The sequence below is a fragment of the Eurosta solidaginis genome, chromosome 1, assembly GCF_040869045.1.
Source record: "Eurosta solidaginis isolate ZX-2024a chromosome 1, ASM4086904v1, whole genome shotgun sequence".
Lineage (NCBI taxonomy): Eukaryota > Metazoa > Arthropoda > Insecta > Diptera > Tephritidae > Eurosta > Eurosta solidaginis.
The window spans coordinates 292,627,819-292,699,907 of record NC_090319.1 but is presented as its reverse complement, the minus strand read 5'-3'; the positions used below and the strand labels follow the sequence as shown (position 1 = coordinate 292,699,907).

The following is a 72,089-nucleotide window of genomic DNA, read 5'->3' as shown; positions in this document are numbered from 1 at the left end:
GTCATTATACTATGCGTTATACCAATTTGCTATTTTGTTAAACTCAAAATAAGTCTACTACAACAACATATTCATTTTGTAAGGGGGCCCCAATTATCGGAAGTTGTATCCAAACTGTACAGCCCTAAGATAGGTTTGTGAATGAAAAAAGAAAGGGCATTTAACCAAATTTCTACTTTGTATGTAATCTATCTACTATTCATAAGCACATTTATTTACAATTTTTTTTTGCACCAAGCGCTTATAACCCTTGTCAAAAAAAAGGTATAGCTTTAAATATTTCTTTCATAGCATACATACTTTAGTAGCAATGATATCTGAATAAACTTGTAATTAGAATGGGAATGCTGGCGTCTACGTTCTTTTAGAAGGCACTTAGGTAAAACAGGTAAGGGGCCACCGAAATTTTAGGTGCGTCGGTGGCCATGCATTTTGAGGGTGGGGTATGCACCGGGCGTCGCAACAACACCCGCGGCGCCCCCAAGTTATATTCGGCCCTTTTTGTTTATACCCTTTTGTATTTATTTTCAGTATTTTTTTTTGATTTTCAGAGTTAGTAACCGGCCATGTCCGGTTCGGTAAATTTTTTTTGCGTTAGATTTTTTTGAGTTTTTTTTGAATTTGAATTTTTTTGAATGTTAACGGTCTGTCCGTGACATCCGGTTCGGCCGGATGTTGTTTTATTTTGAATTATAAGCGTTTTGAGTCGTCTCTGCGCTTTTTGACAGTTGAGTTTTGATAGGCATGATAGGAATTTTTTTCTGTTTATGGCGCAGGAACAGTAAGGTTGGCAAGGACCCGCCCCAGCCGACAATGACTAGCCACTGTGCACCAACACATCATTCCGACCGCCTTCCTTACTGCTTCCACTGTAAATGCGATTCCATAACAGATGGCGCCCAACGTGGCGCCTGAGGGGCTGGCCGCGAGGGTCAGTCGGGTCAACCTGTGAAGTTGACCATCCCACCAGTCTGAGTGAGCAGCCACAGAAGCTGCCACCTACGTTGCGGTGGGATGGTTGGACGAATCAGGTTGTCCGGGCTGGTCATCGGGGGCAGTAGATGACGGAGCCATGTGACTTAACGTCAGTTATCCGGACTTTGTATTCACCCGGTGAGGCAGTGCTGCACGCACTTTATTTTTTTTTTGTAGTTGGGGTTTTTATGTTGCCGGAATGTTGTCCGTTAGTCGGCGTGGAATAATGAATGTCCGCTAATTGGGTTTATTTTTTTAATTTAAATTTTCTATTTCAGTCCCCATGCCGAATTAGTGTTGTCTAGGATGAATGTGGGTGAGTGAGTTGTAAGACCCCAGCTCATCCCACGTCGCAGGTGGCAACCCAGAGCGCCAGCTGGATTGTGATGGGTTGGGCTGGGATTCCTAGTGGCACCCCTTCCTGTCCCACCAGACTGGTGGTGCGGTTTCGAAACCGCTCCACCCATTGCGGCGGAGGCAGGAGGGGTGTCCAGAGAGAATGGACGGGAGGCCCCCAACCAGTCCCAGGGGCAAGCCCCTGGAGACTGCCCCTGCGTTGCGGCTGGGCGTGTTGAGACCTACCCGTGTGTGTCTGGAACCGACCCTGGTGGCCCCAACCAGTCTCGGAGGGGGGCCTTAAGACCCCCTCGCACTGCGGTTGGGAGCACTAAGGCCAAGTAAGAATGTATTTGTGTTTATTTTTTTCTGTAGCCTACTGCCTTTTGGGAATGGTATGTCAGCATTCCCATGGGTTACTTAAGATATATTTAACTGATCTTTTTTTTTTGCAGCTTTTGACCTCTTTTATCCGATACGACTATCGATCAGAGGTTTCAGCAATTATTCTCGCACAATTTTTTTTATATATAATTTTTTTTATCCCTAATCGCCTTACGTGGCAAAAGTTTTTTTTGGCTTGACCAATTTTTTTCCCCTTGAACATGTCGCGCGACCAGTCATTCGGGCAACCGGACCGGAACACTCCGTTTGGGAGTGCGGGGAATTCCCAGAGAAACCAGCAACGGGGTAATAAAAATAGAGGGGCCTTCTCTCAGGCCAGGCGTCCCTTGGTGGTGCACACCCCAGTAGGGGGACAATACGGAGATCCTGCGTTAATAAACATGGGCTCGGACCTGAATGACCCTCGCGAGAAACTGGACCGACCGGGAAGCACCAGTCACGTGAACGCGCACGATATCTCGGGGCTAATGACCAATATGTCGACCTATGCACCCGAAGGAGCTGGTGCTTTACCACCAAATCAGGAGATGGGAAATTTTGGAGACGCTACAAGTGATCGGGCGAATACCCTAGGAATGCAAGACGAAGCCACTCGTGGAGGCTCGTGGGTGGAAGTGCTACACCAGCTGTTCCAGGCTTCGCAGGAGGAAATGCGGAGAGAGATGGGGTCAATTAGAACCAATATGGACCAGCTCAACGCCGCTCTCGAATCCGCGCAGCAATCAAACCAGCAAAACAGGAACGCAAGTAGGATGGACCGTAACCCATTGCCAACGGTAGTACCACCAATGTACCCGACTCCAAGCAGCATAGCAGTGAAACCGCAGGAGTGGAAAATCTCGTTCGACGGCACTGGGAGCGTAGCCGATTTCCTTTTTAAACTAAACACCCTGTGTGAGCGCACACAATGCACGGACGAACAAATAATGGCTAGTTTCCACCTGTTTCTTTCCGGGCGGGCCGGAGAATGGTACTGGCTGTTCACAAAACAAAACCCTAATGCGACATATGCCTTTTTATGCTACTCATTGAAAAGAGAGTTTGGCACTTTGAAAACTGACCACGAGATCATGATGGAGATCTCCATGCGGAAGCAGAAAGCAAGTGAGTGTTATGACGTGTTCCACACGGACATAATCTCCTTGAACGCACGCTTAAGAGAACCCATGTCGGTGCTTCTACTGATTGACATAATAAAAAGAAACGTCAACAGTAGCCTTAAGCTGATGTTTTCAACGCAGATGTAAGGACCCTCCATGATATACGCGATGTAGAACGCAGAGGTGAACAAGTGCTGAAAGAAAGCAAGCTGTTGGGAGCCACTTCTACAGGACGGCATGTAAACGAAGCACGCGTGCCAACCCCAGACATGAGGATGGAATACGAGGACGGCGAAATGGATCCGCAGATAGAGGCGCTGGAATATGGACGTAACAGGAGACCAGACTATTCGGGAATCCAATGCTGGAATTGCCAGGCAATGGGCCACTCCTATATATATTGTGAGGAACCCATTAAAAATCCTTTTTGTTTTAAATGTGGGTATAAGGGTGTATTTACTCCTAAATGCCCTAGGGACCATCGCAGGCAGCGAAACCAGTACCCGAGCGAGAAGGCGGGGGAACCTCGTTCGGCTTCATAGCTCCCACACCAGCCAGTGCTCGAGGCGTCGTCCCGTGCACTGAACCAGAGGGTGAATCTCTGCATGGAGGTGGTGAGCTTCCGAGGTGCAGTAGTACCCTGGCAGAAGAACCCTCAACCGTGATAATAACTTACCCTGACAGTACAGACAATTCTAATAGTTCTGAATCCGAGAGTCAAACGTCCTCATCAGCGATGGGCGAACCGACCAGAATTCTGCAACGCCAGCATAGGGATGTCGCTTGCCAAACGCAATTTCCACCAAACCTAGAAGAAAGGGAACATAGGTATGAACAAATAAGACATACCATTTTCGAACAATACCCGGTATCGGACAATATTTTGAAGTGTAGGAAGAGATACCACAGGAGAGTACAGGAGCGTAGACTGCTGCAAGCCACCACGTTAATGCTTACAGAGGATGAAAGGCCTCTCGTAAAGGCTAAAATTAAAGATAGTTTTCTTGTAGGGCTGTTGGACTCGGGAGCCAACGTCTCCATCTTAGGAAAAAATGGATTAGAATTCCTAGAGGATAACGGCTTCGAATATCAGCCCTTACATGTGTTCGTATATACCGCGAGCGGCAACAAGCAAACAATTTTAGGCTCAGTATCCCTACCAGTCACCTTCAAAAATATCACAAAGGTTATTCGTTTTTACCTTGTTCCCTCATTGCTCCAAGAAGCGTATTTCGGGGTAGATTTTTGGAGAGCATTTGCGTTAGCTCCCGAAATATTCCCAAGCGTAGAGTGCATAGAGATTAGATTTGTAAAGGAAGAGGAACTTAACCTCCATGAATTGTCACCAGACCGGAAATTAGAATTGCAAAAGGTCATCGAGACGTTTCCTTCGTACGAGAAGTTAGGCCTAGGGCAAACTAAATTAGTGGAGCATCACATTGACACCGGTGATGCCGTTCCCATAAAAAGCAAACATTTCCCTCTTTCGCGACCGAGGCAAGCCGAAGCTTTTAGCGTACTAGACAGGTTACTGGAATTAGGAGTTATAGAAGAATCAAACTCCCCGTGGTGTAGTCTTGTAGTATTGGTCCGGAAGCCAGGTAAAGTTAGGCTGTGCATAGATTCCAGGAAGGTGAACGTGGTGACTAAGAAAGACTCGTACCCCCCGCCTCATATCAACGGCTTATTGAGTAGACTGAAAGATACGCATTTTATTAGTGGCATTGATCTGAAAGACGCGTTCTTCCAGATCAAATTGACAGAGTCCTCCAAGGAAAAAACAGCATTCGCAGTTCCGGGGAGGCCTCTGTACCACTTCAAAGTAATGCCATTTGGTCTGTGCAATGGACCGCAGACTATGAGTAGGCTGATGGACAAGGCAATCCCTTCGCGTTTGCGAGAGAACGTCTTTGTCTATTTGGACGACCTGATGGTATGCAGCACTAATTTTGAAGACCACCTGAAATTGCTAGCGGAAGTGGCCTAATGTTTGAGAGACGCAGGGCTGACAATAAACGTGAAGAAAGGTTCCTTGACCGACTGTCTCCGTAAGTCAGCAGGCCCGTTCAAGCTTACCTCTGAAGCTATAGACGCCTTCGAAAAGCTAAAAGTAACTTTGAGTTCCGCTCCTGTTTTGGCCCAACCAGACTTTTCAAGGGAATTCGTGATACAATGCGACGCTTACAAAATAGGTGTTGGCGGAGTGTTGTTCCAGGTCGATGACAAGGGCGCTGAGCATCCGATCGCGTTTGTGTCGAAAAAACTGAATAATGCTCAACGCAATTACACGGTAACCGAGCTGGAATGTCTCGCCGCCATAATCAGCGTGAAGCGTTTCCGACCCTATGTGGAGGGATTACCGTTTCGTATTATCACGGACCACTCCAGTCTCAAGTGGTTAATGACACAAAAGGACTTGAGCGGGAGGTTGGAGAGGTGGTCGCTCTTACTACAAAGATACGACTTCAAAATGGAACATCGTAAGGGCACCCTGAATGTAGTACCAGATGCGCTGTCGCGGTTTGATGCCGATGAGTTGCCTTTCACTGCCACACCCGGGGAAATAGACTTAGTCTCTCCCGAATTTAGCAGCAACGAATATTTAGACTTAATTCGGACCGTCACCGAAAATGAGGAATCGCTTCCGGATTTGCGAGTGGTGGACGGAGTAATTTTCAAACGAGTTAAATTTCGTAACGGAGTGGAAGGGGAAGAAGACTCGCTGTGGCGATTATGGTTGCCGAAAAGGCTGACTGAGGAAGCAGTGAGATTAGCACACGACGCTAACCGGAGTTACCATGGCGGGTGGCAGAAAACCTTAGAACGTGTTAGGCAGAAGTACTACTGGCCGCAACAGGCTAAGGACGTCAGGGACTACGTCCAGCGTTGTGACACCTGCAAAGCTGAAAAACCCACTAATCAGCAGTCGAGACCGCCTATAGAGAATACCTTTGCATCCGAGAGGCCATTTTAGCGATTATATTGCGATTTACTAGGGCCTTATCCGAAATCTAAGCGGCGAAATCAATTTCTTTTCATAGTACTAGACCATTTTTCAAAATACGTTTGGCTAAAGCTCATGCAGAGAGCCACCACTGTAAACGTTATAAATTACTTCGCTTCAGAAATTTTCCGGCTGTAGGGGTCCCTGAGTTTATTCACAGTGACAATGGTAAACAGTTTATCTCGAAGGAAATGAACCAATTTTTTGCAAATTACGGGGTGACGCACGTGAGGACGGGGTTATATTCTCCCCAAGCAAACGCATCCGAGCGCGTTAATAGAGAGATTGTTTCGAAGATTAGGATTTTCCTGAAAGATAAACCTGACCATACCGATTGGGATAAGCATATACCCGAGATTTTATCAGTTTTGAGAAGTGATTTTCATACGGCGATTCAGTGTTCTCCATACTTTGCAGTATATGGCCAAAATATGGTCCAACATGCCTCAACGTACAACATTTAAGAGAAACGCGGCAGCCTTCAGGAGGACCAGGTTACGGTAGTAAGCAGAGCTGACAAGTTGACTAATATCCGTGAGCAGATCCGTAGAAATTTAGATCAGGCCAAGGATAGGGGAGTAACCACCTATAACAAGCGCTCCAGGCAAGTCAACTATAAGGAAGGTCAGGAAGTTTTTCGGAAAAACTTTGCCTTAAGTAACTTCAAACAGGGCATTAACGCCAAATTCCTACCAAAATACCTAAAGTGTCGTGTGCTTCGAAAAATAGGCAATGCACTGTACGATCTCGAAGACCTAAACGGGAAATTGATAGGTCGTTTTCACGCTTCCGACATTCGTCCGCAATGAACCAGAAAACGTTTCCTTGCCAAATTACAATTTGACTTTTTTTATATACCTACCAATTGGACTTTTTTGTCTGGGCGTTTTGGCGATCGGGAACATCTCGCCCAATATTCTCCCCGAGCACTGACCTCATAGGATGTTCACACGCGTACTCACCGAGGACCGTGAACACCCTGGCAGTCCACGCTTAGGTCGGACTAGCCTTTCGGAGTTTGGACGACTTCTCCAGATCAAAATGTATACACCTTTTTTTTATTTTGCCTTCCTGTGGGAGCGATACCCACTAGTAATCATCTTTCGGAGTTTTGACGAGTTCTCCATAACAAATGTCTAATTGCCGCAAAGCCCTTTTAACTAGGAAACAGAAATTATTCCCAACTTGACTTAACTTTTTTTTGATAGACCTATGTTGCCCGGCTAGCTTCGTAGTAGGACTTTGAGACTCTTATCTCAGGGGTGAGTCGTGCCCCACGTTGCTTGTCGTCGAAGATCCCTGTCAGTGGCTTCCCACAGATGATCCGGTTTCCTGTTCGCTTCATCGTCAGGTCTTCAAAGCGAAGCAGGTTTGTTACGGTCTGCTGCTACGGTCTACGGCTACGATCCACTTGGGAGCGTGTTCACGCGAACACACCTAGTGATGTGGCGAAAGTTGCGATAAAAAGTATCGAAAAACAAGGAAAAAGACAGACGGGCGATCGCTAACGAAAAAAAAGAGACCACGAGTTCCGGAGGAAGAAAAAAGATCTTTTTCCTTTTTCGAGCTGGGTTGGTTAAACGTGGTGATTTTGTGCTCTTAAATTTTCCAATTAAGGGCTAAGCGTACTTTAAATTGAATTGTTTTTAAGCCGATAAGCATTGTACATATGAAAACAATCCTATACTACTTTTCGAACATAAAACTGAATTAATTTTCTGCAAGTAACATTTGATATTATTAAAATCGCAATCGTGACGCGTCTGGACGAAATGCAGCGACAGTCAGCTCCGCAACTACAAAGGAAACGAGTTAAAGGCACCATGGAATCAAAATACTTATCAAAGGCAGTGTAAATAATCCTCCACTAATAACCAACATTTGTTCATCGTACATCAAATCTTACCTGCATTTCAAAGTGGTTAATTTACCTACATTTGCCATTCCGACTGTTTTACTACTAGCCGCAGTTTCACCTTTTCGTTATGGCAACATACAACGGCCACCTATTATTGTGACGTGGTCTGCGCTGACTGCATGGTACCCCAAAACCACCACAAACTCCATACGCAGTAGCATATGATAAAGCGCCAACCACCACCAACGGCGCCCAATATTATCACGAGCATCACCATCGGTAGTACCTTCCCCAACCCTTTTATTAGCGCAAACCACGAGCGCAACAACCACCAGACGTACCGCCACCACCAGTTGCAACGCACACAACGGGGCCGCGAACATAGGTCCGAGGCCACTAATGTTAACACCTACAACAGGCGGTACCACCGACACCAATACTAGCCGCATCTTTATCAGCTGCGTCCATACCAGCGATAATAATACTAGCGCATCTTTATTAGCTGCGTCCATACCGGCGATAACAATACTACCACATCTTCATCAGCTACGACCATACGGGCTACAATAAACCAGCTACAATGACAACCACAGGGCAGCGAACATAGGCCTGCGGCCAGGCCAATTGCGACAACGAATATCAGCGGGTAAAGTGGTGAGTTCGTTCCATTACTGAACCAAATATACGTATTTGTAGTCTCAACCTTGTTCTTTAAATTTACTTGAACATGTAAAACGATTTCGTTAATTTTACTATAAATTTAAAAGTTCACGCTTTACTTGAACATGTAAAACGATTTCGTTAATTTTACTATAAATTTAAAAGTTCACGTTTTACCTGAGCATGTAAAACGATTCCGTTAATTTTACTATAAATTTAAAAGTTTACGTTTTACTCGAATATGTAAAACGATTTCGTTGACGAGTATGATTTACTATGAATTTAAAGGTTTACGTTTTACTTGAATATGTGAAACGATTTCTTCGAGGAGTATGATTTACCCCAAATTTAATCTTAATTGCTTTTATAACAAATTTTCTTAGTACATATTACATATTAGTGTCATTATACTATGCGTTATACCAATTTGCTATTTTGTTAAACTCAAAATAAGTCTACTACAACAACATATTAATTTTGTAAGGGGACCCCAATTATCGGAAGTTGTATCCAAACTGTACAGCCCTAAGATAGGTTTGTGAATGAAAAGAGAAAGGGCATTTAACCAAATTTCTACTTTGTATGTAATCTATCTACTATTCATAAGCACATTTATTTACAATTTTTTTTTGCACTAAGCGCTTATAACCCTTGTCAAAAAAAAAGGTATAGCTTTAAATATTTCTTTCATAGCATACATACTTTAGTAGCAATGATATCTGAATAAACTTGTAATTAGAATGGGAATGCTGGCGTCTACGTTCTTTTAGAAGGCACTTAGGTAAAAGAGGTAAGGGGCCACCGAAATTTTAGGTGCGTCGGTGGCCATGGATTTTGAGGGTGGGATATGCACCGGGCGTCGCAACAACACCCGCGGCGCCCCCAAGTTATATTCGGCCCTTTTTGTTTATACCCTTTTGTATTTATTTTCAGTATTTTTTTTTGATTTTCAGAGTTAGTAACCGGCCATGTCCGGTTCGGTAAATTTTTTTTGCGTTAGATTTTTTTGAGTTTTTTTTGAATTTGAATTTTTTTGAATGTTAACGGTCTGTCCGTGACATCCGGTTCGGCCGGATGTTGTCTTATTTTGAATTATAAGCGTTTTGAGTCGTCTCTGCGCTTTTTGACAGGCATGATAGGAATTTTTTTCTGTTTATGGCGCAGGAACAGTAAGGTTGGCAAGGACCCGCCCCAGCCGACAATGACTAGCCACTGTGCACCAACACATCATGCCGACCGCCTTCCTTACTGCTTCCACTGTAAATGCGTTTCCATAACAAATTCTTAAAAAACCGCCAACTATTGATTAATATTATTAAAAACTTAAAGGTAATTAGCACAAACATTTGTTAAATTTTAGTGTTTTCAATCAATGTTTTCAACTAACCGGCGTACGTGCGCTGTCAAAAATTTAAGCTCATGCAAGCTTATGGAAACGTACGTAACGTACGCCGTATATATGTTAACTGTTGTAATGTACCTTAACTTTGGTACAAATTACTTTTGTTAAATAAAATAGAACGATTGAGAAAGCACGTGTTTTATTGTAGTTCGTGTCTAGAACAATCTTCAATAATATGTATATCAAGAGTGTGTACAATAAAAGTGGTGTGCAGTAATATTTATATATAGGAATGTGTATTGTGAATCGATTGTATGTGTGTTCCTGAACCGATGATAGGTTCGTTCCTGACATCCCTCCTTTTCAGTGGTACCTTGCGGGTGTTTTAATTACCCGTCCAGAGCGAGTGCGTGGTTGATGATTGAGGCTAGCTGCATCCTGTGGTGTAGCAGGCGTGGAAGGTTCAGCTTCACGAGGCACGTCATCTGGCGGACACTGTTGTGTTGTGGTTTCTGTCGGTGGCTGTGTTGGACTCGAAGAACTTTGGTTTTTAGGTTCAACAGTAGGACGATCTGTGGACGAGTTAGGATCAACGTCGAGGGATGAAGTGGCTGGCTTAAGATGCCATGTGTTTCTTCTGTATATGGCGCCATCCTCGGTTTGTACTCTGTACGAGCGGTGTCCTTCTGGTCTCACTATGTAAGCTGGAACCAAGTTATTATGGCTTTGTCTAAGCTTAACTTTCTCTTGCGTAGTGTATTCTCTACTCTGTTTTTTATATCTATCTGCTGTTCCTTTCCCACCTTCCTTGAGTTTTGTTAGTTTTTTGCTTACGTTTTTTATTATTTTTGGATTGAGTAGCTTTTCATTGGTAGGTAATAGCGTTCTGGTTCTTCTGTTCATTAACCGTTGAACTGGAGACCCTAGGTCCATGCGTGGAGTATTCCGATGATGTAGCAGCGCTAGCTGTATGTCCGTGTTGTCTTCGAGGCACTTTTTCATCAGGTTTTTTGCCTCTTGTACATAGCGTTCGGCTAGACCATTTGAACGTGGAAAATGAGGGGTCGAAATTCTATGTTCAAAGTTCCATTCTTTCTGAAAATCCCTGAAATCGCTGCAATCAAATTGTTTACCACCATCTGATAATAGTACTTCCGGGATGCCGAAGGTAGCAAACCATGTATTAAGTTCTTTAATTACGTTGAAGCTGGTGATATTGTTTAGTTGTTTAAAGTCAAAGTATCCTGAGTAGCTGTGTGCAATGAGGATATAATCCTTTCTTCTTAAGTGGAATATGTCCGAAGCGACAATACTCCATGGCCGTTTCGGTGCTGCTTGTAAATTTACTTGTTCCATCTGATTATCTTTTTGTATTTTGCTGCATGCACTGCAAGTTTTTATGCACTCAGTTAAAATACATTGTCACGGGCTAGTTTTAGCGTCCCTTTTAGTCCCTTATGACTAAGGTGGCAATGTTTCATTACTAATGGCACCATTGCGTTTGGAACCAATACTCTGTGATCTTTAAAAATTATGTCCTCGTAAACGCTGAGAGCCACTCTGTAGTACCAATATTTTTTGAGATTTACCGGCACTTTATTGATGGTCTCTGGCCATTCTTTTAATATGGTTGACTTTAAGTCATTAAGTTCTTTACTTTTTGAGGTCTCTGCTTTAAGTTCGTCTTTTCGCGTTTTCGTGAATGGCACAATTGCACATATTTGTAAATTTTCTGTATTTAAATCTTCACTATCTAAGTTTTCGCAGTCCCTACTCTAACTGCTACATACAATTCCGTACCTTTTTTATAAGTGACTTTTGGATTATAAGGCAGGATTTGATACATGATTCTTTGCAATCTCAGTGGTGCATCTGTAATTTGCTTTTTAAATATTGTCTCAAGAGGCTTATGGTCAGATTCGATCGTTAAATCTTTGCAACCCCAAATGTACATGTGAAATTTTTAACATGCTACTAGAATGGCGTTTGCTTCTTTTTCTAATTGGCTATAGCCCTGTTCGGTTTTTGTGAACGATTTCGCACAGTAAGCGATCGGTTTCTGTTTTTGTATTAGTACTCCGCCGCATGCATAACTACTGGCATTTACTGACAGCAAATTTGGCGCTTTCGTGTCATAATACCCTAGTACTGGTGGATTCTTTAACAGATTTTTCAATTTATTGAATGCTTCATTGTGTTGCGTATTCCACACCCACTCAACATCTTTTCGCAATAATTGTCCTAGTGGTTGGGTGATATCTGCCAATTTTTTTTTGAATTTCGACACGTATGTTACCATACCCAAGAATCTTTGCAACTCTTTCACGTTTTCCGGTTGCTTAATTTTCGTTATAATTTCTATTTTTTCGGGATCAGGTTTTACCCCTTCAGCGGAGACTATATGTCCCTGAAACTTTACTTCTTGTGTATTAAAAACGCATTTTTCTTTATTAAGCTTAAGGCCTGCTTTTCTGAATTTGTCGAGTACCTCTTGAGTAATCCTCTCTAGTTCTAGTTTGCTGGTGGCATTCAAGAGAACATCATCCATAGACACCCTCCACGAACTCATTACTTGTTGGAAAACTTCGGGAACCGATGCTAAGCCAAATGGCATTCTTAAGCAAGAGTATCTTCCTAATGGGGTACTGAATGTCAGATATTCTGAAGTACGGGGTGTTACTTGCAGTTGCCAAAAGCCTTTTTTACAATCGAGTAACGTGAACCACTTAGAGCCGTGGATGCGGGCTGTAATTCCTTCTAACGTAGTAAGTGGATAATAACGTATTTTGAGATTTTCATTTATCTCCGATGGATCTAAACAGAGTCTAATTTTATAATTTTTTTTTTACTACGACCATGGGTGACACAGCCGGTGTCGGCTTTGTTATGGGTTTAATTATTTTTTGCGCTACCATACTATCAAGCTCATCTTTAACCTGCTGTCTATTAGTATGCGTGATTTTTCGCGCAGAGCATATGCTTAGTTTTCAGATTAAGTCTATGTCGTATTTGTATTGCTTAATGCAACCAATTCCTTCAAACAAGTTCTCATCAACAGTTAAAGTTTCAATACGCTTCACTAATTTCAATTTCTCACATATTGACTTACCAAGCACTGCTGTAACATCCGCTTTGACAACTAAGTATTTTATGGGTACCTCTTGTTTTTTAATAAGCGTGTCTATGACCACTTCACCCAGTACGGGGATTTTATGGTTTGAAAACGATGTTAATTGCTTTGTTGGCGATGGACTGATGTGAACGTCTATTTTCTTTATTATTTCGTAGTTTAAAACGTTGCACTGGCTACCTGTGTCAAGCTTAAACTTTACCATTACCTTTTTGGCCAGCGTAGCTTTTTCATACCAATCTTCGACGTCCACACTGTCTAAATCCGCACCTACCGTAGACACTAAAAAACTGTAATCGTTGCTTTCTCGGCCTTGGACCAGTTCCTTGACCGTATTGCTTTTGCAACATTTGGTAAGGTGGCCTTTTCTTTTGCATTTTTGGCAAACCTTTTTAAAGGCCGGACAGTTACGGCGACCGTGCGTGGTATCACACCTATTGCAGTGAAAGGGTTCATCTTTTTTGTTAGCTTCTTTGATGTCTCTTTTAGTTTGCTTTTTGTTCCACGTAACTGCGTCAACTGTGGCCGCTTGCTTCATTGTTGTTACCTGCATCTTAACTTGCTCTGCAGAGTGACATATATCTATTGCTTTTCCAGGGTTAATTTGCTTTCCGCTAGTAGTTTTTCTCTCGTTGTATAATTTTTTATACCCACTACTATTCTGTCGCGAATTAAAGTGTCTTCTAACGTCCCGTAGCCACAATTTTTAATTTTGCTTCTTAGATCTGTAACGAATTCATCAAATGTTTGACACTCCTTTTGTACGATGGTGTTGAATACATATGTTTCGTACGTTTCGTTGATTTGGGGTGTAAAATATTCCGTAAATCGGCTTTTGATTGTGCTGACGCTTTTTTTTTATCACTTACTGTTAAATTAAAAGTATTGTAAATTACTGCTGCGTCATTTCCTACCGACGCCATGAATACTGCGAATTGCACTTCTGGTTTCTGTCGCGATCGCGTACCATTCGAATTGTTGAAGCCACAATTTCCACTCTTTTGCCACATTTTGGTAATTATTGATGACAAAACTTTTTGGTGGTCTAATATTGTGGTCCGGTTTTTCGCTATTAGTTGCTGATTCTGGCATTTTTTCGCTTTAATTCGGGTTTCGGCACCATGTAATGTACCTTAACTTTGGTACAAATTACTTTTGTTAAATAAAATAGAACGATTGAGAAGGCACGTGTTTTATTATAGTTCGTGTCTAGAACAATCTTCAATAATATGTATATCAAGAGTGTGTACAATAAAAGTGGTGTGCAGTAATATGTATATATAGGAATGTGTATTGTGAATCGATTGCATGTGTGTTCCTGAACCGATGATAGGTTCGTTCCTGACAACTGTATTTTTAAATTAAAGGGCTATCATTTAAATGTTCGCCCTCCGGATTAAGATTTTTGAGAACCAAACGTGTATTCCTCTTGTTTACAAAGAGGTACAGGGTCCCAAATTGGACCAGGCCTAAGTTAGGAGGGGTTCCCTTACAAAATAAATCTTGCACAAAATATCTAGGAATCATCCTAGACAGTAAGCTGTCATGGAAGCTCAACGTGGAGGAGAGGGTGAAGAAGGCCTCAACGCAATTTATGCATGTAAAAGAATGCTGGCATGTACGTGGGGCTTATCGCCCTCTCTTTCTCATTGGGTTTTTACTGCGATTGTAAGCTTGAGTTGATATGGAGTTCTTGTTTGATGGAAAACCACACAAAAAACAAAATACCTCAAAAAATTAGAGGGGGTATGCAGACTATCGATGCATGTGTTTGTATGGGTTATTCTTATGTGTTCGGGCCTTTACATTGCAACATTTTCGACAACGTGCTATAACGCCACATAGGGGCACCGCTTTCGAGGAAACCAAGCTTAAACCATGTAACTGTCAAACTATTTCTACAAATTAGAATAAGTTATGGATGTAACGAGTACTATTTGTCGCCTGTTCACATATGTCATTTAATCAGATCGACCATTTCAAAGCTATTGTGATTTGAAAAAGGAGTTTCGATGACGGATTTAAGTTAGGTTTGGTCATCCTGTGTTGGTGAAAACGAGAATGTGAAATGAAGCTATCTAATGGTTTGCCGTCCTGCAATTATATCTTAACTTAACAAGTAAGTTTTCACCGTCTCCACTTAAGTTAAATTTTACCAGGAGGATGAAAATCTTTCAGATAGCCTTGTCAGTTTAGTTATTGTCCTCTAGGTAAAATTGAACTTCACTAACCGAGTGCTCCAAAATTAACAACAATTCATATAAAAAATATGGTCCAATTAACATTGCGATGTCCTAGGACTGGACCATATACTCCAGCTCCGCATTATATTAGAGTAATCCATGGAGTACCCACAGTCCAATAAACATCGTGTAGTGATTACAATCGTTAAAAACGAGCAATGATCGGCTTACAATATGTTCGTGTAGAAACATGAGTTGATAAATTGCTGCATTACAGTGGAGTATAATGGTAAGCACTCCAATGGACCACATGATCCATTGATTTTTGCAGGGTAGTAGTACTAATTTTATGCGTAGCAATTTCAGAGGTGTATTTAAAGTTTGTCGCTTAGCAGTCCATATAAGGTTAATACTGTTTTCACACAGATACTTAATGATCTCATTTCACCTTCTAATGAAATCGTAAATTTTTTGCTTTCACACAGAAGTAACTGCTCGATTAGTATGAAGGATGAAATGTCAAGCGAATAAAATGACAATGCTATATGACAGACAATCATGGCGGAACGATACAAAGTGGGAGCATGGTGACATACCTACAAACATAAAAAAATTCCATGTACTTGTAAATTCGATGGACAAATGTCAAAATCGTATTGCGCCGGTAGTTGATGTATCAAATCAAATAAAAAAGGTTATAATAAGCTGTTCGATGCGGCCACCTTGTATCGTTCCGCCATGTAGACAATGACATTTACTTTGACAAATAACATTTTTAAGCACTGAACACGCCAAAAACTAAGAAGCGGAAACGGAAACGGAACAGAGTTGCATTGTGCTTTTGACTTCATTAGGCATTCGATTAGCTACTAATGAAATAATTATAGATTCGAATTTTGTAGGGAAGATTGAGCTCAATAAGCGTCTTAATGTAGAAAACTGCCTTTATTATTCAATAAGACATCTGTGTGAAAACAGTATAAGCGTAAACGTATATAGATGATAAAAAAAATACAGCTATTATACGACATATGTTGATATTTAGTTTTAAGTTTGTGCTAAAAAAGATCAATTATATATCTTATTTCACGGTAATTGTTTACTTAGGTCACAACTGCTAAATCTCGCCCAAAAATATCGGGATAGGTGTCAAAAGACGCGTTTTGATCCCAGTATAACGAATCCGAAGGAAATTCAAAATTTTATATCGTTTCGGAGATATTGGCAAACAAAATTGAAAATTTTCATGTGGTTGTTGTTGTTCTGAGGTTTTTGTAGTATCCACAAGAAAAACTGTGGGTAAAGGTGTTTTGCGCGGATATAGTTTTGGTCTCAAAACCGGTTTTGGACCCACCCAGGGTAATTTTTTAGGTAATAGTCTAGTTGAGGGGTCGACTGCTAATACGCTACCAAAAATATCGAGAGAGGTGTCAAAATACGCGTATTAAAATCGAGAAAAATAATCCGAAGGCGGAAAAGAAAAATTGTATATCTGCCCGGAGATATTTTCAGTTGAAATTGGCGATTTTCATGTGGTTGTTGTTGTGTTGTACCCACACAAAAAATTGTGCATCACCGTGGCGGTAGCCACGGTTATACCACACACCCGGACTTGGCATGGCGTAGCCCAGGGTTATTTTTTATAAGCGCGGCCGAAGGCCTCCAACGCAGAAAGGTGTTCTGCGCAAAAATACTATGGATCCCACCCCCGGCTTCGGAGCGCTCCGGGGCCAATATGACAGATATAAAATTTTGAATTTCCGCTCTCGGATTCGTGGTCCTGGGATCAAAACGCGTCTTTTGACACCTCTCCCGATATTTTTGGTCGGGTTTTAGCAGTCGTGAACTAATGTAAACAATTACCTAATTCACTAATTCATTGATTCTAATAAATTGAAAATTTTGCAATGTAATATTACTCATTGCAATCGAGAATTTTTTCAGTGTAAGCGCAGTACACAAATATTTCTTGAGTTTGTGGAGCCAGGTATCCTGCTGAATGTAAAGTCTGGCCATGTTTTCTTGTTCTGGACGTTCTTCATCTTCTTAGGGAATTCGCTCTATTCACAATATATAGGTAAGCATGGAATATAGGAGAGCAACACTGAGTTTGCACGAAATAGCAACTCTGTGTGGAGTGTATATACAATTTTTGGAAAATTTCCATCGCCATTTTGAAATTTGTCATTCCACTTTTGAAAGAGGTTAGGTAAGAACGAAAATTTTTATTGTAGTTTTGCATTAATTTAGTTATTTTGTGTTTATTTAAAAGTTTATCGCTTTGCCGAATTGACATATTGCTCTTTGTGTAAATTTGGCTGCGTCCGCTTAAAGCATATCCACATAGCACATATTTCTATAACGATGCCATATTTTCTTTTTCTCTTAATAGGCAGTCAGTAAATTTTGCTTTTACCAATAATCAACTGGCAGCAGGCTGTGGAAAAGACGAAAAAGTGGAGTTTAAGAAATCATTGACAAGTTTTAGTGGAATCGTAAATAGCTCCAACATTTTTTAAACATCTTTGCCTGCAAAAAAGCAAAAAACTACAAGTAGTGGTATTTTAATAACATTTTCATCGTTGTTAAATTGACTGTAAGTGTTCTTTAGTCATATGCTTAATTCTATATATCTCATTTTAAAAAAATTGTGAAATTTTTCTATTAAATTGTCTTATAAGCAGCCATTTTGATTTTTCAGTGGCTCGTTTGTGTATCTATAATTGCATACACCACCAAAGAGTATATATTTGTTAAGAGGCGTCACTCGATACTTTGTTGTTGCCAAAGCAACCCTGTCATGTCGAATGTGATTCTCAAGGAAGTTTTGTTTAGTTTTTTTTAATTGAATCCTATATATTTATGCGGTAAAGTGACTTTGCATAATTACGATTTTTGGAAAGAGAATTAATTAATTAATTTAATACAATCAATAAAATAAACACAAATACCGCACGAAAATGTATAGAAGGCGTTTTTATAAATACATCTGACAAAAAAAACCAACGACTACCTTGAGAAAACATCGAGTAATTTGCTTTGGCAACAACAAAAGTATCGAGTGACGCCTCTTAACAAATATATACTCTTTGTATAGGATTCAATTAAAAAAAACTAAACAAAACTTCCTTGAGAATCACATTCGACATGACAGGGTTGCTTTGGCAACAACAAAGTATCGAGTGACGCCTCTTAACAAATATATACTCTTTGGTTATACTGCAAAACTCAATGTCACGTTTGTCTGGTGGATTTAATATATTCTTTCTTCACCTTCAGTTTCACGATTTAAAATTCGTTAGCTTAATTCACAAAGGCTCTAAACGACAATAAAAAATTTGGTAAATTTTTCCATGTGTCTTCTTGGATGACAAACATATGGTTTCTCTAGTATTTTCCGGGTAATTCTTTACTTTAGGGTACAACTGCTAAAACTCTTCCAAAAATATCGGGAGAGGTGTCAAAAGACGCGTTTTGATCCCACCACGAATCTGGAAGCGGAAATTGGAAATTTTATTTCTTTTCGGAGATATTTGCAAACAAAATTGAAAATTTTCATGTGGTTGTAAGTTTGATGATTTTGTTTTACCCACAAGAAAAACTGTGGGTAAAAGTGTTTTGCGCGGATATAGTTTTGATCTCCAAACCGGTGTTGAACCCACCCAGGAAAAATTTTGGTAATTCTATACGAGAGCATGCCACTGTTAATACGTCCAAATATAATCCGAAACTGGAAAGGAAAAATTTTAAGGCATTCTGCATTGGCGGCCTTCGGCCGCGCTTATAAAAAATACCCTGGGTGGGTCCAACACCGGTTTGGAGACCAAAACTATATCCGCGCAAAACACTTATGTTCACAATTTTTTGTGGGTACACCAACATTACAACAACCACATGAAAATCGCCAACTTCAACTGCAAATATCTCCGGACAGAAATAAAATTTTTCTTTTCCGCCTTCGGATTATTGTTCTCGAGATTAATACGCGTCTCTTGATACCTCACTCGAAAATCTTGCCCCACCTTTAGGGTGGGGCCCCTAAACTGCACTAGTACCCAATTCTTATTTTCCGGTTTCGGATTATTGTTTTCGAGATTAATACGCGTCTTTTGACACCTCTTTCGATATTTTTGGACGCGTATTAGCAGAGTTGTTGTAGCAATGCTCGCCCCACCTAATAGCCGCGACCGATCACAAATTGTCATCAATATCCTCTAACGGGAGTCCAAGGAAACTTGCCGTTTCAACAGGGGTGGACCATAAGGAAAGGGGTGTTAGAGGCGTTGATTCCACTTTACAATTAAAGAGATGGTTGGTGTCATGTGGGGACACATTGCAAGCGGGGCATACATTTTGTATGTCGGTGTTGGTTCTGGATAGGTAAGAGTTTAACCTGTTACAGTATCCAGAACGAAGTTGAGCAAGAGTGACACGCGTTTCCCTGGGGAGTATGCGTTCCTCTTACGCGAGTTCTGGATATTTTTCTTCAAGTACTGGATTCACCGGGCAATACCCGACATAAAGGTCCGACGCCTGTCTATGGAGTTCACCAAGGATCTGCTTGTGTTTTTTCGCTTCATACGGCTATGTTCTCAGAAGCCGTATTTCCTCAAAATGCTTACGGAGATGACTCCTTAGGCCCCTAGGCGGTGCTGGTTCATCAATCAGATGTCTGTTGGGATGCCCAGGTTTCTGGGTATTCAACAGAAACTGTTTGGTCAGCATCTCATTTCTCTCCCTGATGGGGAGTATTCTCGCCTCATTATGCAGATGGTGTTCTGGGGACATAAGAAGACAGCCCATGGCGATTCTGAGATCAGTATTTTGGCAGGCCTGTAGTTTCTTCCAGTGGGTAGTTTTTAGGCTTGGCGACCATATGGGTGACGCATAGCACGTAATCGGCTGGCTAATTGCTTTGTATGTGGTCATGAGCGTTTCTTTATCTTTTCCCCAGGTACTGCCAGCAAGGGATTTGAGGATTTTATTACGGCTCTGAATTCTCGGAACAATTGCGGTTGCGTGCGCACCAAAATGTAGATCCTGATCAAACGTCACACCCAAGATTTTGGGGTGTAGGACAGTCGGTAGCGTAGTGCCATCGATGTGGATGTTCAATATGGTCGACATTTGGGGCGTCCATGTTGTAAATAAGGTCGCGGAAGATTTAGTCGGTGACAATGCCAGGTTTCGCGAGGCGAAAAAACTGGAGAGATCAGGGAGATAGCTGTTTATTTTATTGAATAACTCATCGATCTCTGGGCCTGGGCCTGTGGCCATTATTGTGCAGTCATCGGCGTAGGAAACGATTGTGACTCCTTCCGGTGGTGAAGGTAGCTTAGATATGTAGTAATTAAACAAAAGTGGGGATAGGACACCACCCTGTGGCACCCCACCATCTGTTTAATTCTCCTTGGTTTTGATGTTTCGTTTCTGAATTGCACCGATGCCTGCCGACCACCCAGATAATTTGCGGTCCACCTTTTAAGACATGGGGGAAGGGTAGACCCTTCCAGGTCTTGCAGTAACGAGCCATGGTTGACCGTATCAAAAGCTTTTGATAGGTCTAGCGCTACGAGTACTGGTGGGGGTATTGATTCAAACCGCAATTTATTTGGGTGCCAATGACATTTAGCGCGGAGGTAGTGCTATGGAGTTTTCTGAAGCCATGCTGATGAGGGGCTAGTTGCAAATGTGCTTGAAAATAAGGGAGCAAAATGGCTTCAAACGTCTTTGCCACTGGCGATAGGAGAGATATCGGACGATATGACTCACCTACGTTAGCTGGTTTCCCAGGCTTTAGTAGCGGGACCACCTTGGCCATTTTCCATTTCTCGGGTATGACAAAGGTGGAAAGAGACAGGTTGAAGACATGCGCTAAATATTTGAAACCCTCTTTCCCTAGGTTTTTAAGCATCGGCATGGCTATGCCGTCTGGGCCCACTGCTTTGGATGGTTTAGCGCGACCAATGGCGTCCTCAACCTCTCTAGCGGTGATGGTGATTGGTGACGCGCTGAATTTGAGTTTATGTGCGTGTCTATTGGCTCTCCGTCTATCTTTGTCGACCGTAGGATGCATTATATATTGTCGGCAGAAAGCGCTCGCGCATTTTTTCGCATCCGACAGCACCTTATGTCCAAAGGCGATGGAAACTTTGTCTTTGTGCTTAGTCGGATTCGATAGGGACTTTACGGTGGACCAAAGTTTTCCTACACCGGTAGAGAGGTTACAACCTCTTAGGTGCTCTTCCCATTTCGCCCGCTTGTGTTCGTCCACAAGCAATCTGATGCGTTGGTTTATATCCCTTATTTGGGGCTCGCCTGGATCAAGCTGTCTTATAAGGTCGCGTTCCCTCGCTAAGCTCGCGGCCTCCGCCGGAAAGTGGGGCCGGATTTCGGGAATTCTCCCGGCGGGAATGAAATGTGCCGAGGCGGATTCAATGACCTTACGGAAGGCACACTCCCCTTGGCGGGCATCAGTCGGGATAGGGAGGGCAGCAAAGCTGCTGTCTGGTGCAGATTTATATTCTTCCCACTTTCCTTTTTTGAAGTTTATGAAAGTGCGTTTTTCGGTGACGATGAAGTCGGCGGTACGCTCGAACGAAATAAGTATGGGCAGGTGGTCGGATGCCAATGTTACTATCGGCTGCCAGTTGACGCAGTTTACGAGTTCTGCGCTCACGATTGAGATTTCTGGCGAGCTATGACAGCTTCCTACCATACGTGTGGGGGCGTCTCCGTTTATTGTGCAGAACGTCGTTTCTTCTATTTGATCCGCCAACATCTCACCCCTACTGTCCGCCCGCAAGTTTGAATGCCATAGGTCGTGATGGGCATTGAAATCGCCTAAGATAATGCCATTGTTGCCAGTGAGTAAGGCCTCGATATTAGGGCGGTATCCACTGGGGCAACAGGTGACAGGAGGGATGTAGATGTTGATGATTTCTAGATTTGCATCGCCTGACCGGACAGATAGGCCTTGACGTTCTAAGACATTGTCCCTGCGGTCGATGCCAGGATCAAATATATAATATTGCACAGAGTGGTGTATAATAAACGCGAGGCCGCCTCCATTTCCGCTCTCGCGGTCTTTCCTGTGGACATTATACCCAGAGCAGGTCTGCAATGCAGATCTTGCTGTGAGTTCAGTCTCTTGAATCGCAGCAATGCGGATGTTGTGCCGCTTCATGAAATCGACTATCTCCGTAATCTTCCCAGTTAGTCCATTACAGTTTAACTGCAGAATTCTGAAGTGCATAAGGGGAGACGCCGCCACTCTGGGGGTAAGTGACGGGTGACTACGCCTGGGTTGTGGAAGGCCAGGACGCAATTGCTGTTGTGGCCTTGGGACTGGGCGCCCTTGGGCAAGCATTGGGGTACCCGGATGATTTGGGTTTGCGACCTGGCAGCATGGCGCGATGAAACCCGTCGAGGGGTTGCCGTCGCGGAGACCAGAATATCTAGGAAAGTGGCACCACCCAAAGCAGGAACTGCATTGAGCGGATGTCGCAAACCTATATATTCTGTGCTGGCAGACGGTGCAAACGGAGGTAGGGACTAAGAGTCTGTTTCCCTGACCTGCACGATTGCTGCCTGAAAAGAGGGGGGGAGAAGAAGACGGGGGCAGGGGCTGATGCTCAGCATTGCTACCAGCTCTACTGCGAAGGTAGTAGTTATGAGTGGTATCAGCTGTTAGAGTTGTTGGCGCCGTGGGGCGCGAGCAGCAGCGGGTACTTGTTGTGGCTTGCTGAGCAGCGAGGCTGCTGGAAGGTAGTGGGGGCGCTTAGGCGTAGACTACGGGACGCCCTTGGGCGTGAGCAGCAAGGAGCCACAAAAGATTTATAAAAGTTACGTGGACGTCGGGTTTTGTTATCAAGGCCAGAACAACCTGTCCGATGCAACCATCCCTTGGCCGAGACACACTGAACAGAGTATGACCGTCCTAAAAAGATTCTTTTCTGGCAAATGCAGAAAAACCATTTCTCAGGACCGGGGTCAAGGGACGGACCCGGATTGGGTTCGATACCTTCCCGGAGTAAGAGAATATGTAGCAGTCCTGCTGCAAGGAGCTGCTGGGAGGATGACAATTTGTGGGAGGGACGAAACAAATTAAATGGGGTCACACTGAAATGACAGTCCTTGGTCGGGAAAAATCCCGAGTCGCTCCGGTACATAGAACCGACTGCCTTGGGAAGCGTATTAGCAGAGTCGTGCTGTCGTATAGATTTACCAAAATGTTTATAAGCGCGCCCGAAGACCGCCAATGCAGAAAGGTGTTCTGCGCAAAAATACTATGGACCCCACCCCTGGTTTCGGAAGAACCCGCGGGTCATTTTTCGGTTTTTAGTTAATATCTTTTGAACGAGTTAAAATTTTTATTTTCCGCCTTCAGATTATTAATACTGATGTCAAGACCCGTCGTTTAATACCTCTCCATATTTTCGGACGCGTATTAGCAGTCGACCCCTCAACTAGACTATTACCTAAAAAATTACCCTAGGTGGGTCCAACACCGGTTTGGAGACCAAAACTATATCCACGCAAAACACATATATGTTCACAATTTTTTTTTGCGGATACACCAATATTACAACAACCACATGAAAATCGCCAACTTCAACAGCAAATATCTCCGGCCAGGGATAAAAATTTTTCTTTTCCGCCTTCGGATTATTGTTGTCGAGGTCAATACGCGTTTTTTGACACCTCTCGGTGTTTTTGGACGCGTATTAGCAGCCATAATGTCGTATAGAATTACCATTTTTACCCACAGTTTTTCTTGTGGGTAGTTACAACAAAATCATCAAAATTACAACAACCACATGAAAATTTTAATTTTTGTTTGCAAATATCTCCGCAAAAAATAAAATTTCCAATTTCCGCTTTCGGATTCGTGATCCTGGGTCCAAAACGCGTCTTTCGACACCTCCCAATATTTTTGGACGATTTTTAGCAGTTGTACCCTAAAGTAAAGAATTACCTTTTTGCGCAGAAAACCTTTCTGCATTGGCGGCCTTTGGCCGCGTTTATAAAAAATTACCCTGGGTGGGTCCAACACCGGTTTGGAGACCAAAAGTATATCCGCGCAAAACACTTACCCACAGTTTTTCTTGTGGGTAAAGCAAAATCAAAATTACAACAACCACATGAAAATTTTCAATTTTGTTTGCAAATATCTCCTGGGTTCATAACGCGTCTTTTGACACCTTCCCGATATTTTTGGCCGCGTTTTAGCAGTTGTGTGCTAAAGTAAAGAATTAGGTAATAGTCTAGTGGAGGGGTCGACTTCTAATACGCGTCCAAAAATATCGAGAGAGGCTATCAGGCAACAATCTCCTGATAAAAGTACTATTATCCCTGTTCGACATCCCTTAATAGTCTCCAACCGGGACTAAAATTAATGTGTGATTTATTTGACCTAGGTTTTACCGTTTAAAGGGGTGAGACTGGAAAGAATCTAGAAATTGTTTTATAAAAATAGAATAAATGTAAGGAGCGATAACCTCCGATGGGATTTTAGGCGGAGCTTCTCTTACAATTTGCGTCGTGCTCCTTTTAATTTTTCCTACAAACTGGCTGGACAGGACCTACTTGCTTTAGGCCGACTCTAAATGCCAGCTCCCAGACACCGGTTGAGTACCAAAACTAAACTCCTTCAAACCTCATACAGTAGTCAGCTCACAAATTAGAACCTTTAGTAATTAGAATGTCCAGATCTGAAATTAGAATCGAAAATTCAAATTTCTGAGCGTATTTTGTTTTTTGTTGCAAAATAGATATAAAAAGGTGAATCCCCAATTTGTTCATGTTACGCTCGGTAGTCGGTGGATTTTCTTCAGGGTTATATACAGTTTTTGTGTGAAATTTGATGCGCGTGCACAGAGTTTTTGTTTGCTTAAAAGTAAGAGTAATTCGCTGAAATGCCAAATAAACGTAAGAAAAATACTTTGCCCTTGGAAACCAAAGTTCAAATCTTAGAAAAACTTGACAAAGGTGTTCAAGGGAAGCGGTTAGCCCTAGAACTTGACGTGGCGCCATCTGCAATCAGCTATATCAACTAGAATAAACCATTAATTTTTAAGTTGTTTCTAATACCTATCATGAGGCTAACAAAAAATCATTGCACATCGCTGAATATTAGTTATGAAGTTTTTGTTTCATTTTTGGCTTTTTTAATGTGTTTCTATCGATCTTTTATGTATTTTTAATGAAAAAATATATTTATTGTAATTGGAGTTTTTGTTTTTTGGATCTTTTTTGCTTTAGCGTATAAAAAACATGTGTATGTATTGCACTGGATTGAATAAGACAAAATTTCATTATAGTTTTTTAATGCAAATTGACTTAATTTTTAAGGTTTTATACAAATAAAAAAACCTCCAGGAATTAGAATTTTTCAGAAATTAGAATCACCCTAAAACCAAAGTGGTTCTAATTTGTGAGCGTCTACTGTATCTGCGAAAGTGTTTGTGCTTCTGTAAAATCAACAAACTTACAACCACCTTACTTAATTGGCGCTTAACCGTCTAAACGATTATGGCCGTCCAACAAGGCGCGCCCGTCGCTCCTTCGCTCCGCCAACCGGCGCCAATTGGTCACACAAAGGGAGTTTAAATCGTTTTCCACCTGGTTCTTCCAACGGAGCGGGGGCCGCCCTCTACCTCTGCTTCCATAGGCGGGTTCCGATAGAAAGACTTACAACAACCACATAATTAAAATTTTTGTTTTTCGCATCAGGGAGGTCTTTAGCAGCTCTTGGCAAATCGTTTTGTGTAAAATCAGCCTTAGTCGCCTTCACAAGCTAACCTGCGTATATTGGTTTCTTCCCTTTGGTTTTCTTCTTTTTGTAGCGATAAAGAGACTTCGAAGGTTTTCAGTGAGATTTGTCGATGTACGTTTGGGAAAATAGGCCGACGGTAGATAACATTGAATCTTTTTGAAGCCTCGGATACTTAATGAACAAGGTTCGCAACAGTTAGGTTGAGAACTTGTTTTAACGATCTTTCAACGTAAGAACTCGGTTTAAGAACGCTCTATCAGGTCCCGTAATACGTGCTACGATCCGTGATCGAAACTCATTTTTTAAACCACAATAGCTGTGTAACGGTGGATCGTGTTAATGGCATATGCGAACTAGCGTCAAATAGTACTCATTAGATCCATAACTTATTTAATTTTTAGAAATAGTTTGATAGTCGCATTGTTATCGCTTGAGTGAAAATGGTTTTCAGTTACTGATAGTAAAACGTAATACGGGCCCAATATTTTTCCGTTCATTTTCGATTTCATATCACAAAAAACAGTATCCATCTTTCCCTAACAATTGTTTTCCCAACCAACTGAATATGCCACAAGTTACAAAAATAGTGCACCCTATGAAATCTCGCAAAACTCGTAAACAGTGCAAGCCTTGTTGTTGTATTAACCATAAATACACTCCCGAAGGTTTTGGAGAGTGTTACCGACGTTGATGGTACAAAAATAGTGCACCCTATGAAATCTCGCAAAACTCGTAAACAGTGCAAGCCTTGTTGTTGTATTAACCATAAATACACTCCCGAAGGTTTTGGGGAGTGTTACCGACGTTGATGGTCCATTGCTGGATACACAGACAGTACGTTCCGGTAACAAAGCACTATAAAGGTACTAGCCCGACCATCCCGGGAACGATTAATATGACCACATTAAACCTTCTAGGCCATAACGCCCCCCCCCCCCCCCCCCCCCCCACTCCCTAGTGCCATGAGGAACTTGGGGTCGCCAGAGTCACGCCTGCTAAACATGTGTATAATACATTCATATTTGTAACAGGATCCTCCTCGCGTAGGTGAGGTTGACAATTGGGTTGCGGAAGTTTTGACGCTATAAAGCTTTGTATTGCGCTTATCAACCCCTTGAATCCCACAGTGCAAACCTCGCAAAACCATATGGAAAATTTTTATATTTACGAGGTTTACATGGTTGCGAGGCATTTGCAAGTTTTCATAGGGTGGTCCACATTTTTTTAACAAGCTTACTAAGTTTTCACGGTCAAGAAATCTAGGAGAATTTTTTTACCTTTCAGGAAAATCGGTCGTCACGATTAAATACATTAATTCATTATTTGCTGAAGGGTGTTAAAAAATTCCAACGACCGTGCGAATATCGACGTCACTTAAAATAAAATAATGTAAATGAAATACGAGAAGACCATAAAGATGTATAAAGAAAAAAATATTAGATATAAAGATGGTAACTTAAGCCATCAATGCTTTTTGAAAGAGATTATAAACAGGCAAAACAGATCGCTAAGAATGCAGACGAGAAAATATAAAATACTGATGTTTTGGGGTGATGGTGGTACTCAAAAATTTCATCAAGAAAGGGTGAATACTCAACGAATTCATTTACAAATTATTATTCTAGATGATACATACACGAAGGAAGCAAGTACGAGAAAACTGCAATATTAGAAATTTAATCTCATAAATATAAAATGGAAACAAAATAAATTTAACAAATAAACGAAAAAACCTTAAATAACTTATATTTTATAAAATGTTCCACTTTTACAGCGATTAGATGAAGTACGAATGTGATAGCTTTTTGTACAAATAAAAAATAAATACTTTACGATTTTTCTACCAAAGAACAACAAAAACCAAAAGTTGTATGTCGACTCCACACGGTGTCTTCAAGACAAATGAATTTCATGGCAAAAATTCACTCCAATGTATTTACTTCTATCCTGGGGGGGGGGGGGAGGGGGGGGGGGCTGGGGGCTACAACACAACTCGATATAGGGCATTAATGGGCCTATCGAAAGATAACCTGAGGATCCTAACAGCTATTCTTACAGGACACTGCAGACTGAACAGCCACATGCAGAAGCTGGGCATACTATCGAACAACACATGCCGATTTTGTGATCCATCAGCGGAGACGGCGGAACATATACTCCTGGAATGTGACGCAATCTCAAGACGTAGGGCTAATAAAGTTTGATTTTTTAAATTTAATATATTTGCGAGAAAGTGACTCTAAATAAAGAAAGCAAAACGCATACACTTACAAAGTTTGATACATATATATACATATATTCATTCTGTATAAAAAATGGAGAGTAAATGCGACAAGTGCAAAAGTACAATACGTGGAGAAGTGTCAAAAATTCGTTGCGAAGGGGTATGTGGGAGATATTATCATTTAGCACCAAAATGCTCTGGCATAGACCAATACAGTGTTAATAAATTAGACGAATGTGAAATGCTTAGATTTATGTGTAATGATTGTGTGCAGTATGTGCATAACGTAGATGACATTCTAAAAGACATGCAGATGGTAGTGAGCAAAAATGGCAAACAACTATCTGAGTACAGGAATGAATTTGATAATGCTCTCAAGAAACATGAAAGAGAAATAAAGCAAGTTTTAAAAGCAGTGGAAGTTGCATTTAGCGACAGAATTAAGGCAATGCAAAAAGCGCAAGAATCATGCGAAAAGAGTGTTGTAGAAGTAAACAAAATACGGGAAATTGCTGAAGGCTTCAAGCGAAGCAGCGAGCAGGGGGCCTACTCTGTATTGCGATGCGAAAGGCAGTGCGATGCGAAAATAAATTGCGATGCGAAAGGTAATTGGAACTCTGTAGCGCTATCGCATCGCTAACAATGTCGCTTTTTTATTTTTCGCAAATTTTTTGCTTGAGTATGCATCACTGACCAAACTCAAAGAAAGAGAACAAAAGAAACAAGGCGATTACAATTTCGGCAAACGATTAATTTTTGTTGAACAAATTAAAAAAAGGATTCTGTAGCATTATGGAACGATTTAAATGAAGGATTGATTTAAATGAAGAAATCCTCCCAGTTCAGAAATTGAATTGGAAGAAGTGAACGTGATAAATACAGAAAACGTGGAAAATCATAGAATGGGAAATATTGCTAGTTGTATCAGAGAATAAATAAAAAATGACATGATTTCAAATAGAAATGCTTTATAAAAAAGTGGTTTCGATTTAATTGTTATTTATTTATGTATTTTAAGTCCACTAGGATTACAAATTGTTGCTTTTGTGTTTGTTTTGTTTTTTGAGTTGTCCTATATATTTTTAAATGAATATAAAGATATCAATTTATAAAATCATCAATTAATATTTACATACTTGAACAATGCGAATGCCTATTACTTGTAGCAAGAAAAATGCGAAAATGAATGCTGTTTGACATTCGCTTTCGCTTTACAGAGTGCCGGCAATGCGAAAAGGGAGAAAAATCGCGAATGGGCAAAATGTGAATGCGAAAGTCAAATATACATGCGAATGTCAAGATACAGAGTACCGATTTTGCGATTTCGCGTATTTTTTTCTTTCGCATCGCAATACAGAGTAGGCCCCCAGGTCTGTGATGAGTTGAAAACAAACAAGGATGACAATAAGAAAATGATTGAAGAAATAAGTAAAGAGAATAAAAAAATGTGCAATGAAATAAAGAAAAATGTTAATAGTGTTGAAGCCAAAGTGTCATACGCAGCGATAACAAAAAATGATGGACAAAAAAAAGAAGTGTTACCAGACATTAGAAAGAATCATCCCCTAATTGTCAAGCCGAATAAAAAGCAAAATATAGAAATAACCAAAACTGACCTAAACTCGAAAGTTGATCCTAAAGGGCTGCAAATAACTAATATAGTAGCAAGGCAAAGCGGAGTTGTTATTGTTGAAAGCGAAAATGACCATGAGCGTGACAAAATAAAAAATGCCATTGAGAACAATCTGGGAAATAACTATGAGGTTAAGATTCCCAAAAAAGTGAAACCAGCAGTCATGGTGACTGGTATAAATTTTAAATATAGCGACGAGGAACTGGTGCAAAGAATTAAACGACAAAACATTTGTTTAAGTGAAACGGACATCAAAATTGTTAAGCAATATGAAGTGAAAAAGAACGCGAAAAACTATTATAATGCTGTGATAGAAATGAATGTTGAAGCGTTCACAAATGTACTAGCTGGAGAGAGGCTTAATGTAGGTTTGGAACGTTGCCGAGTATATGATGCAGTGCAGGTATTGTGTTGTTTTAAATGCAAAGGCTTCAATCACAAAGCGGCTGACTGCAAGGAAAAGGAAGTATGCACAAAATGCTTGGGTGAGCATAAACATACACAATGCATAAAGGATGCAGTAAACAAGTGCATTAACTGCATACGAGCAAACAAGGAGCTGAATCTAGGACTTGACGAAAACCATGATACTCTGGATAGAACTTGTCCCGTATACCAACAAAAGCTAGATGCAAGGAAAAGGAAAGTTGTTTATTAGCAACCAAAGAAAATCCTTACAGCAGCGCAAAAGTCAAAATATTATTTAAATCGAGATAGCAATATATACAACTTGGAATGCATTTATCTTAATATTAGTAGTATCATAGCGAATAAAATCGAGCTGGAACGTCTTATTGAAATAAGAAGACCAAGTATTGTGTTATGTACGGAAACGTGTACAACAGAACATATCTTGGATTCTGAACTTAGTATTCCGACATACAAATGCATTCGTTGCGACTCTCAAAGTAGGCACACTGGCGGTGTTGTCATGTATGTGAATGAAAATATACAATTTAGCATAGTTTGTAATAAAGCTATCAACATGAATGTGTGGTGCATTATTGTAAAAATAAACAAATGCGCGTTAAAATGGAAAATCGGTGTACTATATCACTCACCAAGTAGCAGTGAATCCACCTTTATTACTTATCTAAATGAAATCATCACTGAACATCTCAAGGAGGCGGATAATAATTTAATAATTGGTGATTTTAATATCAATGTAAATGTATCGTCAACATACTCAAACCAGCTAACAAGTTTATTTGCACAAATGGCAATGATACAAAGGATAAACTTCGACACAAGGATAACAGAGTACTCGTCTACAAGAATTGATTTGCTATTCAGTAACAATGATAAAGTTAAAGCAGTAAATATAGGTGAACATCGCATTTTTGACCATGAGACAATCCACTTCGAAGTGCCAACAACAAAGCTTTGTAAAATGAGAAGGTATGCTACTGTTACATGTTGGGAGTACTATAGTGCTGAAAATCTTTTAACTTTGCTACGAACATGCGATTTCAGCTTTATGTCAATTTCCGGAGTAGAAACTAAAACTAAAGCCCTAAACGAAGTTGTAACTGTGGCTATGCAAGCACTGACTTATATAAAGAGGACCCAAATACAGATAAGAAATAAGTGGTACGACCGAGAATTAACAAACCTGCATAAAAGAAAAATAGAATCTTATAAAACTGCTCGAAATACTGGATTTTGGGACGAATATAACGTCATTAAGAAAATATATAAAAGAACCATAATTTATAAAAAAAAGAAATACATGGAAGATAGAGTAAATCATAACAATGGCGATATGAAACGTATGTGGAAGTGTCTAAAAGACCTCGTCGAGCTTAATGATGTTAAAAAACATATCACTAAAATTGTAATTAACGGTGAATGCCTGGAAAATGAATATGATATAGCTAATGCCCTAAATAACTTTTTTATACAAAGTATTGTTGAAATTAATGATAGCATCGAAGAAATTGTAAATGGGGATGAAATAAGCGCAAATCATAGTAATCCATTTGAAACATTTAAATTTACTGACATTGTAGTGGACGATATTATTATTATCACAAAATCACTTAAAAACAAATATGGCGGCGACAAGCTTTTATCGGAGGGTGTCGTTAAAGATGCCATGACATATACTGCTAATTTCTACAAAGACATAATTAACGAATCCTTAAACAGCGGTATTGTACCTAGTTACTGGAAAATTTCAACAATAATACCTGTTGAAAAAGTAAAAAATACAATGAAACCTGAGGAACTACGTCCAATTAACACGTTACCTACAGATGAAAAAATTATGGAGACAGTGGTGAAGGATCAACTTGTGGCATACTTAGAGAAGCACAATGTGATTATCCCAGAACAATCGGGATTCAGGAAGAGCCATTCTTGTGAAACAGCGTTGAATATGGTAATTGCAGATTGGAAAGAAGACATGGCGGACAAAAAATTTACCGTGTCTGTCTTCTTGGATTTAAAACGGGCTTTTGAAACTGTCGATAGATCTGAGCTATTGGACGTTATGTTTAAAATTGGTATAAGAGGAAAAGCTTTGGAATGGTTCCGGAGTTATTTGGGTGACAGAAAACAGAGAACGATAATTGGAAAGGAGGTTTCATCAGTGGTGGATGTTAACATTGGTTTACCACAAGGCTCGGTCTTGGCGCCAATATTGTTTACATTGTATATCAATGATATCAAAAGATGCTTAAAATATTGTAAAATACGGCTATTTGCGGATGATGCATTGCTTATCATAAGTGAAAAATATGCAGAATGTGCCATGCTGAAAGTACAAGAAGACCTGGACTCGCTATACAAATGGTTATGCCTTAGAAAACTAAAATTAAATGTCGAAAAAACTAAGTTCATGATATTTTGTAAAAACACCAATATCATAAGTAACAATAGTTTAAATAATATTACGCTGAAGGTAAAAAACATGGAAATCCAAAGAGTAGACAAAATTAAGTATTTAGGAGTTTTGATTGATGATAATCTAAATTTTGGAGAGCATGTAACTTATCTGGAAAGGAAAATTGCACAGAAAATAGGCTTCATGTATAGAACATGTAAACATATCAGTCAAAGTCATAAAATATTGGTATATCGTTCAATTATTGAACCACACTTTATTTATTGTCCTACTATTCTGCTATTAAGTAATGATATATATATTAAGAAACTTCAAATACAGCAAAACAAGGCAATGCGATTTATTTTAAAATGTCCTCCAAGAACGCCAAAAATTGTAATGCTCAATAGATTAAACTGGCTTAGTATTAAACAGTCAGTTAGTTATTTCACATTGAAATTTATACACCAACTTAGGTTAGGAATGTTACCGAATTACCTGAGTAGTAAAATACATTATAATCATGAAATCCACAATTATGGAACAAGAAATTGCAATAATATAAGACTGCCTAGAATAAGAACTGAGTTCGCCAAAAGGTCTCTTGAATATTTAGGGTATAAAATGTATAATGAGTTACCTTCTGATTTGAAAGACTGTGAAAATATTAGTAAGTTCAAAGAAAAATTGTTTTTATATTGTACGTCACTAAATGTGACATGAGTAGTTATGTTTAATTTCTTATTTTAACCTAAACTAGGTCTTAAAGACCGTAATAATAAATAAATAAATAAATAAATAAATAAGTTTTTGGGCTCACCATGGCCAGAGCATTCTCACATCAAATCCCCCAAGCCAGGTGAACTGCTAGGGTTCATCAGAGAAGTCGGCTTGGATGAGGTGCTGTGAAGCAGTTGAGGGCACAATAGACCAATAGTCGCAGTGCGATCCTCAATTAATTATCTATCTATCTACTTCTATCCCAATAAGAATAGTACAGGTTAATTGAAAGAGCGCGCTCTCTCAATATTTGTGATGTTTTCTCTCATAAACAGTGTAAACCTTGTTGTATTAACGATAGATACACTCCCCGAAGGTTTTGGGGAGTGTTATCGATGTTGATGGTCCTTTGCCGGATACAGATCCGGTACGTTCCGGTTGTTGTTTTTGTTGTAGCAGTGCTTCGCCCCATCCAATAGGTGCGACCAATCGCAAATTGTCACCAATGTCCTCTAACGGGAGCCCAAGGAAACTTGCAGTTTCAACAGGGGTGGACCATAATGAGAGGGGTGTTAGAGGCGTTGGTTCCACATTACAATTAAATAGATGGTTGGTGTCATGTGGGGACACATTGCAAGCGGGGCATACATTTTGTATGTCGGGGTTGATTCTGGATAGGTAACCTGTTACAGTATCCAGATCGAAGTTGAGCTAGAGTGACTCGCGTTTCTCTGGGGAGTATGCGTTCCTCTTCCGCAAATTTTGGGTACTGTTCTTTGAGTACTGGATTCACCGGGCAATTCCTGGCATAAAGGTCCGACGCCTGTTTGTGGAGTTCGCTGAGGACCTGTTTGTGTTTTTTGGCTTCATACGGTTGATTTCTCAGGTGCCATTCCGGTAACAAAGCACCATAAAGGTACTAGCCCGACCATCTCGGGAACGATTAATATGACCATATTTAAACTTCTAGGTCGTCCCCCAGGAATTCAGTGATCCGTACGTTACTAAAATTCATTTCACATTATTGATGAGGCCAATATTGGAATATGCTTCGATAAACTGGAGCCAACGTTATCAGATTCATTGCATTAACTGGAATCGGTCCAAAAACAGTTGTTGCTTTGAAACACTTGCCATGGGATACGTCCAGGAATTTTCGGTCCTACTGCAGCCGGAGAAAGCTATTACAGTTGCCTACATTATAGGGCCGTAGAGATATGCTTGGTATCTTATTTATAGTAAAGCTCTTAAGAGGGATGATAGCTAGCCCATTTTTACTTGGCGAAATGAAGTTCATTGTGCCAGTCAGACCGTCTAGATATTTTCAACAACTGCATATAATTCATGCAGATCGAGCTTCGAAATGCATGGCATTTGTCACGATTTCAATAATCACTGCAAAAACTTAGATGCTTGTGACCCGATTTTTAGAATTGAAAAGTACCTACTACGTTAGATATGTAAGGTATAGGGACATCTGTAAGTCTTTTAGATTTTTATTTGAATAATTTAATAAGTATATAGTATATTTTTGTAATTAGTATTTAAATGTATTTTAAGTCGCCAATACTTTTTTTAATGAACTTCTTGTATTGTGTAATTATTATTATATAATTTTATTTTATTTTGTTTTGTTGTATTTGCCTATCTGTGGTGGCTATGTCCTGTAGATATATATAGAGTAAGTGCGGGTAATGTGGTATACCTATTTTATTTTCCTTTGTAAAATCAGTAATTTGCATGCAATTTCAATAAAAATTGGTTAATATGATACCACAAGGATTACAAACAAAAGAAGCAAGAAGCAGTAGTCTTACAGTTGAAAAGTTAAGAGATATTTTAAAATATATCTTAAAGGTCATAAATCAGCTATTGGAAAAAATGGCGGGTAATATGGTATACCGTGTCGGTTAATGCGGTATAGTATACCACAATACCCACACATCGTACCCTTAGATAATAAGAAAGCAGTTTTACATTGAAAAGCAATAATTTATTTCAAAAACTGAAAAAATAAAAACGAAATGTTTTTAAACCTTAAAAAAGCGTCTTAGTTTTTAGATAAATTCAATTAATTAAGCCTGTCAGATAACTAATTACAAGGAACGCAAATAAAAATTTTAGTTCATTTCAAAAATTTTAAATTAAATAAGCTGGACTGATTCAGAAAAGTATCATAGACTTATTTACATGAAACACAAAGAAAAATAGCACTACGGTTGGGAATACACTTTTCATGGACCCAAATTTGCTCGCACTGTAGGCAAGATATCCATGGCCAAATAATAGCATCATCTCCAAAAACTTTTCGGCAATAGTTGCATGAGGTTTCTTTTGTTGATGGAATGTTTAGAAACTCTTCACTACCACTTGAATCTGCAAACGATATAGCAGGAATGCTTTTTTATTGTATTTCTTAGCAGGTTGATTAACTGAGGCCTTCCACTTTTTGTTAATCGTAGCAATGCTTTGTTGCAAATTATTTTTATAAGGTATGTGAAGGGACTACTGATATTCAGGTTTCGTCCACGTTCCAAATACGAGTTGGTGGGAAATTATGTTTTATGTATTCTTTTCCAAGTAGCTGGAAAAATGATGCCACATTTTCCGGAGAAAACCCGCGCACACGGTCGGCGCTTGTACCAGTTGGCTTTCGAAAGCTTAAACTCTGCTCTTCAATAAAGAATTAACAAGTTTCTATAAAAACCTAGACAATTAAAATACTGATTCCTTCTAAGCAAATGTACTCTATCATTCCTTTATTTATTAAATATATTATTTGTTGTAACCTTTTCTTAGCCATAGTCATTAGCTTTAAGTTTCAAGATTAGATTGTTCCTATTTTATGCCTTTTACCGACTAGCACTGTAAAATAATTTTTGTCAAATTGTTGTGCTGGGATGAATTGCCTAATAAATACAAATACAAAAAACTGTTTCGATGTCGGTTGCAAAAGCCTTTTAGCCAATCCTTACCAGCACACATGACAGACAATTTATTGTGAATATTGTTCTTTATCGCAATTTGATAGCGTGTTAGTCCCCAACACTTCGCTTCCATCTCTAACAAATATTTCACCAAGTCTACCTCAATTGCTGCAGTTGAAATTGGAGCCCTCCCCAGTTTATTTCCAATAATTCATCGATGGGTTTCTCACTTCTTGACATGCGCTGCAAAGTAGTATGAGGGACATTGAACGTTTTGGAAGCCAAAAGAATACCCATTTCTCCTTTCCTTACTGTTTGTATAGCTTTTTTCATATCCTCTGCCCTCCGTTTTCGTATTTCACCTTTTTTCGGCATGTTTGTGATCGGAAGGATTATTTGGTATACTATACCACTTTACACGCCTTTACCTATACCACAATAGCCGATATCGGGTTGTATCATATCATTTTTAAATAAATAATTAAACACAAATATATGCAAAATATTGCATTAACAGTTCACTAATTCAATACTCACACATTATTTACCGATTAACGATTCATTACAACTGACTCACAACAATGCCTACAAAGCACGAGTACAATCATACTTTGCTTTTATTCTGAGAACGCCGAGCTATTTGGATAGGTCCCGTTACGTTCACATTTATAGTTTCCGAGAAAAGCTGGTGTACCACATTACCCGCCTATACCACAATACCCACAGTTACTCTATGTAAAACTAGCTTTACCATGTCGACGTGCCACCATATTTCATAAACTAAGAGTTTCCTAGAGCTGCGTATTCCATTTTGGTGATTTTTAGGACCCCCTCTACCCCTACTAATCAACAAAAGTTGGTTTCTGTAATTTAGTCATAAGTGTCTGTACTAAACATTTGTTACTAGCCTATAAATCTAATCTAATATATATTATAAATGGGAAAGTTTGGATGTTTGTATGTTTGTCCAGACCTTTGTCTTTGTGACTCAACACGCAAGAACCGCTGGACCCATTTGGATGAAAGTTTGCACACATATAGCCAATAGTCTAGAAGGATCTACTAGCTATATTTTTTTGAAAAGGGTGAGGTCCCCGCCCCCTTGGAACAGTTATAATTTAATTATTGTATTTTTTCGTCTTTGTGACTGAATCACGCCAGAACGGCTACTCGGATTTTGATGAAATTTGAGACACAGACAATATACTTTTTAATAATTTTTACACATTATAACTTTACCTATATTGACGTTCACCAATATTACAAACTCAATTGGTCAAATAAGTCGAGGGCTTACAAAATGACCAGTGACACCCTACGTCCCCCTCCCCCTTTCTCTCACCCTCTGGTGTAAAATATATAAATTGTTATAACTCAATATAAATGTTCTCCTAAATCAATAATTTTTGGTATTTGGCCCATAGAGATCGAGATCTAAACAATTTTGGAAAAACGATCGGTGGTGCTCTCCATCTCCTCCCGCCATCCGCCCTCCATCAATTGTTTTTATTAGCACGCTTTTATTAGCTTTACCTGTATGTTTCTTTGTAACTTTTCATTCGCTCCAACGCGCCTGCTGCCTTATTAACGTGGTTTTATAATTAGCTTCACCTTATTTGTAATCCCGTTAGGGTCATATCGAGATCCTTCCGGGATCATTTCTGGATGGTTTTCGGGATCCGTCCGGCATCCCGCCGGGGTAATTTCGGGACTATTTCGGGATCATTTTGGGACCATTACCGGATCATTTCTGTATAGTTTTCGGGATCCGTTCGGGATCCCGTCGGGGTTGTTTTGGGACATTTTCGGGACTATTCCGCGATCATTTCGGGACAATTTCGCGATCATTTGGGGACCCTTCCGGCATCATATCTGGATGGGTTTCGGGGTCCGTCCGGCATACCGTCGAGGTATTTTCGGGATCATTTGCGTACCTTTGAGAGATAAATTCTTGATGGTTTCCGGGATCATTATGGGACTTTTTCGGGGTCATTTTGGGTCTCTTCCGGCATCATTTCTGGATGGTTTTCGGCATCCGTCCGGGATCCCATCGGGGCCATTTCGGGGCTATTTTGGGATCATTTGGGGTATCTTCCGGCATCATTTCTGGATGGTTTTTGAGACCCGTCCGGGATCCTGTCGGGGTAATTTCGGGAATTCTTCTCGGCTAATACGGGGTCATTTGGGGACCCTTTCGGCATCATTTCTGGATGGTTTTCGGGATCCGTCCGGGATCCGGTCAGCGTCATTTCGAGACTATTAAGGGATCATTTCAGGACCTTTCCGGTATCATTTCTGGATAGTTTTCGCGATCCGTCCGGCATCCCGAGGGGGTCATTTAGGTACTATTTCGGGATAATTTGGGGTACCTACCGGCATCATTTCTGGATGGTTTTCGGGATCCGTCAGGGCTCCCGTTAGCGTCATTTTGGGACTATTAGGGGGTCATTTGGGGTACCTACCGGCATCATTTCTGGATGGTTTTCGGTATCCGTCCGGGATGCCGTCGGGGTCATTTCGGGACATTTTCGGGAGCATTTGGGGTCCCTTCCGGCATCATTTCTGGATGGTTTTCGGGATTCGTCCGGGATCCCGTCGGGGTCATTTCAGGACTTTTTCGGGATCATTTGGGGTTCCTCCCAGCATCATTTCTAGATGGTTTTCGTCATCCGTCCGGGATGCCGTCGGGGTCATTTCGGGACTTTTTCGCTACTAATACGGGATCATTTGGGGACCCTTTCGCCATCATTTCTGGATGGTTTTCGGGATCCCGGGATCCCGTCAGGTTCATTTCGGGACTATTTGGGGATCATTTTGGAACCTTTCCGGCGTCATTTCTGGATAGTTTCCGGGATCCGTCGGGGATCCCGTCGGGGTCATTTCAGGACCTTTTCGGGATCATTTGGGGTCCCTTACAAAATCATTTGTGGATGGTTTTCGGGATTCGTCCACCGGCATCATTTCTGGATGGTTTTCGGGATCCGTCCGGTATCCCGTCGGGGTCAATTCTGGACTTTTTCTCAACTAATACGGGATCATTTGGGACCCTTTTGGCATCATTTCTGGATGGTTTTCGGGATCCGTCGGGGATCCCGCCGGGGTAATTTCGGGACTTTTTCGGGATTATTTGGTGTCTCATCCGGCATCATTTCTGTATAGTTTTCGGGATCCGTCCGGTGTCCCGTCGGGGTCAATTCTGGACTTATTCTCAACTAATAGGGGATCATTTGGGACCATTTTGGCATCATTTCTGGATGGTTTCCGGGATCCGTCGGGGATCCCGTCGGGGTAATTTCGTGACTTTTTGGGGATTATTTGGTGTCCCAACCGGCATCACTTCTGGATGGTTATCGGGATCCGTCCGGTATCCCGTCGGGGTCAATTCTGGACTTTTTCTCAACTAATACGGGATCATTTGGGACCCTTTTGGCATCATTTCTGGATGGTTTTCGAGATCCCGTCGGGGTAATTTCGTGACTTTTTCGAGATTATCTGGTGTCCCATCCCGCATCATTTCTGGATGGTTTTCGGATCCGTCCGGTATCCCGTCGGGGTCAATTCTGGACTTTCTCAACTAATACGGGATCATTTGAGGGCCTTTCCGGCATCATTTCTGGATGGCTTTCGGGATCCGTCTGGGATCCCGTCGGGGTTATTTCAAGGCTTTTTTGGGATCATTTAGGGTACCTTCCGGCATCATTTCTGAATGGTTTTGGGGAGCAGTCCGGGATCCCTTCGGGGTCATTTTGGGACTTTTTCGCGACTAATACAGGATCATTTGGGGACCCTTTCGACATCATTTCCGGATGGTTTTCGGGATCCGTCCGGGATCCCGTCCGGGTCACTTCAGGACTTTTTTTCGATTAATACGGGATCATTTGGGGAGCCTTTCGGCATCTTTTCTGGATGGTTTCCGGGATCCGTACGGGATCCCGTCAGAGTAATTTCGGGACTTTTTCGGGATCATTTAAGGATGGTTTTCAGGATTCGTCCGGGATACCGTCAGAGGGTAATTTCTAGACTTTTCCGATACAATTTCGGGATCATTTTGGCACACTTCCAAGATCATTCCTAGATGGATTTCGGGATCTGTCCGGGATCCCGTCAGGTTCATTTAGGGATCCGTTAATACGAGATCATTTGGGGACCCATCCGGCATCACTTCTGGATGTATTTCGGGATTTGTACGGGAACCCATCAGGGTAATTTTGGGACTATTTCGGGATCATATGGGGACCCTTTAAGGGTCATTTCATGACTTTTTTTGTATTATTTCGGGATCATTTGGGGACCCTTCCGAGACCATTTCTGGATCCTTCCGGGATGCCGTAGGAGTCATTTCGAAATTTTTTCGTTACTTTTTGGAATAGTTATGGGACCCTTCCAGGATCATTTCTGGATCCGTGCGGGATCCCATCGGTGTCAACTCCGGACTGTTTCCGGCTCATTTAGGGACCCTTCCGGAATCATTTCTGTATGGTTTTCGCGATCCGTCGTGGATCCCCTCGGGGTCATTTCGGAACTTTTTCTGGACTATGTCGGGATAATTTGGAAACCCTTCCTGGATATTTTCTGGATGGTTTTCGAGATCCGTCCGGGAGTTCGTCAGAGTCATTTCGGAAATTTTCGGGACTATTTCGGGATCATTTTGGAACACCTTCAGGGATCATTTCTGTGTGGTTCTCTGGATACGTCTAGAATCGTGTCTTTGTCATTTCGGGGTTTTTTGGGACTATTCCGGGAAATTTTGGAGACCCTTCCGGGGCATTTCTGGATGGTTTTCGGGATCCGTCCGCGATAGCGTGGGGTCATTTCGTAGCTTTATACATATTCATATATTCATATTTATTTTAAGTAAGAGGGTGTATATGTAAGACTTCAGTATTTTTAGATACATCAACAAGGTGGAAATTTAACAAGTATATAAACTTAAATCTAATACAATTTTGTTTAAATTAATAGAATGAAATTAAATCTAATTAAATTAAAGCTTTACAGTGGGTATCAATTAAATTTATGTACGTTTCAGATAAAATTTAGTTTTAGTTTCAAATTTAAAAGTATAAATATATAGCATATATAGGATTTAGAAACAGTATAGGATAGAACAGGCACTTAGCAACATGAACCAGTTAGATTGCAATCATACTCACTCCGCAGAACTAAAGTAATTGAGAATTACCCTTTCGTGATTACACCTACTCATTGCAGCTTTGACATGTTCTGGAATAGAATTCCACAGCCTCACAGCATTAATGAAAAAAAGTCTTGACGAGCACAAATAGGTATATTTCGGTACGATCAGGTTATGATGTCTTCTAGACCTTGCGAATTTCAGTTTCTAATAAAGATATTCTGGAGTTTTATATTCTATAAGCTTGTAAATGAATATACAGTTTCTTGCTGCCAGGTAATCTGAAATGGTGCATCCCAGAATTTTAGTCTTCCAAGCCGTCATATCTTTTAATACCATAGACATATCGCGTTACATTGTTGAATGCAACATCAATTTTGTGAGACGAAATAGAATCGAGTTTGCTGTATACGAGCTCCGAGTACGTGAAGTGAGGCAAAATTAGTTGAACAGCTAACTTTTTTCTAGTATTTAAAGGCGTAAATGAGGCTGACATTCTTAATCTTCGTAGAACAACATACACATTACTAACAATTTTATTTATCGGGATTATTTATATGGTCTGAACAGGTTAGCGAGGAGTTCACTACAAATCCCAAATTCCGTATCTTCTCAGTAAACATTAAGACACTATTACCAATATACAATTCTGGAATGTCTTCCACATGAACCAGACTATTACTGATAGGCAATACATACGACTTAGCGGCATTTAGACAAAGACAATTATCGGATGCCCATTGGGAAATTGCCAAGAGATCCCTGTTAATTTTAAAACACAAATCCTCAACAAGACCAACGCGACTGGACAAATACAGTTGAATATCATCTGCGTAAGCATGAGCTTTGACGTACTGACATACAGAAAATACATCATTGACAAAAATGCTAAACAAAAGGGGACCAAGAACAGATCCTTGGGGCACACCAGAGGTAACGCTACTAGACATAGAAGACGCAGCATTGCAGACAACCCTTTGTGTTCTTCCAGTAAGATAGCTTGTCATTAGCTTAAGGGAGCTATCCGAAAATCCAAAAAAGTATTTAAGCTTTTTGCAAAGGAGGTCATGATTTACCAGATCAAACGCCTTAGAAAAGTCCAGGAGACAAAGGAGCGTAAGATGACTATCGTCGAGCTGTAACCTAATGTCGTCCATTATTTTTACCATAGCTGTAGAACAGCTGTGTTTAGGCTTAAACCCTGATTGTAATGGGGATAACAAATTATTTCGCTTAATAAAAGTAGAAATTTGCGTTGCCATTAGGGACTCACACACTTTTGAGGAGGCTGGCAGAATACTTATTGGTCTATAATCACAAGGATTAGTGGCGTTATTCTTTTTTTGAACTGGTATAATAACAGCCTTTTTCCGTTCCGTTAGAAAATTCGTAGTGGTAAACCAGTGATTTATTATATGTGTTAGAGGACCCAGAACAAAAGGCAACACTAATTTTACAAATTTCAGGGATAATCCATCATTACCTACTGCATTTGATTTAATCATGGTGAGTGATTTTAAAACATCAAACTCAGATACTCCTTCGAATTGAAATTTCTCATTTGAACTAAAATGATCTACAAGTGTTAGAGGGGGAGGCCTATGTATTCTTCTACTAGCACTAGTAAAATAATCATTTAGTACATCTGGAGCTATTTTACACTCAGCCTCAACTTTCCCATGCACATTAAGCTTTTTCAGGTTATTCCAAAGTTCTCTTGTTGGTAGAGACGGACTCAGCTTGGCATCACAGTAACGTCGCTTCGCATTTCTAATAATCACAGTCGCTTTGTTTCGTGCAATTTTATACTGCGACCAAGCGTATGTAGTAGCCGTCCTTCTCCATCTGGCATATAATGTATTCCGAATTTTAATAGCTGATTTTACTTTATTGTTATACCAAGGGCAAGACGTGTTAATGGACTTAACACTACGAATAGGGACGTGTTCATTAAATAATTGAGCCAAGGTGTTATTTAAAAATTCAAGTTTTTCATCAACACGCTCAAGGAACCAACATTCAGTCCAGTTGAAATTCGAGACAGTAGCACACAGGTCACTAACGTTTACAGACTTCAAGTCACGATATGTAAAAGTACTACTATTAGGTGGACAGTTAAACGACACATCTAGTGAGCAGAATATTAAGTCATGATCCGATATAAAAAACATTTGGTCAAACTTTATAACATAATCAGGACTAGAAGAGATAACTAGATCCAACAGGCTAGGACGCGAGTTGTTGGCATATCTTGTTGGGATGGATCTGTTAACCACAGCAAGTCCAGCGGTAGACACATGATCCAGTAATTTTATTGTATAGGAATCATTTAAAAGAAGATTGACATTAAAATCACCACAAATAACATAACGCTCATATTCAATCAAATACGTAGTCAACTCAGAAAAAAACGAATCTAACATGCAACATCTATGAGGATTGTACACACATGACACTAGTATTTTAATAACATTATCTGTAATTTCAGCAATAAGAAATTCAGTTTCAGAGTTATTTGATATTGCTAAAGTTCTGATAGCAAGTGTAGACCTAAAGTAAATTGCAACTCCTCCACCTTTTTTGTGAGTTCGATCATGCCTAATCAGACTGAAATTTGGGATGCCATAATGAATATCAGACACTGCAGGATTAAACCACGTTTCTGAAACACAAATGACATCAACACCTGATCCTCCAAAAATATCCCTAACGTAGTCCAACTTTTCACTATTGAGACTTCGCGCATTAAAATGTACCACATTCAGGCCATTAGACTGCTGACATAAAATATTAATTAAAGTCTTATGGTTATTATTATAGTTACTATTAATACTGGAGGCCAATGTCCTACTGGGGGTTAAATCCATCACACCGACTTTATGAAGAAAAAACCACAAAATAAATGCAACACAAAAACAAAAGAACATAACAAAAATAAAATATGATTGCAATTAAACAAGAGAAAGAAGAAGAAGAACATAGTGTAGAAACAAAGCATTTGAGATTTGAAAAGAGTAAGGAAAATAAGCTGAGCACATGTACCCAAGAAAGTAAACAAACAAAGAATATACAGGAGGTGGAAAATAATAGGAGAGAAAAAACCTGTTTCAAACTTAAATTGTAAACAAATGCAAATTAAAACTAATACATAGCATTGTATAGATATATATAAACTCATGAAAACGATTATTTTCGTGCTTTAGTGCCAATAAGTGCCTGCAGTTCAGCTCTGCTACTGATGTGCTTCGCTTCGTCTCCACTCTTCAGTCTCACACATATTTTACCACGAATAGAGAATGCTGACACTAACAACTTCTTTCTCCTAAGCTCTGATGCATACGCCATCACTTCACGCTGGGCTTTAGGCAGACTCTCATGTAAATAAATAGAGCTGTATCCTGGTAACTCAATATGAGAGAGCGCTAGCGATCTCTTCTTCGACATGCAGAACAGAGCTATGGATTTTAGTAGTTGGTTGCGTTCATTAGCTGTGTACAATTTAACAACAATAGGGAAAGCACTGTTGTTTCTTTGTTCATTGCCCCTTACGCTCCGCAACCGAAAAACGTCTCGAGTGGGTGGAGGATTATGCTCAGATTCTCTGCAAATCTTCGTAAAAATATCTGAGAGACACTCGCCATTTGCTTGGGAAATACCGCTGACGATGAGATCAGTTGAAACCGCACTGCTTTCAAGGGCGCAGAGCTGCGCCTTGGTGTTTGCTAGTTCACTGCGTAAAGTGAGAACGTCAGCACAAGTATTCTCGACAGCAACAACCCTTTTCTCTACGGCTGCAATTGTTGATTTTAGATTTGCAGTTTCGGCAGAGAGCTCACTGATTCTCTGCATTATTCTCTCTTCTAATTTCTCCAATTTTGTAACCACCGCAGTCAGCCCATCAGTCTGTTGCTCAAGTTTTCTCTCAATTCTTTCCAATGCAGCAAGTGACGGCAAGTTAGGCGTCTTGGGTGGGGAAGCAAGTTTCCGAGGTGGATTTCTCCGCACTGGAGGTTGCTCAGCCTGTTGCTCTTGTTTTCTCTCAACTCTTACAGGCGCAGTTGATGTGGGTGTGAGGGGATTTTTAGCGGGAGAATTAGATTTTTGCGCGGTATTTTTCTTTGCTTGATTCATTACGATTCCTCTCACTTTTTATTATTAAATAAACAAATATCAGCAGCGTTCTTATGGCAAAGTAGCTCAATATTAGAAGCTCACAATCACACGTACAGCGATAGGTTGATAACTTAAGGAAAATTACTTAGGTTTTATGGAAAAACACGCAAATACTTAAGAGCACCAAAAAAATTGGGGATCATTTGGGATCCTATCAGGTTATCAGCTCATTTAGTTCTTTTTTTACTCAATTACAAAAATAAAATGCATTAGACAGAAAACAAAATTTTAAACAGATAACTTGATATGTGAATAGCCCATATATTTAAATTTATCCTTGCGGACGGGGCCGCGGGTAAAGGATAGTATATATTATAAATGGGAGAGTTTGGATGTTTGTATGTTTGTCCAGACGTTTGTCGTTGTGACTCAATCACGCAAGAACGGCTGGACGGATTTGGATGAAATTTGGCACACATATAGCCAATAGTCTAGAAGGATCTGCTAGCTATATTTTTTTGAAAAGGGGGGAGGTCCCCGCCCCCTAGGAACAGTTATAATATAATTATTGTATTTTTTCGTATATGTGACTAAATCATGCCAGAACGGCTTCACGGATTATGATGAAATTTGGAACACAGACAATACTCTACTGGCGAAATTTTTTTCGACCATGGAAAGGGGGCGGAGGTCCCACGACCCCTTCGAATAATTACTTTTTAATAATTTTTACACAGTATAACTTAACGTATACTGACCTACACCAATATTACAAACTCAATGGGTCAAATAAGTCGAGGGCTTACAAAATGAGCTGTGATAATTTTTCGGGATCATTTGTGGTATTTTCCGGCATCATTTCTGTATGGTATTCGGGATCATTTGGGGGCCCTTCCGGCATAATTTCTGGATGGTTTTCGGTCATTTCGGGACTATTAGGGGATCATTTGAGGACCTTTCCGCCATCATTTCTGGATAGTTTTCGGAATCCGTCTGGGATCCCGTCGTGGTCATTTCAGGACTTTCGGGACTAGTACGGGATCATTTTGGGACCCTTCCGGAATCATTTCTGTATGGTTTTCGCGATCCGTCGTGGATCCCCTAGGGACCCTTCCTGGATATTTTCTGGATGGTTCTTGAGAACCGTCCGGGAGCCCGTCAGGGTCATTTCGGAACTCTTTCGGGACTTTCGGGATCATTTTAGTACCCTTCAGGTATCATTTCTTTGTGGTTCTCTGGATAAGTCTAGAATCGTATCGTTGTCATTTCGGGTTTTTTGGGACTATTCCGGGAATTTTTGGAGATCCTTTCGGCATCATTTCTAGATGGTTTTCGGGATCTGTCCGCGATAGCGTCGGGGTCATTTCGTGGATTTTTCTGGATAATTTCGGGATCATTTGGGGATCCTATCAGGTTATCAGCTCATTTAGTCCTTTTTTTACTCAATTACAAAAATAAAATGCATTAGACAGAAACATTTTTTTAAACAGATAACTTGATAAGCAGGCTAACGTGAATAGCCCATATATTTAATTTTCTCCTTGCGGACGCGGCCGCGGGTAAAGGCTAGTCTAATATCTAATATATATTATAAATGGGCAAGTTTGGATGTTAAGATGTTTGGATGTTTGGATGTTTAGATGTTTGGATGTTTGGATGTTTGGATGTTTGTCCAGACGTTTGTCTTTGTGACTCAATAACGCAAGAACGGCTGGACCGATTTGGATGAAATTTTGCACACATATAGCCAATAGTCTAGAAGGATCTACTAGCTATATATTTTTCAAAAGGGGCGTGGTCCCCGCCCCCTAGGAACAGTTCTAATTTAATTATTATATTTTTTCGTCTTTGCGACTGAATCACGCCAGAATGGCTACACGGATTTTGATGAAATTTGGGACACAGACAGTAGTCTACTAGCGAAATTTTTTTCGAACAGGGAAAGAGGGGTGTGGGTCCCACGACCCTTCGAGAAATTATTTTTCATAATTTTTACACATTATAACTTTACGTATACTGGCCTTCACCAATATCACAGACTCAAGGGGTCAAATAAGTCGAGGGCTTACAAAGTAAGCAGTGACACCCTCCGCCCGCCCCCCTTTATCTCCCCCTCTGGTGTAAAATCCATAAATTGTTATAACTCAATCTAAATTTTCTCCTAAATCAATAGTTTTTGGTATCTGGTACATACAGAACGAGATCTAGACAATTTTGGAGGAACGATCAGTGGTCCTCTCCTCTGCTCCCGCCATCCGCCCTCCATCAATTGTTTTTATTAGCACGCTTTTATTAGCTTTACCTGTATGTTTCTATCTAACTTTTTATTCGCTCCAATGCGCCTGCTGCCTTATTAACATGGTTTTATAATTAGCTTCACCTTATTTGTAATCCCGTAAGGGTCATATCGAGACCCTTCCGGGATCATTTCTGGATGGTTTTCGGGATCGGTCCGGGATTACGCCGGGGTAATTTCGGGACTTTTTCGGGACTATTTCGGGATTATTTTGGGACCCTTCCGGGATCATTTCTGTATAGTTTACGGGATCCGTCCGGGATCCCGTCGGGGTTATTTTGGTACATTTTCGGGACTATTCCGGAATCATTTCGGGACTATTTCGCGATCATTTGGGGACCCTTCCGGCATCATTTCTGGATGGTTTTCGGGATCCGTGCGGGATCTCGTCGGAGTCATATGGGGACTTTTTCGGGATCATTTGAGGGCTCTTCCGGCATCATTTCTGGATGGTTTTCGGGATCCGTCCGGGATATCGTCGGGGTCATTTGGGGACTTTTTCGGGATCATTTGGGGGCTCTTCCGGCATCATTTCTGGATGGTTTTCGGGATCCGTCGTTGATTCCCTCGGAGCCATTTCGGAACTTTTTCTGGAGTATGTCGGGGTCATTTGGGGACTTTTTCGGGATCATTTGGGGCTCTTCCGGCATCATTTCTTGATGGTTTTCGGGATCCGTGCGGGATCTCGTCGGGGTCATTTGGGGACTTTTTCGGGATCATTTGGGGGCTCTTCCGGCATCATTTCTGGATGATTTTCGGGATCCGTCCGGCATATCGTCGGGGTCATTTGGGGACTTTTCGGGATCATTTGGGGCTCTTCCGGCATCATTTCTGGATGGTTTTCGGGATCCGTCCGGGATCCCATCAGGGTAATTTCGGGACTATTAGGGGATCATTTGTGGACCTTTCCGGCATCATTTCGGGATAATTTTCGGTATCCGTCCGGGATGCCGACGAGGTCATTTCGGGATTATTTCGGGTTCATTTGGGATACCTACCGGCATCATTTCTGGATGGTTTTTGGGATTCGTCCGGGATCCCGTCGGGGTCATTTCGGGACTTTTTCTCGACTAATACGGGATCATTTGCGGACCCTTTCGGCATAATTTCTGGATAGTTGTCGGGATCCCTTCGGGATCCCGTCACGGTCATTTCGGAACTATTAGGGGATCATTTGAGGACCTTTCCGGCATCATTTCTGGATAGTTTTTGGAATCCTTTCGGGATCCCGTCAGGGCCATTTCGGGGCTTTTTCGAGATCATTTAAGGATGGCTTTCAGGATTCGTCCGGGAACCCGTCACGGTAATTTCTGGACTTTTCCGAGACTATTTCGGGATCATTTTGGGACCTTCCCAAGATCATTTCTGGATGGATTTCGGGATTTGTCCGGGATGCCCTCAGGGTCATTTTGGGACTATTAGGTGAGCATTTGAGGACCGTTCCGGCATCACTTCTGGATGGTTTTCGGTATCCGTTCAGATTCCCGTCGGAATAATTGCGGGACTTTTTCGGGATCATTGGGGTCCCTTCCAAAATCATTTCTGGATGGTTTTTGGGATTCGTCCGGCATCCCGTCGGGTTCATTTCGGGACTTTTTCTCGACTAATACGGGATCATTTGCGGGCCCTTTCGGTATCATTTCTGGATAGTTGTCGGGATCCGTTCGGGATCCCGTCAGGGTCTTTTCGGAACTATTGGGAGATCATTTGACGACCTTTCCGGCATCATTTCTGGTTAGTTTTCGGGATCCTTTCCGGGTCCCATGAGGGTCATTTCGGGACTTTTTCGGCATCATTTAAGATTGGTTTTCAGGATTCGTCTGGTATCCGTCAGGGTAATTTCTGGACTTTTCCCAGACTATTTCGGGATAATTTTGGGACCCTCCCAAGATCATTTCTGGATGGATTTCGGGATCTGTCCGGGATGCCGTCAGGGTCATTTTGGGAATATTAGGTGATCATTTGAGGACCTTTTCGGCATCACTTCTGGATGGTTTTCGGTATCCGCTCAGGATCCCGTCGGAATTATTGCGGGACTTTTTCGGGATCATTTGGTGTACCTTCCGGCATCAGTTCTGGCTGGTTTTTGGGATTCGTCCGGCATCCCGTCGGGTTCATTTCGGGACTTTTTCTCGACTAATACGGGATCATTTGCGGGCCCTTTCGGCATCATTCCTAGATAGTTGTCGGGATCCGTTCGGGATCCCGTCAGGGTCTTTTCGGAACTATTAGGTGATCATTTGAGGACATTTCCGGCATCATTTCTGGATAGCTTTCGGGATCCTTTCGGGGTCCAGTCAGGGTCATTTCGGGACTTTTTCGGGATCATTTAGAGATGGCTTTCAGGATTCGTCCGGGAACCCGTCAGTTTAATTTCTGAACTTTTCCGAGATTATTTCGGGATAATTTTGGGACCTTCCCAAGATCATTTCTGGATGGATTTTGGGATCAGTCCGGGATGCCGTCAGGGTCATTTTGGTATTAGGTGATCATTTGAGGACCTTTCCGGCATCACTTCTGGATGGTTATCGGTATCCGATCAGGATCCCCTCGGAATCATTGCGGGACTTTTTCGGGATCATTTGGAGTCCCTCCCAAGATCATTTCTGGATGGATTTCGGGATCTGCCCGGGATCCCGTCAGGGTCATTTAGGGGTGCGTTCGAGATCCCGTCAGGGTCATTTCGGGACTTCTTCGGGAATATATCGGGATCATTTCTGGATGGTTTATGGGATCCGTCCATGACCCCTTAAGGGTCATTTCGGGACTATTAGGTGATCATTTGAGGACCTTTCCGGCGTCACTTCTGTATGATTTTCGGTATCCGTTCGGGATCCCGTCGGAATCAATGCGGGACTTTTACGGAATCATTTGGGATTCCTTCCGGCATCATTTCTGGATGGTTTTCGGGATTTGTCCGGGATCCCGTCGGGGTTATTTCGGGACCTTTTCGGGGCTAATACGGGATCATTTGGGGATCCTCTAGGGGTCGTTTCGTGACTTTTTCTGTATTATTTCGGGATCATTTTGGGACCTTTTCGGCATAATTTCTTGATGGTTTGCCGGATCCATCAGGGTCATTTCGGGACCATTTTGGGATCATTTGGGATGCCGTAAGAGCCATTTCGGGATTTTTTGTTACTTTTCCGGGATAGTTTTTGCACCCTTCCGGGATCATTTCTGTTTCTGTGCGGGATCCCATCTGGGTCAATTCCGGACTATTTCGGGAACATTTTGGAATCCTTCCGGAATCATTTCTGTATGGCTTTCGCGATCCATCGTGGATCCCCTCGGAGCCATTTCGGAACTTTTTTTGGAGTTAGTCGGGATAATTTAGGGACCCTTCCTGGATATTTTCTGGATGGTTTCTGAGATCCGTCCGGGAGCCCGTCAGGGTAATTTCGGAACTTTTTCGGGACTATTTCGGGATCAATTTGGTACCCTTCAGGCATCATTTCTGTGTGGTTATCTGGATAAGTCTAGAATCGTGTCGTTGTCATTTCGGGTTTTTTTGGGACAACTCGGGAACTTTTGGAAACACTTCCGGGGCGTTTCTGGATGGTTTTCGGGATCCGTCCGCGATAGCGTCGGGGTCATTTCGTGGCTTTTTCTGGATAATTTCGTTATCATTTTGGGATCCTATCAGGTTATCAGCTCATAAAGTTCTTTTTTTTACTCAATTACAAAAATAGAATGCATTAGACAGAAAAAAAATTTTAAACAGATAACTTTATAAGCAGGCTAACGTGAATAGCCCACATATTTCATTTTCTCCTTGCGGACGGGGCCGCGGGTAAAGGCTAGTATATTATAAATGGGAAAGTTTGGATGTTAAGATGTTTGGATGTTTGGATGTTTAGATGTTTGGATGTTTGGATGTTTGGATGTTTGTCCAGACGTTTGTCTTTGTAACTCAATAACGCAAGAACGGCTGGACCGATTTGGATGAAATTTTGCACACATATAGCCAATAGTCTAGAAGGATCTACTAGCTATATATTTTTCAAAAGGGGCGTGGTCCCCGCCCCTTAGGAACAGTTATAATTTAATTATTATATTTTTTCGTCTTTGCGACTGAATCACGCCAGAATGGCTACACGGATTTTGATGAAATTTGGGACACAGACAGTAGTCTACTTGCGAAATTTTTTTCGAACATGGAAAGAGGGGCGGAGGTCCCACGACCCCTTCGAGAAATTATTTTTCAATAATTTTTACACATTATAACTTTACGTATACTGGCCTTCACCAATATCACAGACTCAAGGCGTCAAATAAGTCGAGGGCTTACAAAGTAAGCAGTGACACCCTCCGCCCGCCCCCCTTTATCTACCCCTCTGGTGTAAAATCTATAAATTGTTATAACTTAATATAAATTTTCTCCTAAATCAATAGTTTTTGGTATCTGGTACATACAGAACGAGATCTAGATAATTTTGGAGGAACGATCAGTGGTCCTCTCCTCTACTCCCGCCATCCGCCCTCCATCAATTGTTTTTATTAGCACGCTTTTATTAGCTTTACCTGTATGTTTCTATGTAACTTTTTATTCGCTCCAATGCGTCTGCTGCCTTATTAACATGGTTTTATAATTAGCTTCACCGTATTTGTAATCCCGTAAGGGTCATATCGAGACCCTTCCGGGATCATTTCTGGATGGTTTTCGGGATCGGTCCGGGATTACGCCGGGGTAATTTCGGGACTTTTTCGGGACTATTTCGGGATCATTTTGGGACCCTTCCGGGATCATTTCTGTATAGTTTTCGGGATCCGTCCGGGATCCCGTCGGGGTTATTTAGGCACATTTTCGGGACTATTCCGGAATCATTTCGGGACTATTTCGCAATCAGTTGGGGACCCTTCCGGCATCATTTCTGGATGGTTTTCGGGATCCGTCCGGGATCCCGTCGGGGTACTTTCGGGATCATTTGCGTACCTTCGAGAGATAAATTCTTGATGGTTTCCGGGATCATTACGGGACTTTTTCGGGGTTATTTTGGGTCCCTTTAGGCATCATTTCTGGATGGTCCTCGGGATTCGTCCGGCATCCCGTCGGGGTCATTTCGGGACTTTTTCGCGACTAATACGGGATCATTCGGCATCATTTCTGGATGGTTTTCGGGGTCAGTTCGGGATCTCGTCGGGGTCATTTGGGGACTTTTTCGGGATCATTTGGGGGATCTTCCGGCATCATTTCTGGATGGTTTTCGGGATCCGTCCGGGATCTCGTCGGGGTCATTTGGGGACTTTTTCGGGATCATTTGGGGGCTCTTCCGGCATCATTTCTGGATGGTTTTCGGGATCCGTCCGGGATCTCGTCGGGGTCATTTGGGGACTTTTTCGGGATCATTTGGGGGCTCTTCCGGCATCATTTCTGGATGGTTTTCGGGATCCGTCCGGGATCCCGTCGGGGTCATTTCGGGACTTTTTCGCGACTAATACGGGATCATTTGGGAACCCTTTCGGCATCATTTCTGGATGGTTTTCGGGACTTTTTCGCGACTAATACGGGATCATTTGTGAACCCTTTCGGCATTATTTCTGTATGGTTTTCGGGATCCCATCAGGGTGATTTCGGGACTATTAGGGGATCATTTGGAAACCTGTCCGTTATCATTTCTGGTTAATTTTCGGGATCCGTCCGGGATGCCGACGAGGTAATTTCGGGACTATTTCGGGATCATTTGAGATACCTACCGGCATCATTTCTGGATGGTTTTTGGGATTCGTCCGGGATCCCGTCGTGATCATTTTGGGGCTTTTTCTCGACTAATACGGGATCATTTGCGGACCCTTTCGGCATCATTTCTGGGTAGTTGTCGGGATCCCGTCACGGTCATTTCGGGACTATTAGGGGATCATTTGAGGACCTTTGCGGCATAATTTCTGTATTGTTTTCGGAATCCTGTCGGTATCCCGTCAGGGTCATTTTGGGACTTTTTCGGGGCTAATACGGGATCATTTGGGGATCCTCTAGGGGTCGTTTCGTGACTTTTTCTGTTTTATTTCGGGATCATTTGGTGACCCTTCCGGCATAATTTCTTGATGGTTTGCCGGATCCATCAGGGTCATTTCGGGACCATTTTGGGATCATTTGGGGACCCTTCCGAGATCATTTCTGGATCCGTCCGGGATGCCGTAGGAGCCATTTCGGGATTTTTTGTTACTTTTCCGGAATAGTTTTTGGACCCTTCCGGGATCATTTCTGGATCTGTGCGGGATCCCATCTGGGTCATTTCCGGACTATTTCGGGATCATTTTGGGATCCTTCCGGAATCATTTCTGTATGGTTTTCGCGATCCGTCGTTGATTCCCTCGGAGCCATTTCGGATCTCTTTCTGGAGTATATCGGGGTCATTTCGGGACTTTCTCGACTAATACGGGATCATTTGCGGACCCTTTCGGCATTATTTCTGAATAGTTGTCGGGATCCGTTCGGGATCCCGTCACGGTCATTTCGGGACTATTAGGGGATAATTTGAGGACCTTTCCGGCATCATTTCTGGATAGTTTTCGGAATCCTTTCGGATAGTTTCAGGATCCCCTCGGAATCATTGCTGGACTTTTTCGGGATCATTTGGGGTCCCTCCCAATATCATTTCTGGATGGATTTCGGGATCTGTCCGGGATCCCGTCAGGGTCATTTAGGGGTGCGTTCGAGATCCCGTCAGGGTCATTTCGGACTTCTGGTATGGTTTTCGCGATCCATCGTGGATTACCTCGGAGCCATTTCGGAACTTTTTCTGGAGTTAGTCGGAATAATTTAGGGACCCTTCCTGGATATTTTCTGGATGGTTTCTGAGATCCGTCCGGGAGCCCGTCAGGGTAATTTCGGAACTTTTTCGGGACTATTTCGGGATCAATTTGGTACCCTTCAGGCATCATTTCTGTGTGGTTATCTGGATAAGTCTAGAATCGTGTCGTTGTCATTTCGGGTTTTTTTGGGACTACTTCGGGAACTTTTGGAAACACTTCCGGGGCGTTTCTGGATAGTTTTCGGGATCCGTCCGCGATAGCGTCGGGGTCATTTCGTGGCTTTTTCTGGATAATTTCGTTATCATTTTGGGATCCTATCAGGTTATCAGCTCATAAAGTTCTTTTTTTACTCAATTACAAAAATAAAATGCATTAGACAGAAAAAAAATTTTAAACAGATAACTTTATAAGCAGGCTAACGTGAATAGCCCACATATTTCATTTTCTCCTTGCGGACGGGGCCGCGGGTAAAGGCTAGTATATTATAAATGGGAAAGTTTGGATGTTTGGATGTTTGTCCAGACGTTTGTCTTTGTGACTCAATCACGCAAGAACGGCTAGGCGGATTTGGATGAAATTTAGCACGCATATAGCCAATAGTCTAGAAGGATCTACTAGCTATATATTTTTCAAAAGGGGGAAGGTCCCCGGACCCTAGGAACAGTTAAAATTCAATTATTATACTTTTTAGTCTGCGACTGAATCAGGCGAGAACGGCTACACGGATTTTGATGAAATTTGGGACACAGACAGTAGTCTACTAGCGACATTGTTTTCGAACATGGAAAAAGGGGTGGGGGTCCCACGACTCCTTCGAGCAATTAATTTTTAATAATTTTTACACATTATAAAAAAAAATAAATGTAAGGTGCGATAACCTCCGAAGAGATCTAAGGCCGAGCTTCTCTTCCAATTTGCGTCGTGCTCCTCTTGATTTTCCCTACAAATCGGCCGGACGGGATCTACATGTTTTATGCCGACTCCGAACGGCATCTGCAAGGCAGATGAGTTTTCAGTGAGAGCTTTTCATGGCAGAAATACACCGGGAGCGCTTGCCAAACACTGCCGAGGGGCGACCCCGCTTAGAAAAATTTTCTTCTAATTGAAAAGGCTTGTTTCTAAAATTTTGATGTTGCCCGGGGTGTGAACCCAGGGATCCTGTCGGGGTCATTTCGGGACTTTCTCGACTAATACGGGATCATTTGGGACACCCTTTCGGCATCACTTCTGGATGGTTTTCGGGATCCGTCCGGGATCCCGTTAGGGTCATTTCGGGACTTTCTCGACTAATACGTCCAGGATCATTTCCGGACTATTAGGGGATCATTTGAAGACCTTTCCGGCATGATTTCTGCATACTTTCTGGGATCCGTCGGGGATCTCGACGGGGTCAGTTCGGGACTATTTCGAGATCATTTCTGCATAGTTTCCGGGGTTCGTCCGGGATCCCGTCGGGGTCATTTCGGCACTTTTTCTCGACTAATACGGGATTATTTGGGGACCCTTTCGGCATCATTTCTGGATGGTTTTCGGGATCCGTCCGGGATCCCGTCAGGGTCTTTTCGGGAGTATTAGTGGATCATTTGAGGACCTTTCCGGCATCATTTTTGGATAGTTTTCAGGATCCGTCCGGGATCATTTCGGGACTATAAGGGGATAATTTGAAGATCTTTCCGGCATCATTTCTGCATAGTTTTCGAGATCCGTCGGGGATCTCGACGGGGTCATTTCGGGACTATTTCGGGATCATTTGGGTCCCTTCCGCCATTATTTCTGGATGGTTTTCGGTATCCGTCCGGGATCCCGTCGGGGTCATTTTGGTACTTTTTCGGGATCATTTGGGGTATTTTCCGGTATCATTTGTAGATGGTTTTCGAGATGCGTTCGGGATCGCGTCGGGGTGATTTTGGGACTTTCTCGACTAATTCCTGATCATTTGGAGACCCTTTCGGCATCATACCTATATGGTTTTCGGGATCTGTGCGGAATCCCAGCAGGGTAATTTCGGGACTATTAGGGGATCATTTGGGGACCTTTCCGGCATAATTTCTGGATAGTTTTCGGGATCATTTCGGGACTATTAGGGGATCATTTGAAGACTTTTCCGGCATCATTTCTGCATAGTTTCCGAGATCAGTCGGGGATCTCGACGGGGTCATTTCGGGACTATTTCGGGATCATTTGGGGTACCTACCGGGATCACATCTGGATGGTTTTTGGTATCCGTGCGGAATCCCGTCGGGATCATTTCGGGACTTTCGGGGTCATTTGGGTCCCTTCCGCCATCATTTCTGGATGGTTTTCGGTATCCGTCCGGGATCCCGTCGGGGTCATTTTGGTACTTTTTCGAGATCATTTGGGGTCCCTTCCGACATCATTTCTGGACGGTTTTCGGGATCCGTCCGGGATCCCGTCGGGGTCATTTCGGCACTTTTTCTCGATTAATACGGGATTATTTGGGGACCCTTTCGGCATCATTTCTGGATGGTTTTCGGGATCCGTCCGGGATCCCGTAAGGGTAATTTCGGGACTATTAAGAGATCATTTGAGGACCTTTCCGGTATCATTTCTGGATAGTTTTCGGGATCCGTCCGGGATCCCGTAAGGGTAATTTCGGAACTATTAAGAGATCATTTGAGGACCTTTCCGGTATCATTTCTGGATGGTTTTCGGGATCCGTCTGGGATCCCGTCGGGATCATTTCGGGACTATTTCGGGATCATTTGGGGTATTTTCCGACATCATTTCTGTATGGTTTTGTCGGGGTCATTTCGTGACTTTCGGGATCATTTGCCGACCCTTCAGAGATCAATTCTGCATGATTTTCGGGATCTGTCCCGGATCCCGTGGAGTTATTTCGGGACTTTTTGGGAATATTTTGGGATCATTTAGGGACCATTTCGTGATAATTTCTGAATGATTTTCGGGATTCGTCCGGGATTCCGTCGGAGTTATTTCGGGACCCTTCCGGGATCACTTGGGGATCCCTCCAGATTCATGGATGGTTTTCGTGATCCCGTCAGGATCAAATCGGGATTTTTTCGGGACTATTTCGAGATCATTTGGAGACCCTTCCGGCATTATTTCGGGATGTTTTTTGGGATCCATACGGAATCCCGTCAGCGTACTTTCGAAACTTTTTCAAGGCTATATCGGGTTCCGTCAAAAACATTTTGGGACTTGTTTGGGAGTATTTCGGGATCATTTGAGGATAGATACTTCAGGGATAATTTCTGGATGATTTTCGGGATTCCTGCAGAATCCCGTCAGGATCATTTTGGGACCCTTCCGGGATAATTTTTGTATGATTTTCGGGATCTGTCCGGGATTCCGTCGGAGTTTTTTCGGGACTCTCCGGGCTATTTCGCAATTATTTGCGGACCATTCAGAGATCAATTGTGGATGGTGTTGTGGATCCCGTCAGGGTCATTTCACGAATTTTTCAGGTCTTTTCCGGAATCATTTTGGGACCCCTCCTGGTTAATTTCTGGATGATTTTCGGAATCTGTCCGGGAATTATCATCTTGGGACCCTTCTGGGATCATTCTAGGTCTCTTCGCAACCGGTAGTTCAGTACACATGCCTTTTTAAATTATGAGCTTTTATGGCCGTGGATTTCCTGCTAAGTATTCGTAATTAAAATTCCTTATGTTTTATCTTCAATCTAACACAGCTTTTTCGTTCTATTTTTGAGTTTTTTAAATGAATCGTGTAACGAACTGTTATAACTATATATGTATGTTTGTTTCTTAAATATAAGTTATAACTATAATTACACTTTTTGTAATATTTTAATCAACTAAAACCCGAAAAAGCAACACTATTTTCATCTAAAAAATTCTCTTTAGTTTTAGCTAATTGTAGTTTCACACCGTTCTTCTATGAGTAGTAATTCTTTCACCCCTCTTATATCAGTTAATTTTATTTAAAAACAAAATGTATATTTTTTTTTTTATTCGAAAAAACTGTATTGTACTATTCATGAAAGCGTCCCTTTCAGCTTATCATCTCATTTAGTTCTTTTTTTTTACTAAATTACAAAAATAAAATACATTAGACAAAAATAATTTTTAAACAGATAACTTGATAAGCAGGCTAACGTGAATAGCACATATATTTTATTTTCTCCTTGCGGACGGGGCCGCGGGTAAAGGCTAGTTAATAAATAAATAAATGAAAATACAACCCTAATTTTCTTCAAATCATTCCTTATAGTAAAGGCAACCTCTGCCGAATTTTGTTACGATAGGTTTAACGATTTTTGATTTATGATAAATAATGTTTGTAAAATTGATTTTACCATAAGTGGGCGGTGCCACGCCCATTTTGAAAAATGTTTCCAAATTTTTATCAATAGTCAATATCAGTCCACATGTCAAATTTCAACATTCTAGGTGTATTATTTACTAAATTATCAGGTTTTTTGTGTTTTCCAAAATTTTATATACATATATAAAAAGTGGGCGTGGTGGTTATCATCCGATTTCGCTCATTTTCAATACCAATCTATTCTGGGTCCAGGTAAGCTAGTGTACCAAATTTGGTGAAGATATCTCAATATTTACTCAAGTTATCGTGCTAACGGACGGACGGACGGAGGGACATGGCTCAATAAAATTTTTTTTCGATACTGATGATTTTGATATATGGAAGTCTATATCTATCTCGATTCCCTTATACCTGTACAACCAACCGTTATCCAATCAAAGTTAATATACTCTGTGTGCAAAGGACGCTGAGTATAAAAAGTCTTGACAAAAGTTCGGATGTCAAACCGAACTCGCATAGCAACTATATGGCTAAGGAAGGACCGTTTTACAAGACGGTACACTACCTAATTTTTATCAAAAATTATCAAAAGGATATTAAATTTTAATATTTGTTTTCGGATTCTTAAATCTGAGGTCAAAACGCGTCTTTTAATTCCCCCATGTCAGTTTTTGATAAAAATTAGGCGGTGCACCGTCTTGTAAACCGTTATCTTAGGCTGAGACACTTAATAAAAATAGAAAATTTTCACACAAAAAGTATTAAGTGCATATAGGACTGACCAATAGAAAAGTACACCATATATAATTAATATTTTTTGAAGGGTACCTAACAAAATGAGTTACGGAGCACGTCCTGGATACGGAGCCGGTGCCGGCGGTAATGCTGGTGGCATGCGCAATGGCGGAGGAGGCTACCACGGTGTAGGCAATGGCCGTGTTGATAAGAATCGTATGGGTGGAGGACGTCCTGGTGGCGGCGGTTTTAGAGGTGGCTATGGAGGTGGAAATAGCTATGGTGGAGGTGGAAATAGCTACAGCGGTGGAAATGCAGGCGGGTATGGTGGCGGTGCTCCTCGTAATGGTGGCACACAAGATATAACGCTTAACTCTGTTGATTTTTCAACTGTTGAGCCTGTTGAGAAAAATTTTTACCAAGAACACCCAATTGTTGCAAATCGTTCAGCCGAAGAAGTGCAACGGTTCCGTGACGAACATCAGATATCTATTCGTGGGGATGCACCAAATCCCATACAAGAATTTAGCGAAGCATATTTTCCAGAGTATGTAATGAGTGAGATACACCGACAGGGCTATAAGGCACCAACAGCTATTCAAGCGCAGGCCTGGCCAATTGCAATGAGTGGTGCTAACCTTGTGGCCATCGCTCAAACTGGTTCGGGTAAAACTCTCGGTTATATTTTACCTGCAATTGTACACATCAACAATCAAAAACCGCTGGAACGTGGAGAGGGACCAATCGCTTTAGTTTTAGCGCCTACGCGTGAATTAGCACAACAGATACAACAAGTTGCCACAGAATTTGGTTCATCAACTTACGTTCGTAATACATGTGTATTCGGTGGAGCCCCGAAAGGACCACAAATACGCGATTTGCAGCGAGGCTGTGAAATTGTTATTGCTACACCAGGTCGTCTTATTGATTTTCTCGCAATGAATGCTATCAATTTGAAGCGCTGCACCTATCTAGTACTCGATGAAGCTGATCGTATGTTGGATATGGGTTTCGAACACCAAATTAGAAAGATATTGTCACAGATACGCCCAGATCGTCAAACGCTTATGTGGTCTGCCACATGGCCGAAGGAGGTTAAGAAATTGGCTGAAGATTATCTTGGCAATTATATACAAATCAATATTGGGTCTTTGGAATTGTCGGCCAACCATAATATCCGCCAGGTGGTCGATGTTTGTGAAGAGCAAGATAAGGAGACCAAGTATGTTGTGTTTTCTATCGCGTTTTTTTTTTGAATGTATTCTAAATTGTTTTCTTATGTTTGCAGACTAAAAAGCTTACTTTCCGACATCTATGACACAAGTGAACAGCCCGGCAAAATCATTATCTTTGTTGAGACAAAACGCCGTGTGGACAGTTTGGTACGTTTCATTGGCGGTTTTGGTGTACGTGCTGGAGCCATTCATGGCGATAAATCACAATCTGAACGTGACTACGTACTGTGCGAATTCCGTTCGGGAAATTCAAATATTTTGGTGGCAACCGATGTCGCAGCACGTGGCTTGGGTAAGTTTCATCAGAACAAAATTTGAAATCATTATGCAGTTGAATTTTCAAATCAGCTAAGGGATGGTGACTGCAAAGTTCTGCTAGGATAAGCATTTAACGGTCGAAAAATGTTGCCAACAAAGGCTCTCGAGTATTATTTTGTAATCACTAGGCCCTAAGCTAACAACATTTTATGATCGTCCCTCAAGTTTTAACACTAACCGGATTAGTTGACTAAAATTCACTAACACTAAAATAAATAAAACTTTTTTTAAATCATTTATTAATATAGCATTTTTCCTTCTCATTCCACAACTTCTCTCCAAATCCTTTCATTCACAGAGGCCGAATATTGTAGCAGTATGGTGGGGATAAAATGATCTACAATGAAGTGGCGTAATCATCTATGGTTGCGTTTATGAATGAACTCTAAAAATTGATTTAAAAAATTTTTTTAATTCGGTGTAGATTTCCTTGAAAGACTTAAGAGATGAATCAAAGAAAAAGTGTACGCAGCTGATAGGTTCTCATATCTACTGTCGTACATATGCTTGTATGTTTAATGCACATTAAGAAAAGAAAGGGAAATGCAGGATTTGTGGTTGCTTTATATAAATACTTATGTCGAAAACATAAAAGAGGAGAAGCTCCCTTAACCGAAAACGTCATGTGCATGGAAGAGTTCTAGAGCTTAAAAATATCCCTATCATCATGCAGCAAGTGGCCTCTGATATCGTTTATAGCAAATATTAGGAATTTCAAAGTTGCAGCTATGGAGCACATAAAAGAGAGAGGGAACACATTTACTTCAGGCAAGCCGAGATCATTAAGGGACCAGATCAGTAGTTTTGCAGAAGCAGTTGGGCCAAAATTAGTTTCTTTGTACAATATTTCGGAACTGCGGTCCGAACTATTTGTCGGTACAGATTCGGTATCATTTTGAAAATATATCGGCACGATTTTAATTTATTAAATACTGAACTCGTATGGTTTCGAAATTATGACTATCACATTTTAAATTACGTGAACATATTTCAGTATTACGGTACTATTTCATATTATTTTTGGGTATATATATGGGGAAATCCGCCAAACTTTGGTTTTTTTTGGAGAAAAAAAATTTTTTTGAAACATGTTAGCACGCAAATATTTTTTTGTTAGGAACATTGAGGGGTAAAGTGGAGCTATAGTGCATCGCCGTTTCTCGCCTTACATAAGGCCTCAAAAGATCGAGCAAAATATATATAAATTGAGGTCGCAATGTTAAATATACATTTATTTCAACATTTCTTTACCGATTATATCGAAATTTTAACAAAATATGGAGATATATGCAACTGTTAGTTATGTAAAATTTTTTTGATACACGAGACCCGGTTTTGTAGATATCGGTAAAAATATAAAACCGAATAACCGCCAAATATGTTTTACTGCAAAATTAGCAACACATATAAATATGTGAACGAAGTATGTTTGGGTAAAAAAGTTTTAATACCCGAGATCCGGTTTTGGAGCTATTGATAAAAATATAAACCCGGAAAACTTTAAATTTTTTTTCCTTATTTAAACACTTCTTAAACGATTGTGTTGAAATTTTATCAGGATAAAATGTAGATATGTATATCTATGTGGGGTATATTTAGGTAAAATTTTGTTGATACCCGAAACCCGGTTTTAGAGATATCGGCAAAAATATGAAACGGGTAACCGTCAAATATTTGTTTACCTGCAATATGGATATCAAACAAAAGGTATTTTAAAGACAATTAACTTACTGTAGTTGTCATATCGATATTCACACATCTTAAGGCTATTTACATGAAAAAAGTAATGTAAGCACAGAACTTCATTAAAACATTAATATTGTACACAGAGCAAAGTTAATTGATTTTTTTTTTAATTTTTGTACCAAATTCGTGTTTCTTTTCATTTACTTTTAAATAAAACGTTGCAAAAAAAAATTTTTTTTCTACACTTTTTGACGATTGCCAATTTTTGTCGAAAATTTCGTATATTTTCCCCATGTACAAACATTAACTTTCCTTGTGTGAATATTCTAAGATGAGGCAAGTGTATCGCTTGAAAAAGTGTAAAAATCGACGTTTTTTACGTTTGGAAGTTCTGCAAAAACTATCAACTTTCTTTATTTTTAAAATCATCAGATCGGATAGTCAAAAGGTCAAACTTAATGTCCTTGTACTTTTTTCTGGCCTTAATTTATTTGCCCGTGTGTAAAACCGGAGTATCCAAAAAGAAAAAGTTTTTGGGATTTGCCCATATCTATCTTGACTTTTTTGTTATTCCGTATATCTCTGGTATGTCTCCATAACAAAGCATCATTTGAATGACAATCAGGTTTTTAGGGTAAACCGTTGAATATAACTTAAAGATATGTTTTTTTTGTTTTTGTTTAGTAGTAGCAGGATTCTTTTTCGGTAATAGGTAGTTTTGTAAAAAAAAAACTTCGAGCTAGGCTGCCTAGCGAAGGGTAATCCTGTTCAACGACGGTTGTTGATGTTACGTGGCATGGCAAAAAATGTTTTGCCTTTTGCATCTATTCGTGTAACAATATGCATGAAAAACAAAAAATGTGTCCATCGAGCTGTTGGCGACCTTCTTTTGGACAATAAACAAATGCTAAGAAGCTGTTGTTGCTGTTGTTCCTAAAACTAAACGTGGACATCGCAGAACACCAGTACATCATTTGCTATAAGTCCCGAAAAAAGTGGCGTCGCTATCTTTGCGGATACAATGAATATTACAGTACAAGACACATCAGAAAATAAAATTTAAGAAAAGTAAAAGGCAAAGCGTATAAAAGTAATTGGTGCCACAAATGCATCTCAATCCGCCAAAGAACGGACATATAAGTTACATGGATTCTTTTTGGAAATATCATAGATAAATACTTAACATTGGTTGCTGGTGATGGATGCACGACGTCGGTGTCTGGCGCAAAAGCTTATGTATTATTGTATTAATGTGCGCTGAACTCTTAAACGAAATGCATTAAGCATAAAATGTATGCGTCATCGAGTTGCATCGTTCGTCCATCTAACAACTAAGTAATGTTGATTGACTGAGAATGAGAGACAGAGAAAAGATGGCGGAGAGAAAACAGAGGGAAACAAGATTACAGAAAAAAATACTACATAATACATCCTTATGTCTAAATGAAGTTAGACCCACATGCTCTTTTACTCGTTTCGCTGATCGGGACGAGAGGAGGCTGTGGATATATATAAATATATAAAAATCGACAATTTGAAGGTAAAGTACACTTGTAGTTAAGTCTACTATAAATTTCTTACTTTAATTTTACTCTCAAAATATGTTTAAGTGTACAAAAGTAGCTTAAACATCATTAAAATCAATTTAAGAAAAAGTTTAATTATTTAAAAGAGACTTTGAAAACTAGTTAACAACTAACTAAATATATAGTGTCGTACTTTGGAAATGTCGAGAATTTTTTTTTTATAACTGTCGCCGCTTTAGAGAATTTTGCTAACTTATAATTTTTGCTTTCTATTCCCCTTTTCCCGTTCAAAAAATCTCCTTTACTTAATAAATGCTCTAGATGTGGATGGTATTAAACACGTAATCAACTTTGATTATCCACAATCTTCGGAGGATTACATTCACAGAATTGGACGAACTGGCCGTTCTAATACGAAGGGAACTTCACATGCATTCTTCACTAAAAATAACGCTAAGCAGTCACGCGCGCTAGTTGAAGTATTACGAGAGGCTAAACAGGTATGTTAATAAAGTTTAGTTTTGTATTGTATATTTTGTTTTATACCCACAACCACACCTTTTCCAGTTTAAGTTCAGAAAATTACAATTCAAGTTCCGAAAATTACAATTCAAGTTCAGAATTTCCAATTTAAATTCAGAAATTTACAATTCAAGTTCAGAAATTTACAATTCAAGTTCAGAATTTTCAATTCAAGTTCAGAAAATTACAATTCAAATTAAGAAATTCCAATTTAAATTCAGAAATTTACAATTCAAATTCAGAAATTTACAATTCAAGTTCAGAAATTCCAATTTAAATTCAGAAATTTCCAATTCAACTCCAGAAAATTACAATTTAAATTCAGAAAATTGCAATTCAAGTTCAGAAAATTACAATTCAAGCTCAGAAATTTCAATTAAAGTTCATCCAATAGAAATAAATGTATTTAAGATGGTATCTGTGTGTTAAAGAAGCATTGGACATCTTAACTCGTTTAAATCAATTTTGTGAGATAGCAAAGAAAAAAACTCTCGCTCATAAGAAGCAATTGCAATGCCATCCACCTATATTCTTAGCGTCACAACCATTGATCTGCACTGAGTAGCACAGCAGTGATGACGAAGATATGACCACTTAACAGTCAACGAGCGTCCATACTCCCGGAAGTAACGTATAGGTACTGTCTGCATAGATCTTGGCGTCATATGTCAAAATATCTCAACTTATCCGCCATCGCCATCATTCATCATGAATTGGCACTTAATCACGATTTTGGCAGTTTCGTAAAAAATCATGCCAGCTTTCCCTGTTTCGCGGTAACTGACGGCTATTGGGAGCACCATGAGAGGTCAAGTCTTCCTCCACCTTCGCAACTCTGTGGAGGTCTCTCCCTTCCACTGCTTCCAAACTGCTGTTTCGACTGAAGTACTTTCCTGGCCGTAGCGTAATCATGCACTTGTTGGAAAGAATTATCCTCCATTTCATTTCAAGGTTCGGGATGTACACACCTTGAAGAAAACTTGGGGTACACTATACCCAAACCACCATTTTGGCAACATGGTCAACGAAGCATCAACACTTGAGCAAGTAACATATAAGTATAAAATTAATTAATTAAAATAACTTTTGAAAATTAACACCCTACTTATAAATTTCTGAATTCGAACTGTAATTTTCTGAACTTGAAATGTAATTTTCTGAACTTGAATTGTAATTTTCTGAACTTGAAATGAAAATTCTGAACTTGAATTATAATTTTCTGAACTTGAATTGTAGTTTTCTGAATTTAAATTGGAATTTCTGAACTTGTAATTGTAATTTTCAGAGCTTGATTGGAAAATCTGAACTTGAATTGTAAATTTCCGAACTTGAATTGTAAATTTCTGAACTTGAATTGTAAATTTCTGAATTTAAATTAGAAATTCTGAACGTGAATTGTAATTTTCTGAGCTTGAATTGCAATTTTCTGAACTTGAATTGTAAATTTCTGAACTTAAACTGGAAAAGGTGTAGATTCTAACTTACGCATGGTTACTTGTTTTACTTTGACGATTTATTTTATAACGTTCACTAAATATTAAGACCAACTACTAAATTTTTTTTTTGTTCATTCTTACCTTCTTCCTAAAGGAAATCAATCCTGCATTAGAGGGTATGGCGACTAGTAGTCGCGGTTTCGATGGAGGACGCCCACGTTATGGTGCTCCCGGTGGTAACCCACGCTTTAATAATGGCGGCGGATTCCGAAAGGGTCCAATGGGAGCTCCCGGTGCCAATGGTGGTCGAAGCTACGGTGGTGGTTATGGAGGTAACAGCAGGGGAGGATATGGTGGTAATAGTGCTGGCGGATATGGCGGCGCTCCCCGCTACAACGCTTACAGCAATGGAGAATAACTTACGCGTTAAATTAAAATTATCATTATAATTACTATAAGCTATCACTCCTTTTTTATTTATATAAAGCAATTTGAAAATTATCATTTAATCAAAATCTAACTTCGATGTTGAATTGAAGGAAATCGTATTAAGGTTTCTGTAATATCAACGGAAACAAATTTTCTCATACTACCGTATTTTAAGTCATTTTAAGTTAACACAAAATATTAACAAATACGATTTTTTTTTTATACTAAAACTAAAAAACGAGGAAAATTTTATTACATGCACGCAAAAGTTCATCACTCCAGATTAATTTTCCATAAATAGCTAATGAAGCTTGCATACATTCCTTATAGCAAACATGTGTTCTCAATATTATTTTATTTTTCAATAACTTAACTTAAGTTGGTTTGTTTTATTGGATAAAAAACCATTAACAATATGTTTGATTATGAAAACAAGTTTCGTCTAGTTTTTCCTGCGCATTTGAATTGTGTAAGCATATCTGGATGATGCGCTTTTGCATGAGTAATTTGTGATATACAGATATAAACACAATTCTCAAAATCTTTTTTTTTTTTTGACATGTTGAAGCGCGATATTTTGGAAGCTATTACTATCCATTTGTAAGTCCAGTGTTAAGTTAGCTACATCTGCATTTGAATTCTGTAATATCTTAGTGACAATTTTTGTATCGTTAAAAAATGTTTCCTTGCGAAAATTTTACTCGTTTGTTAGTTACAATATGCCACTACTGTACTCGTAAAAATTCGGCTAGCGCGAAGTTGCCCTCTGCAATTAAAATATTTACTTGTGAAGAGTTATTTATATTTACAAGAAAATGTATACAAACAATATCAATGTAAAATGCCCATAAATGGGATTTTGAAAAAATTTTAAAATACCTAACATCAACCAACTAGGTATATAAATAGTTACCAAATACAAGAAAATAAAAAGTTACAATAAAACGGTATCATGTTTGGTATGCAACACCAATTCAAATTGTTTTTATTAGCGGCTATGAATTCGAAACTGTGAAGGGCTTGCATATATTTGGGAACCAGTCTTAAGAGCGAAAACAACGGAGGTCATACAAAAAAAAGCAAGCATTTGATTTTGAATGTGGCTATATAGTTTTCAACCCACATTTTACTCAAAAAGTTAGGTGTGAGGAAATGATCGTTTTATACTTAGGTGCATTTTAATAATTCTTTAGGTAATTGAGCAGCTGAACCTTCTCTCGACGAACAGCAGCTGCAGTCCTGCTGCAGATACGAAATCTGCAGCACCAACAACAGGAGCCAAATCGTAACACGATCACGGATTTAATACGATACGGAAGAAAATTACGCAATACCGTCAGCCGTATAAGTTAAATCTTGAATGAACTGCTCTGTTTAGGACAAAAAAATACCTTGGCACATAGTTTAAAGTCATAACAGATATAATAAAAAGATGATAACAAAATTTTAAGGATTACCTTCATAAAAAAATGGACCAAAAAATAGAAGGCAATTTTTCCTTTAATACAGCCATAGTCTTGTTTAATTTTGACTAAAAAACTTTAACAATAGCTCTTGTAAAAGAATTTTGGGATTTAAAACTATAAAGGTGGAGCGCAATCTTTCAATTTAAGGCAAACCATGTACTTGGGATTAACTAATTTATTATTTAAAATTTAAACACGCGCTCTACCTATATTATTTTAAAGCCCTAAATTCTTTTACAAGAGCTATTGTTAAAGTTTTTTAGTCAAAATTCAACAAGACTATGTATTAAAGGAAAAATTGCCTTCTATTTTTTGGTCCATTTTTTTATCATCTTTTTATTTTAAATTGTTTAGTACTGCCTACAAAAAGGCAATTGCAACTTTGATTAGTAATTTAAGTAATTCCTAAGTGAAAATTCTTATCTTTATCAAAATAGCAAGATTTAAGAGAATTAGTGGAATTTCGCTGACAACACTCGCGAAAACAACAGAGTTCCACCTCGCATCATAACAAGAGAATTCCACCTCGTTTGTCAGCTACTTAATTTGCACAGCTGAAAATCGTGGTGAAATTCGCATACGCCTGAAAGTCTAAAAGAATCGGGGGGAAAGTCGCGTACGACCAAAAGTATGCACGGACATGCATTAAGTTGTGTTATGGTATCGCATTTACGATGGAAGCAGTAAGGAAGGCGGTCGGCATGATGTTGTGGTGCACAGTGGCTAGTCATTGTCGGCTGGGGCGGGTCCTTGCCAACCTTACTGTTCCTGCGCCATAAACAGAGAAAATGGTCATATCATGCCTGTTCAAAAGCAACAGCTGTCAAATTCAAAAAAACCTGACAGAAGCGCAGAGACCGACTCAAAACGCTTGAAATTCAAAATAAAACAACATCCGGCTGAACCGGATGTCACGGACAGACCGTTGACATTCAAAATTTAAAAATTCAAAAAAAATAAAAAAAAATAACCGCAAAAAAAAGAAATTGACGCAAAAAAAAATTACCGAACCGGAGATGACCGGTTACTAACCGTTAAAATCAAACTCGGAAAAAAAACGCTGAAAAATAAAAATAATATACAAAAAGCTGAAAGATAAAAGGGCCGAATATACAGAGGGGGCGCCGCGGGTGGTGTTGCGACGCCCGGTGCCTATACCCACCCTCAAAATCCATGGCCACCGACGCACCTAAAATTTCGGTGGCCCCTTACCTGTATACCCTACGTGCCTTCTAAAAGAATGAAGATGCCGACATTCCCATTTTTAATTACAATTTTTATTTATAATCCATCATTTAAAAAAAATTAATATGTAGATGTATATACTGATCAATCCTGAGTTTTATCTAAATTTGCTTTCTTCAAAATAAGTTGTACGCATTAAGTTACAGAGGAAACGGTGAATAAAATGCTTGTTTAAGAAGTGAAAGAAATAATTTCGAACAAAGAAATTGTACATAAGTATCTAATTGACATAATTCATTACGATCCCGGTATTAAGAAACATGAATAGTAAATATTACTTTGTAAAGCCAAAGCAATAATTCCTTTTAGGGGCTTTAAACGTTTTTAGATGGTTCTAAAATAAGTTTGGTTGCAAGTTTATTGCAGCTTATCAAATAAATGATCCTTCTTTTACTAATAAAAGGTGTTTAATATCTTCGACTGCTATTCTTTTGTTCGCAGCTGTATGTACATATAACATTTTTTTTGTGGTAAAAAAAAAATTATACAGGAAGTTGTATTCCTTCTTATTATAACCATAGCGGAACGATACAAGGTGGCAGCATGGTGACATACCTACAAACATTAATAAAAATTTCATGTACTTTGTTTTTGTAAATTCGATGGACAAATGTCAAAATCGTACTGCGCCGTATTTTGATGTATCAAATCAAATAAAAAAAGCTTAAAATCAGCTGTCCCATGCTGCCACCTTGTATCGTTGCGCCATGATTATAACTAAGTTTGATAACATTGTTGCGGTTGTTGCTCTGGTTTACAGGTCATTTGCTGAAAATAATGTGGAATTCATCTAAATGCTCTTTCGAATCTATTTCCATACTGCTGAATAGATTTTAATTTCATAGGTATGCTTGTACATAGCAAATAACGTGGAAACCAAGCGAAGCACACTGGAGTAAAAAAAAATACCTTAAGAACAATGTAGTTATTTGGCTCAAAATTCCTATAGTAAATCGTAGACCGCCTTACAGAGTTTGCAGACTTCTTAACATTTACATTTTCTTATTTCTAACTTAGAATGTTCCTTTTGTGAGGATTTAATTAGATTTTCTTATTTCACATCTATTTTAAATTATAGTTTTCCAAACTTCAAATTTACTTTTGGATTGTATTTAGTAAAAATTTTATTTTTTTAACTTCCAATTTATGATAATTGCATTCGATTGTATCCAATTACGTTAATTATACTTTTCCCATATCAGCAAGTTCAATTGTATTAAATTCATTTCATTTGTCTTATCTCGAGTCTATGGAAATTTGATTGCCACACCAATGGATATGGTCGGCAAAACTCTCGTAACAATTTAATAAGCTTTTATAGCTTTAGTCTTCGTTGACACATACTAACTTGTGCCGTGTGATCATATAGAGAAAAATTATTTATGAACTTTCAGGTGACGTTTCAGTCGCAACAGCATAGTGGAGCAGTAAAAAAAAATATTTCAAAAAAATTATAGAAAGAGTTTATTTGTTCCTGATCACCAAGACGTAGATCCTCTATTTCTTGTTGCGACTAGATTCTAATTTCTCGCGGAAAGGCATATGTCGCTAATGTGTAATGCATTACCCATTCGCATGGCTTTCGCATGTATGTATATAAAAAAAATATGGTTCCGAGTGATACATTCAAAAATGTAAGGTACTATATATACTAGTGACACTATTCTGTAACTTGACTGGAATAAAATTATTTGCAGAACTCAAACTTTTATAATTTTGGTTTTCTATTTCTTGACTGTATTGACCTTTCACAAGCTTTACAGAACAATGTTTCTTATTCGCAAGATTACAGAACGGGTTTTACATTGCACTTATCCGACGGGTCAACAGAGTTAAGAGCACCAAAGTGTCCGAATTCATATACCGTATGTTCGAATCGAGTTACAGAAAGGGGTCTTTAGGTTCATTAAGCGTGCTTGGAATGAATTACAAAAATTTGAAACGATAATCTGTAAGTGACGAATTTTATCACTTCATATAGATACATAATATAATTTCACCGAGTTGGAACGGACTCACCCAGTTTCAAACGTTGTTGTTGTAGTTGGTGTTGGTACTGTTGGTGGTTGTTGCGTTCTGGTCCGAGGTGATCGAGTGAACCTGGTGGCAATAGACTTCGTGTTGACCTTTACGAACTTGATGACTTGGTGCTAATTTTGACGTTCGTTGGGTTACGCTGCCGCGTGCTGCTGCCGTTTCTCAATTGTCCTTATGTTATTTGCTTCATATATGGGTGTTTATGCTTGGTGGCGATAATTGGATGTTGTTACCGGAGACTGATCTTTTCCACTGCTTTCAACAATTCACCCGAGCGTGTGGGAATCGATGTATTACCCCAGTCAAAGAAAAGTGCTGTAACCTTTTTAAATTTTCTCCACACAATTGAGTGTTGTTAGATTCGGTCACACATAAATTAGCAGCATTTTTTTGTTTGTGCTTTTCGTTAAAATTTCATTTTCGGCCATCAGCGTATGAACTTAATTGATAAGCGACTTTCTTGTCGCTGTTCTACAAAATTTTTTTATAATAATCGTAGTGTATTATGTGCAATACAAATAGCGGGAAAACAATCGCTTATTGTTGTCCAATTTTGGGAGATTTTTCTTTTTTCTTTTCGCTCCAATCTAGCTGAACTTTCATGGCCGGAACCTCGTGCTAAAAAAGACCAAATTTTTCTTCCTTTTTCTTTTTCCTCGTGCCTATCTGCTGGCAAAAAAAAACTCCATCCATTTTCTTGTGCTCGTGATGGCAGGTCTGTGTGTTCCCTTCTTTTTTGATATCTTTTTATCGCAACCTTTGCCACATCGCTAGGTGTGTTCCCGTGA

The 72,089-nt window shown here is 40.2% G+C and overlaps 1 protein-coding gene across 2 annotated transcripts; it reads left to right on the top strand.

Moving 5' to 3' along the window:
• The first annotated feature begins 17,126 nt into the window (after window positions 1–17,126).
• Window positions 17,127–67,526, top strand: LOC137237457 (ATP-dependent RNA helicase p62-like). 2 transcript variants are annotated; one of them, XR_010948960.1, is made up of 6 exons: window positions 17,127–17,202; window positions 17,386–17,589; window positions 59,490–60,623; window positions 60,690–60,928; window positions 61,253–64,180; window positions 64,488–64,625. XR_010948960.1 is itself a non-coding variant. In XM_067761097.1 (6 exons), exons 3-6 carry the CDS (start codon window positions 59,503–59,505, stop codon window positions 66,540–66,542), a joined length of 1,803 nt encoding a protein of 600 aa, XP_067617198.1. In that variant the 5' UTR covers window positions 17,180–17,202; window positions 17,386–17,589; window positions 59,490–59,502; the 3' UTR covers window positions 66,543–67,526. The 2 variants fall into 2 exon arrangements, 1 of the variants encoding a protein (XP_067617198.1); XM_067761097.1 differs by lacking the exon at window positions 61,253–64,180 and adding an exon at window positions 66,279–67,526 and having other exon boundaries at window positions 17,180–17,202; window positions 64,488–64,666.
• Window positions 67,527–72,089: the final 4,563 nt, after the last annotated feature.

Coding starts and splice junctions, on each gene's coding strand:
- LOC137237457 (XM_067761097.1), top strand. CDS start 59,503: ATGAGTTACGGAGCACGTCCTGGATACGGAGCCGGTGCCGGCGGTAAT. Junction 60,624..60,689: donor GAGCAAGATAAGGAGACCAA/GTATGTTGTGTT, acceptor TTATGTTTGCAG/ACTAAAAAGCTTACTTTCCG. Junction 60,929..64,487: donor TGTCGCAGCACGTGGCTTGG/GTAAGTTTCATC, acceptor TAAATGCTCTAG/ATGTGGATGGTATTAAACAC.